A 72,089-nucleotide genomic window follows, 5' to 3' on the forward strand; every position below is an offset into this window, starting at 1 on the left:
CACAGTGGGCTGAAAAACTCCCAGGCCCAGGGACTGATTGACAAACACAGACAGACAAACAGACAGACGGAGGGACCGTGTGGCCGTGCATGACTTCTACACTTTCTTCAGGTTTGTTGACGACACGGTGCTGGTAGGACTGATCACTGACGACGATGAGGCATCCTATAGAGAGGAGGTCAGAGACTTGGCAGTGTGGTGCCAGGACAACAACCGCTACCTCAATGTCAGTAAAATAAAGGAGCTGATTGTGGACTGTAGGAAATGGAGGGCCGAACACGCCCCCATTCACATCGATGGAGCTGTAGTGAAGCAGGTCGAGAGCTTCATGTTCCTTGTTGTCCACATCACTAAGGAATTAACATGGTACACACGCCAACAGAGTTGTGAAGAGGGCACGACAGTGCCTCCTCCCCCTCAGGACACTAAAAAGGTTTGGTTTGGGCCCTCAGGTCCTCAAAAGGTTCTACAGCTGCACCGCTGAGAGCATCTTGAATGCAAGGCACCCGACCGCAAGGCGTTACAGAGGGTGGTGAGTACGGTCCAGTACATCACTGGGCCCAAGCTCCCTGTAATCCAGGACCTCTATTCAAGGCTAGTCAGAGGAAGGCCCAATAAATTGTCAAAGCCACCCAAGTCATAGGCTGTTCTTTCTGCTACCGCATGGCAAGCGGTATCAGTGCACAAAGTCTGGAACCAACAGGACCCTGAACAGCTTTTACTCCCAAGCCATAAGACTGCTAAACAAGCCTGCTAAATAGCTACCCTGACCTAACTACCTGCATTGGCCCTTTTTGAACTATCTCTACTGACTCTATGCACACACACTGGACTCTACCCACACACTCACACATACATACACTGACAACCCAACACACACTCACCACATACGCTGCTGCTACTGCTCCACATACGATGCTACTAATGCTCAGCCTATTATCTATCCTGTTGCATATTCACTTTACCCCTACCTATATGTACATAGCTACCTCAATTACTTCGTACCCCTGTACATCGACTCAGTACTGGTACTCCCTGTATATAGCCATGTTATAATTTTTTTATTTGTTATTCACTGTGTATTTATTCCTCGTGTCACTATTTCTATTGTTATGTTATATGTTATATCTCTGCATTGTTGGGAAAGGCCGCCGTAAGTAAGCATTACACCTGTTGTTTACAAAGCCTGTGACAAATGACATTTGATTTAATTTGATTAGGGAGGGAGGCTGTAATGTTGTAGTGCTGCTTTCCAAGGAAGTGTTTGTGGAGTGAGTGTTGGCTTGACAGCGCTCCAGGTCTGTTTTGTGAGACGGTAGCTAGGCCCCCATTCAGGGCCAGGCAGCCAAACAGAACAGTGGCTCAGGGTGTCATTAGAGGGGGCCACTATAAAGAAGCTGCCATAGCAGCCACCATACAGAGACATTGTGCTGCAAGCTTACTGACCACCTCAATACCTCATTGTTAACCGTTTCATAAAGGTCTATTTATCCACACAGCTGTGGATGATATCACGATAAGGAGGATATGTATAGGATAATAATGTCGTAGATAGACAGGCTTATAGTATTAATGCAGCTTGACAATGTAATGTGTATTGTATATGTATAAAACAGTTGAAACAGGCTAAGACTCTCTAAAAGGCTGTGCTCTGTTCTATTGCAAAGTTGTCAGTTTGTGGCATTAGCACAACCCATTGCCAAGTCGAGTGAAAGGGCAGGACTTTTACTATGCGCATGCACAACTCAACTATTCAATGGATTTCATGTAGAAGGACACAGGGCTGGTACAAAAGCTTGCCGAAGCCACCAAGAGAATTACCTTGGCACTAACTCTAGCAATTGTAGACCAAAATGCATTGAAGCTGTCTTTCGCTGCCATTATGGATTTGTTATAAGGTCAGTCAACGTAATGCAGCTCTTTAAGGTACAACAAGTAGGCTTTTTATTGCAATGGTTCATTTATGAAATTGAATCCTATTTTTTACTCTCAGTTTCCATATGAAAATATCCGTATGAGTTGTTACTTAACTTATCCATAAGAACACCTCCAGAAGTCCAGAGCTCATACTACAGATAATATCCCTCAGGGCACTGACACAGCCTTACCTTGAGCTTACCTTACTGGAGCATATTCCCATGTCTCAGTACCAGTGACTGATGTAGACCTGTTCTCACTTAAGGAAAAATACACACAATGAAAGGAAGCAGCTCCCAGATTGCTTCCTTCCTAACATAAGGAAAGGCAGTGATCACCAGAGGAGAGACACAGACATGAGAGTCTCTGTTTACCCATGGTGATGATCCGTGTGAGAAGATCCTGTACTTTCTCAGCCGACACCACCATCGGCGGTAGAGTCGAATACATCACATCGCCTTTTACTGAACAACTATTTCCCCCAATCCACCCCCTGCTGATTACTCAGTAACCTTTCCAACACGGTCCTTCTCAGGATGTGCACTCTGTGTTCTTTGCTTTGTACTTCAGATTAATGAGGTGGTATTGGCTTCAGTAATGTAAACTACAGGTCACTGCCAAAATAAAGTGTCTTAATAGGGCGTTGGGCCAACATGAGCACAAATAAATATATTTAAATATACTTAAATCATGCTTCATTAATATATTTTAATATGTTTAAATAGGTCTGTGATAAATATACTAAATTATATTTTAAATGACTAAATTGGAACAATTTTAAATACATTTAATGCATTTAATGTACATTTATTTGTATTTTATTATTATTTAAGTATATTAAATACAATTAAAATTATCTAAATTGGGCCACTTTTTTTGTATATTCCTAGTATACATATAGCATACTTAAAGACTGAAAAACAATGACTTTTAAAGTTATACATTTTTAATAAGTGTATTGAAGGTTGATGATAGTATATTTATGGTATACTAAAAGACAAAAAAACAATTAATTTAAAGCACACTTTTAACAAGTGTATAGAAGGTTGACTATATTATATTTTTAGTATACTAAAAGACTGAAAAAATCTATGAATTTAAAGTACACTTTAGTTCACTCTTTTTTAACCCTCCCGGGTGGCGCAGTGGTCTAGGGCACTGCATCGCAGTGCTAGCTGCGCCACCAGAGTCTCTGGGTTCGCGCCCAGGCTCTGTCGCAGCCGGCCGCAACCGGGAGGTCCGTGGGGCGACGCACAATTGGCATAGCGTCGTCTGGGTTAGGGAGGGTTTGGCCGGTAGGGATATCCTTGTCCCAGTATGTAAAAATGTAATAAAATGTATGCACTCTACTGTAAGTCGCTCTGGATAAGAGCGTCTGCTAAATGACTAAAATGTAAAAAAAAATGTAAAATGTAATAAGTGTACTGAAGTGTGATGATATCATGTTTATAGCATACTTCAAAAATACTAGAAAAGTACATCTTGTATTTGAAGTATATTATTTGATTATATATTATATATACTTTAGTATACTTGTAATATATTAAAATATACTATTTTTACGCTTGGGCAGCTTCAATGCACCTTGGCATAGATTCTACAAGTGTCTGGAACCCCATTGGAGGGATGCAACCCCATTCTTCAACAATAAATTCCATCATTTTGTGTCTTGTTGATGGTGGTGGAAAACGCTGTCTCAGGCGCCGCTTCAGAATCTCCCATAAGTGTTAAATTGGGTTGAGATCTGGTGACTGAGACGGTCATGGCATCTGGTTTACATAGTTTTCATGCTCATTCAGTGACCACTCATGCCTTGTGGATGAGGGCATAGCCATGCTAGCCAAAATAATGGATGACCCTAAGCACGACAGGATGATAATTTCTCAATTAACTCAGAAACCATATCTGTGTGGAAGCACCTGCTTTCAATATACTTTGTATTCCTCATTTACTCAAGTGATTCCATTATTTTGTCAGTTACCTATGTGTTGGTGCGACCAGCGGCTACTAAATGAGTGAAGCTGGAGCAAGCGTCTAGATGAAGCCTCATTGATTAGTCAATTAAGGGTGGTGGAAGCTGACCGGATGCTGAAAGCTGTTGATTGTTGTCTTGGTTACATAAACACCATCATTAAAATGTCATCCATTTTATCAGTAGCTCAGATCTTTGAGAGTAACCGTCAACTGTGAAGTGCATGAGTAAATTGATTTAGAACACCAAAGTATTCATGGCCATTTCTATGAGATAGTGTGGAGCATGTGAGAGACTGTGTGACATTTGATGCAAGCGTTCCAAATTGCCTTTCACACTGTTTTCAGTTCGTCCATAGCTTTCCCATTGATCACAAGCCGTAGGTGGTAGACATGTTCCATTGTCGGCCTTCCCAACACTCATCTAGTGTTTCTCTCTCCACATTGTTTCAGCAGCTCCTGGACAGGGTGGCCACATCAAAGTGTTTGATCACCACCGAACACCTACTCACATCCAGCCATGGTTTCTCAGGAGGCTGTTCCTCATGGGCATGGGAAGGGACGCCATTGGGCTCTCATATGGCTGGCGGCCTCCGTTCTCTGTGGGTGTATGGAAGGACACGATCTGCCAAGTCTCATAATATTATATGACTGCAAAGCGGATGGTGATGGTTTTAGGAAAAGGAGGGGATGCCAATTCCTTGAGATGATTTTCAACATTACAACTATTTCCCTGAAACGAATCACAAAAATAATTTAATATTAACACAAAAAAATGTATGATTAGTGCTTGGAAATGTGAGCTGTCCGCTTCTGGACATCTCTATAAATTGACAAATTAAGGAAAACCTACATTTCGTAGCTAGTGATTAAATCAGTTTGGAACATTTTATGCAGTCCGTAAGTTTCCAAGGTGTCAATGTCTTTCAACAAACCATTTCTGCAGATCTTTGCTGGGCTGCAAAAGGTAACGAGTCGAGACAAGATCAGTGTGACCAAAGGAGAAACCACAACCCTCATCTTAAACCAAATCCCTTGTGAGTCTGTACCTACTAAGGAATCCCAAATGTCTCTTTGCTTGTCTGACAATCATTTTAAAGTGTGTCAATCCATATTCCTTTTAGTTGCAGATAAGAATCCTAACATTGTGTAGTTTTGTGTGGTTAGACTATTGCGTCAGCTTGTGTGGCACCGTCAAAGAGAATTCTCTTGACTCTCTAAGAATCCATTCAATCTTAAAATCCAACTGTTCGAGTTCCACTGTATCTGATGCTATGCTTCTTATAATGTCACAAATGCCTTACAATGTTTCATGCATGCATTTCTGTTTCTGTGAACGTTTTTCCCACGTAGCTTTTTTGTCATAAACATGTTGTTTTTGACAACACATGAAAGAGTGTGAAAACCATATGCTGAAAAGATATCACAGGATGGACGTTCAGGACAAATATTGTCCAGAAGATATCTTAACACATGTAGAAACACGTGTGGATCATATTTCCTTCACCGGTAGCCTATACTGTTGTAGAGCAGGGAGTTGAAGAGATACATTGTGGGATAAACGTGGTTTTTGACAACACATGAGGAGTGAGAATGCCATATACACTATTGAAGAAATGTTCAGGAAAATATTTTCCAGAAGTTATCGAAACACAGTGTGGAAGCTCCTTCCTTCTGAGAGAACCCGTAGAATCCCACTGGGCAAAAACTTGTTGAACCAATGTTGTTTCCACAACATTTCAATGCAAAAAATCGATGCGATGACATTGAATCAATGTGAAAAACTGATTGGATTTGCAAAAAGTCATAAACATAAGGGCATTTAGTCTTTCCCCCCAACTTTGAACCTAAATCCAATGACATGGTGACATTTTTTGTTGATTTCACATTGAATTCATGTTAGTTGACAACTAAACCAAATGTAAATCAAATCTAGACATTGAACTGACATCTCGGCCCAATGGGATTGGTTGTAGAATGGGATGGAACAGGGAAAAATTAAATAGGGAGTCCCATACAAAGACCACTGTTGTCAGAAAGATGTGCACGGTGTGAAAAGTTATTTTCACCCTGGGAACTCTATGGGATTTAATTGGCAGCCCCTTGGCCCTGGGTGTGCTTCCGAGCAGAAATCCAGAGTTTCTTTGTGTAATCAGAAGCAAAGGAAAAAAGAGAACCTCTGTGCTCAACTATTGTTGTCTTTCCTGTCTCACTATCTACTCTAGGAAATCAAAGCCAGTGTCAGAGGAGCATGTACAAGAGGAGGCCAAGGTTGGGGCTACTGGGATCAGTGTATTCCTCTTTGATTGAAGCATTAACGTGTGCGGTGACGAAAGAGGATGTGTAAGACATAATACTGTATGACGTTTGGGAATGTATTATTAGCAGTTAGACAATGAGGAGTCAAGTTTTATGGCTGTTAAGTGACCTCTGTCTCTGGTGTGGCCATGTTGTTTCCCTTGTCATTCTGTCAACACATTTAGTACACGCATATGACAGAGGAAATTAGCCATCCACGTTACACATGACATGCCAATGGAGACATACAGCATGTTACTATACAGTACATTCTCACACAAACACATGTTGTTTACTCTTGATTGCATACCTTTTGATTTAGATTCTTTCCAGAAATAGTCTGACAGGATCTATTTGATAGACAAGTAATTAACCCAAAGTGTTATGAGGAGACATTTCCTCCATATAATGTGCTTTTGGCAATCCTATCTATTCTAACTTCAGAAGAAAAAAATAAGTTATATATATATATATATATATATATATATATATATATATATATATATACACACACAGTTGAAGTCGGAAGTTTACATACACTTAGGTTGGAGTCATTAAAATGTGTTTTTCAACCACTCCACAAATTTCTTATTAACAAACTATAGTTTTGGCAAGTCAGTTAGGACATCTACTTTGTGCATGACACAAGCAATTGTTTACAGACAGATTATTTCACTTATAATTCACTGTATCACAACTCCAGTGGGTCAGAAGTTTACATACACTAAGTTGACTGTGCCTTTAAACAGCTTGGAAAATTCCAGAATTTTGTCATGGCTTTAGAAGCTTCTGATAGGCTAATTGACATCATTTGAGTCAATTGGAGGTGTACCTGTGGATGTATTTCAAGGCCTACCTTCAAACTCAGTGCCTCGTTGGGACATCATGGGAAAATCCAAATAAATCAGCCAAGACCTCAGAAAGAAAACTGTAGACCTCCACAAGTCGGGTTCATCCTTGGGAACAATTTCCAAACGCCTGAAGGTACCACGTTCATCTGTACAAACAATAGTACGCAAGTATAAACACCATGGGACCACGCAGCTGTCATACCACTCAGGAAGGAGACGCGTTCTGTCTCCTAGAGATGAACGTACTTTGGTGCGAAAAGTGCAAATCAATCCCAGAACAACAGCAAAGGACCATGTGAAGATGCTGGAGGAAACAGGTACAAAAGTATCTATATCCACAGTAAAACGAGTCCTAAATCAACATAACCTGAAAGGCCGCTCATCAAGGAAGAAGCCACTGCTCCAAAACCGCCATAAAAAAGCCAGAATATGGTTTGCAACTGTACATAGGAAAAAATCATACTTTTTGGAGAAATGTCCTCTGGTCTGATGAAACAAAAATAGAACTGTTTGGTCATAATGACCATCGTTATGCTTGGAGGAAAAAGGGGGATGCTTGCAAGCCCGAAGAACACCATCCCAACCGTGAAGCACGATAGTGGCAACATCATGATGTGGGGGTGCTTTGCTGCAGGAGGGACTGGTGCACTTCACAAAATAGATGGCATCACGAGGTAGGAAGATTAAATGGACATATTGAAGCAACATCTCAAGACATCAGTCAGGAAGTTAAAGCTTTGTCGCAAATGGGTCTTCCAAATGGACAATGACCCCAAGCATACTCCCAAAGTTGTGGCAAAATGGCTTAAGGACAACAAAGTCGAGGTTTTGGAGTGGCCATCACAAAGCCCTGACCTCAATCCTATAGAAAATTTGTGGGCAGAACTGAAAAAACATGTGCGAGCAAGGAGGCCTACAAACCTGACCCAGTTACACCAGCTCTGTCAGGAGGAATGGGCCAAAATTCACCCAACTTATTGTGGGAAGCTTGTGGAAGGCTACCTGAAACGTTTGACCCAAGTTAAACAATTTAAAGGCAATGCTACGAAATACTAATTGAGTGTATGTAAACTTCTGACCCACTGGGAATGTGATGGAAGAAATAACAGCTGAATTAAATCATTCTCTCTACTATTATTCTGATATTTAACAATCTTAAAATAAATTGGTGATCCTAACTGACCTAAGACAGGGATTTTTTACTAGGATTAAATGTCAGGAATTGTGAAAAACTGAGTTTAAATGTATTTGGCTAAGGTGTATGTAAACTTCTGACTTCAACTGTATATATATATATATATATATATATATATATATATATATATATATATATACATACACTACCGTTCAAAAGGTTGGGGTCACTTAAACATGTCCTTGTTTTTGACAGAAAAGCACATTTTTTGTCCAATAAAACAACATCAAATTGATCAGAAATACAGTGTAGACATTGTTAATGTTGTTGCTACTATTGTAGCTGGAAACGGCTGATGTTTTATGGAATATCTACATAGGCGTACAGAGGCCCATTATCAGCAACCATCACTCCTGTGAAAACAGCTGAAAACTGTTGTTCTGATTAAAGAAGCAATAAAACTGGCCTTCTTTAGACTAGTTGAGTATCTGGAGCATCAGCATTTGTGTGTTCGATTACAGGCTCCATCTCATTCAGAAGTTACTTAAACAATAAAAGCTTATTTACCAACATTTATGAAAATGCATATATAGCGTTTTGGAAATAAACTCTTCAAATTTCTCTCTGCTTCTAACATTGTCAAATGCCAAGACACCACCTCTGCCTCACTCCAGTCAGTATGATCACTATAAAAAACCCTAAGTGGTGCTCTGTTAAATTAAGGAGAATTAGGTTGGACCATGGCGCTCTCTATTTCATGGTAGGCAGACAAACAATCACCCCATACGGAAAAACCAAGTGACAACATGGGGATGCAAAATTTCAACGTAATAATATGAAATGCCAAAAACACGTTTTTGAGATGGACCATAACTCCAGTTAGAACCGAAACATAGAACTGAAACTTACCAGGGAAGCATGGAGTGTATGGTGCCTGGTTAATCGCAAGTAAATGTGAAATTGTATGTTTTTGCAGACAGACGAACGGATGGGCCAATACAGCAGATAGATCAGTGGAGGCTGCTGAGGGGAGGACGGCTCGTGATAATGGCTGGAATGGAGTCAATGGAATAGAATGGCATCAACCACATGGAAACCTTGATGTGTTTGATACCATTCCACTGACTCCATTCAAGCCATAATTATGAGCCGTCCTCCCCTCAGCAGTCTCCGCTGAGATAGATTAATATGGAGATAGGCAGACCAATAAGACAATACCTATTTTGCACTTATTTCATAGTAAGACATTACGCAAAGGCAAGATAGAACAAACAGTTAATTATAGCAAGTCCAAACCTTTATCATTAGCCTTTTATTATTTTAAATAGTGTAGTTGTTTTTGTAAGAGTGATACCAGGATCATAAAGGTATGATAAATGTAAAGTTATATTGTGAGATGAACACCAAAAGAATGTTGGGCATCATTGAAACATTGCCTTGTATTAAACAGCATATCAGATATTTTGGAAACTAACTTGACTGCCTCTTTGATTAAGTAATGTATATTTGTTGTGACTAAGCTGCCACCAGTGTTGTGAGGGGTTGAAACACAGTGTATCGTTAGTATGACCTATCACATTCAGCTTTTACAGCGCCAATTTATCTACATTTTGAAACAGAACTTTCACAGCTCTAAACATTATTCTGCAGGATTTTTCGGGCAACTTCACATCCTCAATTTACCTCCTTTACAATCCATCACAAATGTCTCCACAAGAGCCATTGACGTGATCAAGTCAGCCTGTGCTTCTACACTCTCTCCCACTGTGGATGGTTAGCTATGGAGGCCTCTTCGGTGCCAAGTCAGACCTGGGTTCAAATATTATGTGTTTTAATTACAAAACTTTGTCTGGGCTTGGATGAGCTTGCCTGGCGCAATCAAACTAATAGAATAGTCCAAAAAGTCAAAACCCGCCCACCTGGCACTCCAGGCAGACTCCATCAAAACATTAACATATTTGAATTAAAACAAATACCATTTGAACCCAGGTCCACTTGGGTGATCTCATCGGTGAGTATATGCTTAAACATGATAGGGTTTCGCCAAGCTGAGAGGGAGAAGTCTATATTGTTGGAGCAGTCGTCATGGCATCGAGGACCCCCGACCAAGCCTTTCAGACACATGGGATCCCCACTCCCCACTGTAGTGATTAAGAGACAAAGAGCCAAGGGCCACACATGACAATTGAGCGGGTCTGGGGCCCCAATATAAACCCCCAGATGTGTCTGTTGTAAGACTTCCAGTCTGGAGGAGCCACACACGCCTGTAGGTATAAATCAGAATGACTTTTTAAGGAAATCAATCTGGATGAAAGGAATATTCCCTTATGTTATGTGTTAAGTCCAAAAATGGTTGGTCTTTTTTGTAAAATTAAGTCGGGAAAAACTTTAAAGATAAGGATTAGTGAATGTTTATGGCTGTATATAAACAGTATCAAAGAGACATGATTATATTTTACAAAGCTATTTATGATGAATGCAGATTTATCTTTGCTAATACAGTTAACTTCTGATTACATTTACAGTGGGTCCATGAGGACATAGAAAGAATAATAATATACTGTACATACAATATGAATACTGTATATCATTTAGTTTGAGCAACCTCACAAAATCAGAGGAAATCCTAAAATAAATAGCACTATAGCTCCCTAATTGCATTTACCTCGTGGATGTCCGATAAGCAAAACACCATTTAAAAAGCATTAGGATTGTTAATACCTTCCTGTCCTGAACAGCCACAACAAACCCCTATAGCTAGGAGGATGTTTTGTAAACAAAATGGTAAGGGGAAACACCAGAAGGAAACCCTTTGGACATCAAATTGGTCTGTTCTGCAACACAATCTCTAAAGAAAACGCCATACCGTCAAACGCTGGCCGTTTGAAGACCGCGAGTTCAATTAAGAGTCGCAGCTTGCAGTTTAAGGCCATCCTTTAACCCCATAGCTCATCGCAAGCCTACTAGATGGTAATATAGCACCTGCATTGCCCCTAGTGGGAAGTACGAAATTGTCATGGAAATAAAATGACACATCATGCCATAATTTTACAATTTCAAATATGCCTAAATGCGCCATAAATGGCCTATTTTTCAAAATAAAGCGCATTTTACTATTTTCCAAAAAATATAGTAAGAGTGCAGTGAATAGCACTCGTCACGTCCATTTATATTTTTTATTTGTTTTTATTGGTCCCACCCAGGGGTGGGAATGGGTTGAACCAGGCTCTGGACGGTTTTTTAAGTGAATTCAAGGATTTTACATTGGTGAGTTCCCTGAGTGACTTTTTTGTATTTTCACCGCTGGTCCAGTATATCTGGTCCCTGACAGTTATATAAGTTTCAGTACTGTCTGGGTCAGCCCAGTCTGCACCGACATGAACCCTCATTAAGAGCTAGCCGACGATTGTAATTTGGAACCTTTGAGGGAGACTGCTGGGTTCCAGCCATCTTATTGATGTGGAATGCATTAAATACCATCCTGTTCCTATATTGTGCACTACTTTTAATGGGCTATGCTCAAAAGTAGTGCACTCTATAGGGAATAGGGTGCAATTTCAGACGCAGCCATGGTCTTTATCTGTGAGTTCTGTACTCTTTGTGACATGTCATGATCTGGCAGCCCATTCTGACGTGAGGTATTTTTAGAGAGGTCTCTTTCTGCTTTTGTAATCAAGAGGATCTACTCTATTCATTCAGGTCTTTGGTCTCTGTTTCCTTTTACACACTTGGAGCTAAAGTCCCGGGAGTGTGAAGCCACTGTGAAGAATGGCCGATCTTAGTCTTAAATTGTACTCTCTAAACACCATATTTGGAAGAAAATCTGTATTTTTGCCTTGCTTTTCTGTTCGTTTTTCTATTTGTTCAACTTGTTAAAAATGAGTCTTTAAAAGAAAACATTGTTAATGACTGGACTCTTAGTAGATCACTGTCTTTGCTTTGACACAAAAAACCACTAGGGTGTTGTAGGAATTTCTCTTTGAGCACCAAATGCCTCCCAACAAAATTTCTATGAACCAATTAGATAGGTTTGAGCAATTAGCAAAATTAGTTCCTCCACTGTCACAAAATGTTTCATGGGTCAGTAAGTGTCTGTGTTGCCTGTCTCACAACCCCTAACCCCTCAACATGTAGGTTCAGCCATCAACAAAAAAATATATCCCACAACTACTCAGATTATGGTTTGACACCTTCCCTCAACAGTAACCTTTTTGAATAAAGTCTCAAAAATAGCATCCTGGCAGCACGGATGGGTAGATTACTTTCGAAATGTAATTCATTACAGTTACTACCCACTGGGCACAAACTGGTTTAATCAATATTGTTTCAACATAGATTTCATGTCACAATACATTGACCAATTATGTCAAAAATACATTGGATTTGAAAAAAGTCATCAAATTAAACTATTGTTTTGAGGGTCAAATTTAAACCCACAGGATTGTCATCATGGTAACCAATTTTCAACATAAACTCAGCAAAAAAAGAAACGTCCTCTCACTGTCAACTGCATTTATTTTCAGCAAAATTAACATGTGTACATATTTGTATGAACATAACAAGATTCAACAACTGAGACATAAACTGAACAAGTTCCACCAACATGTGACTAACAGAAATGGAATACTGTGTCCCTGAACAAAGGGGGGGTCAAAATCAAAAGTAACAGTCAGTATCTGGTGTGGCCACCAGCTGCATTAAGTACTGCAGTGCATATCCTCCTCATGGACTGCACCAGATTTGCCAGTTCTTTCTGTGAGATGTTTCCCCACTCTTCCACCAAGGCACCTGCAAGTTCCCGGACATTTCTGGGGGGAATGGCCCTAGCCCTCACCCTCTGATCAAACCGTTCCCAGACGTGCTCAATGGGATTGAGATACGGGCTCTTCGCTGGCCATGGCAGAACACTGACATTCCTGCCTTGCAGAAATCACGCACAGAACGAGCAGTATGGCTGGTGGCATTGTCATGCTGGAGGGTCATGTCAGGATGAGCCTGCAGGAAGGGTACCACATGAGGGAGGAGGATGTCTTCCCTGTAACGCACAGAGTTGAGATTGCCTGCAATGACAACAAGCTCAGTCCAATGATGCTGTGACACACCACCCCAGACCATGACGGACCCTCCACCTCCAAATCGATCCCGCTCCGGAGTACAGGCTCATTCCTTCGACTATAAACGCGAATCCGACCATCACCCCTGGTGAGACAAAACTGCGACTCGTCAGTGAAGAGCACTTTTTGCCAGTCCTGTCTGGTCCAGCGACGGTGGGATTGTGCCCATAGGCGACGTTGTTGCCAGTGATGTCTGGTGAGGACCTGCCTTACAACAGGCCTACAAGCCCTCAGTCCAGCCTCTCTCAGCCAGTCTGAGCACTGATGGAGGGATTGTGCGTTCCTGGTGTAACTCGGGCAGTTGTTGTTGCCATCCTGTACCTGTCCCGCAGGTGTGATGTTCGGATGTAACGATCCTGTGCAGATGTTGTTACACGTGGTCTGCCACTGCTAGGACAATCAACTGTCTGTCCTGTCTCCCTGTAGCGCTGTCTTAGGTGTCTCACAGTACAGACATTACAATTTATTGCCCTGACCACATCTGCAGTCCTCATGCCTCCTTGTAGCATGCCTAAGGCACGTTCACGCAGATGAGCAGGGACCCTGTGCATCTTTCTTTTGGTGTTTTTCAGAGTCAGTAGAAAGGCCTCTTTAGTGGCCTAAGTTTTCATAACTCTGACCTTAATTGCCTACCGTCTGTAAGCTGTTTCACAGGTGCATGTTCATTAATTGTTTATGGTTCATTGAACAAACATGGGAAACAGTGTTTAAACCCTTTACAATGAAGATCTGTGAAGTTATTTGGATTTTTACAAATTATCTTTTTTTGCAGATTTTATTGTATACAAGGTTTGTCTATGTTGGATTTGTACCTTTGAAACAATGTCAGATCTTCAATGTTATATTCGATATTAAAAACAAACAAACGGTAGGATGGGCAGCACCTCCTACTGGAGAGTAGCTCTATCTACAGCTATCCATTTGGTCTCTCATCCAGTTTTAATCAAGCCCTGCTTTGAAATTTGCCAATGACTACCAATATGCTATCTTGAGAATTATTATTTCAGAGATCTCTTAATAACTAAATAGATTAGTTTTAGTTTAGATGGAGACGTGAATCCAACATTTCAATCATTAATTTGTAGATAAACTGGATATTGAATTTCTATATCAACATCAACATTTGAAGGAGATGTATCTTCTGCTTGGGTAGTTTTATCTGTGCCACTGACTTAGTCTGGCTTTAATTCTAGTTTGTCTACAAATTAATAAATTATACTGTAAATTTGATTCCTGTCTCCATCTCAACCAGAAATAAAGAATAGGATTAAGCCAGTGGCTCAGATGAAACTATTTAAGCATTAGATACGCTATTTCCTTTAAAAACAATTCAATGTTACTTTTGTAATACAGTAAATAGCCTAAAGTTAAGGCCATTTTACAAACTAATGTAATGGTATTTATTCAACCTTCAAATGAGTAAGACAGGTTACTGTTGCTAAATGTCTTATGTAATCATAGAAAGTGTGCATGTTCAAGATAACATGCAAGGTCACAGGTCTGTGGAGATCATCACAATTGCTATAATAATCTATGCTGAATCTTGAACAGCATTGATCATTTGCACTATGTACTTTTAATGTAATCTCATCTGCAATTCAGGTCATTTAGTTGTGCTATTAGAAGACGCACAGTGATAACACATTAAGTGGTTGTATAAATAAAAAAAATCTGACATTGTTTCCCATTTGAAATGTGTTGCGCTTTTAAATGGTTGAAAGCGCAGTGATGACATATTTAGATGACAAACCAAAAATTAGATATTGTTTTCCATTGGAATTTGGTTGTGCTTTTAGATGACTGAAAGCATAGTGATAACACATTGTGAATTCAACAAACTTCTCGTTTTCTTTTTAAGTGGGTGAATAAAGATTGAAATCTCATTGATCAACATCTCAACCAAATATTACCAAAATGTCCACGTTGAAATGACATGGTGTACCCAGTCGGTAGTTACCTGTCCAAAATTGTAATCAGTAACGTAGCTTTTGGATTAGCCAAACTGAGAAACGGAATCTGATTTACTTTCAGTACATTTTGGATTACTTTCCCCTTAAGAGGCATTAGAAGAAGAAAAAAAGGATCCATCTGTCACGGCCGTTGCTGGAAGAAGACCAAGGTGCAGCGTGGTGAGTGTACATTTTCTTTTATTTGTTAGAATGTCGCCAACAAAACAATAAACAATACAAAAACGACCGTGAAGCTTAAGTGCCACTAACAAAGTCAACTTCCCACCCTGAAAGGAGGAAAAAGGGCTACCTAAGTATGGTTCCCAATCAGAGACAACGATAGACAGCTGTCCCTGATTGAGAACCATACCCGGCCAAAACATAGAACTAAAGAAACATAGAAAACAAAACATGGAATGCCCACCCCAAATCACACCCTGACCAAACCAAATAGAGACATAAAAAGGCTCTCTAAGGTCAGGGCGTGACAGTACCCCCCCCCCCCCCCCCCCCCCCCCCAAAGGTGCGGACTCTGGCCGCAAAACCTGAACCTATAGGGGAGGGTCTGGGTGGGCATCTATCCGCGGTGGCGGCTCAGGTGCGGGACGCAGACCTAGCTCCACCTCTGGCTCACCCCACTTTGGTGGCACCTCTGGTGCGGGGACCCTCGTCGCGGACCCCGGACTGGGGACCCTCGTTGCGGGCCCCGGACTGGGCACCCTCGCTGCGGGCCCCGGACTGGGCACCCTCGCTGCGGGCCCCGGACTGGGCACCCTCGCTGCGGGCCCCGGACTGGGCAACCTCGCTGGAGGCTCCGGACTGGGGACCGTCGCTGGAGGCTCCGGAATGGGGACCGTCGCTGGAGGCTCCGGACTGGAGGCCGTCGTTGGAGGCTTCGTGCCATGACTCCTCACTGGAGGCTTCGTGCCATGGATCATCACTGGAGGCTTCGTGCCATGGATCATCACTGGAGGCTTCTTGCCATGGATCATCACTGGAGGCTTCTTGCCATGGATCATCACTGGAGGCTTCTTGCCATGGATCATCACTGGAGGCTTCTTGCCATGGATCATCACTGGAGGCTTCGTGCCATGACTCCTCACTGGAGGCTTCGTGCCATGACTCCTCACTGGAGTGAGGAGACGTATGGGCAGTCTGGTACGTGGAGCTGCCACAGGGCTCACCAGGCTGGGGAGACAAACAGGAGGCCTGGTTCTGGCAGCAGGCACAGGACTCACCCGGCTGGGGAGACATACTGGAGGCCTGGTTCTGGGGACAGGCACAGGACTCACCAGGCTGGCGAGACATACTGGAGGCTTGGTTCTTGGCGGAGGCACCGGATACACTGGGCCGTGGAGGCGCACTGGAGGTCTCGAGCGTAGAGCCTGCACAACCCGTCCTGGCTGGATGGATATCTTCGCCCTGCACATGCGGGGCGCTGGCACAGGACGCACCGGAGACACTGTGCGTAGAGCCGGCGCAGGATATACTGGGCCGAGGAGGCGCACTGGAGGTCTGGAGAGCAGGGCTGGCACAACCCGCCCTGGCTGGATGCTCATCCTAGCCCGGCAACTGCAGGGTGCTGGCACAGGACGTACTGGGCTGTGGACGTGCACTGGAGACACCGTGCGCTTCACCGCATAACACGGTGCCTGACCAGTACCACGCTCCTCAAAGCGAATATCTTGCTCCAGACTCCAACCCCTCCAAACTCTTTTGTCCCTCTCCACTGCCAACCATTCCTCGCTCAAACGGTCCAAGAATTCCTCCTCGGTCTCGGACTCACCCCTCAGCACCGACGCCCACGTCATCTGCCCCCCCCCCCCCCCCCCCCCCCGCAAAAAAAAGAAATTGGGGCTGCCTCTCGGGTTTCCATCCTGTCCTCTCCTTCTGACCACGCTGCTTGGTCCGTTTGTGGTGGGTAGTTCTGTCACGGCCGTCGAAAGAACTGGACCAAAGCGCAGCGTTGTGAGCGTACATTTTCTTTTATTTGTTAAAATGTCGCCAACAAAACAATAAACAATACAAAAACGACCGTGAAGCTTACAGGGCATAAGTGCCACTAACAAAGTCAACTTCCCACCCCGAAAGGAGGGAAAAGGGCTACCTAAGTATGGTTCCCAATCAGAGACAACGATAGACAGCTGTCCCTGATTGAGAACCATACCCGGCCAAAACATAGAACTAAAGAAACATAGAAAACAAAACATAGAATGCCCACCCCAGATCACACCCTGACCAAATCAAATAGAGACATAAAAAGGCTCTCTAAGGTCAGGGCGTGACACCATCAGACATTTGGTGTGTCATCATAGTTATCTCTGAAAACAGAAAGGTGGCCTGAACTTAGTCACTGTCACTAGCTGGCTACCTCCCAGTTACTCATCTCTGCACCTTAGAGGCTGCTGCCCTATGCACATATACCTGGAACACTGGTCACTTTAATAATGTTTACATACTGTTTTACCCATTTCATATGTGAGTACTGTATTCTAGTCAATGCCATCCTATTCAACTATTGCTGTACATACACTATTCTATCCACATATTTTTCAGATATACTATATATTCTATCCATATACTGTCCATAATGTCTATACATCCCATCACACATACAGTGCATTCGGAATGTATTCAGACCCCTTGACTTTTTCCACATTTTGTTATGTTACAGCCTTATTCTAAATTGGATTAAGTAAAACATGTCCTCATCAATCTACACACAATGCCCCATAATGACAAAGCAAATGTTTGCACATTTATTACAAATAATAAACAAATACCAAATAAAGAACAGGATTCTGGGGAATAAGGATTGACTGACCTTCATGTCTTAAAGTAATGATGGACTGTTGTTTCTCTTTGCTTATTTTAGTTGTTCTTGCCATAATATGGACTTGGTCTTTAACTAAATAGGGCTATCTTCTGTATACCACCCCTACCTTGTCACAACACAACTGATTGGCTCAAACGCATTAAGAGGGAAAGAAATTCCACAGCAAACTTTTAACAAGGCACATCTGTTAATTGAAATGCATTCCAGGTGACTACCTCATGAAGCTGGTTGAGAGAATGCCAAGAGTGTGCAAAGCTGTCATCAAGGCAAAGGGTGGCTACTTTGAAGAATCTAAAATATATTTTGATTTGTTTAACACTTTTTTTTGGGGGGGGGGGGTTATTTAATTGTTCTGATGTCTTCACTATTCTACAATGTAGAAATTAATCAAAATAAAGAAAAACCCTTGAATGAGTAGGTGTGTCAACTTTTGCCTGGTCCCAAGCTGCGCCCCTACCCAGTCATGTGAAATCTATAGATTAGGGCCTAATTTATTTAATTTTACTGATTCCTTATTTTGAACTAACTCAGCAAAACCTTTGAAATTGTTGCATTTATATTTTTGTTCAGTGTGTGTGTATGTGTATATATAGATTTTATTGCATATAGATTTCTATCAAATCATGTTGAATAGCATTTATCCAGATGTATTCCCAAGAGGTTAGCAAGCAGTTGCCAATATGATGTGCACACTGAATCTCTCTTTTTCCCACTATGGGAACAAACTCACGTGCATGTCTTTTGAGTGACAGGTTAGGGACCTGTGACTCAGGTCAACTCAGCAGTGAGTTGGCCTCTTTGGAGGCTCTGCTGTGACCCAGTCACTGCTGAGTTGATGCGGAAATTCAATTATTGATGCTATTCACTGGTATAGAGACATCTTAACAGATAAACATATCGACAAAGCGCACACTATAATATTTGAAGATGGGACTTGGAAATATGTTCCAACAACACCATAGTTAGAAATCCCAAGCAACAAACCTTGTGGACTCTCACCTTATACTGTAGTCATAAAGTCCTGCTACTGTAGATGTCTTTATGAATGGAGAAACAAAGTGCCTCTGAGTACAACTTCCCCTCTGTCCTACTACAGCCTGTTCTTCACCACTACTTCTGAAAGTCCAGAGAGAAAAAAAAGAAGTAAGTGCAGGGAGTATGGGAAACGAGAGGGATAGGAGGGAGGAAAAGAGGGAGAGGGAGACCAGTAAAAGAGTGAGGGAAAGGGGGGTGAAGAAGAAAAAAAGCCTTTTGGATTTCTCCCTTCCCTTTCACTTTTTAGAACCCGCCTCCCTTCATTATCAGCAGCAGCCTTATAAATGCAGCCTGTTGATGTTGTTTGTGAGTTCCACTGACACCACTCTACATCATATCAGATAAGACCACCATACGCCCAGGCTGCAGCCAAGATGAGAGAGTTCAAGAGCAAGGCATTCTGGAGGGCCGTACTGGCCGAGCTTGTGGGGATGACCATGTTCATATTTCTCAGCATCTCAGCTGCCATTGGGAACTCAAACAACACCGCTCCTGACCAGGAGGTGAAGGTTTCTCTGACCTTTGGTCTGGCCATCGCCACGCTGGCCCAGAGTTTGGGCCACATCAGTGGAGCCCACCTGAACCCAGCTGTGACACTGGGCATGCTGGCCAGCTGCCAGATCAGCGTGTTCAAGGGGATGATGTACATGGTGGCTCAGATGCTGGGCTCTGCTCTGGCCAGTGCTATTGTCTACGGAACCCGGCCAGAGGCAAATACTGCACTGGGGGTCAATGCTGTGAGTGGCTCATTTTGGCTAATTTGTTTCAGAATGCAAATTTGAATATATATGGTTTATGTGTGTCCTTTTCAATTAGAAATGTTGGCTTTCAATTCCATTTTATGGGAAGTGTTTGAACTTTGTGTGCAATTTCTTGATAAATGTATATTGCATCTCATAGTTGTTGGCAAACAGTAATGCATGTGAACCTGCATGCACTGCATTGAGAAAATAGTTGATTGAACTTAGTTTAATTTAGTTTGACTCAATGATTTTTGAAGGGACTCAAATGGGATGTCATTCATGTTTGATTAGAGTGAGCTTGGATGCACCGGCTGCAAACTATTGACTAACAGAATCATGTGATGTTTTTTTATCATCACACTAACTCATAATAAGAATAGGTGCTTCTGCTGTTCTCTAGTGAATATAGGATGTACAGCTGCATGGTAGTTACTTTCCCATGCCATAAAAAACCCTCACATGCCTCCTATAGACACCAAGTTATATGGTCTTTTAAGCTGTTGATACAGAGGATCATCACATCTATTGCCATTAATGGAATTCTAAATTATGTAAATTGCACATTAGCAAAGTCTGTAAGAATATGATCAATTATCAACATCTTTCAATCATTTACAATTTCAATGAATGAATAAACTAAAACTTGCTCAGACTTTGACAAATTATAGCGAGACTATCAGCCTGTTGAAAGTTTACATAGATTTCAAATTTGATTTTTTTCTCCTCACCCTGCACTTCACAAGGGAAGCCTTTGCTTTGCCAGCTATTTAGAATAGCACATAGTAGTTGAGAAAAACATCCATCATGCTGATGCACACTGACAAATTGTTTTTGTTTGTTTCCCCCTCTGCCCCTCTCCTTCCCCCTCGTAGTTAAATGGTGTCAGTGCCAGCCAAGGCGTTGGCATCGAGCTCTTGGCTACCTTCCAGCTGGTCCTGTGTGTCATAGCAGTAACTGATAAAAGGCGGCGTGATGTTACCGGCTCTGCCCCCCTGGCCATCGGACTCTCTGTTGCTCTGGGACACTTTGCAGCCGTAAGTTACTTAAAGTAGTTTGTCAACAAGGTATCTCCTCTGACACATGCATCCGATTAACAAAACATGGATTTTGAATGTGTTATTGTGACAAATCACCATTGAATTAAAGCTTAATTTTACTCAGTGCAAATGTTGACTGTTGAATTTACCCCTCAGACCCTAGGCCTAATCCTATAACCATAAACGATTTATATTGATTTTACAACAGATCGTCTCATCCCTCATATTGTCCTAAGATATTTATCTTGTTGCTGTGTACAGATCAGCTACACAGGCTGTGGTATCAACCCGGCCCGATCCTTTGGACCAGCTTTGATCATGAATGATTATACAAATCACTGGGTAAGTGGAGATGGTGTGTTTGCAGGCACGTGTGTTTGCAGATTCCTTGCATTTAGTGTGACATCAATTCCATGACTAGTAAATTCAATAAACTTCTAAAATGATTACCAAAGCTGAGCTACTTTCAATAAAGTGGTTACTGAGTGACAGCATCTCTATTGTTTTATTGTAAAGTCTAATAAAACTATTGAAAGCAAAGTTAAAGTTAACTCTGTAATATTTGTCTTAAATCTGTTCTTCCATTGATTCATTGATTGATTTCTTTGCACCATGGCAGGTGTACTGGGTGGGGCCAATGAGTGGAGGTGTGGCAGCTGCTCTGGTCTATGACTTCCTCCTGTACCCCAAATCTGAGGACTTCCCTGAACGTATGAAGGTTCTTGTTAGTGGCCCGGTGGGAGACTATAATGTTAATGGAGAGGAGACTGCAGCTGTGGAAATGTCATCAACAAAGTAGTGTTGTCATAGCAACACCATATAGTGTATAGGACTTTAGATTGTCTACCTACAGTATACTCCTGTAAAGCATTGACATTTCCTTTAGAATGGCAGCAGTTGAATTGTTATTTCAAAATAATGATAAAGAATTTCAAATAAGAGGAGTATTTTTATTTTGTTGTGAAGTATTAGGCCTGTTTCATTGAAAATCACACCACTGAACTGCCGATTTAGTAGCCAAATTGTCACTTGACTATCACAGGAGGTTGGTGGCACCTTAATTGGGGAGGACGGGCTCGTGGTAATGGCTGGACCGAAATGAGTGGAATGGTATCAAATACATCAAACACATTTCCATGTGTTTGATACCATTCCATTTGCTCTTTTCCGGCCATTATTATGAGTTGTCCTCCCCTCCGCAGCTTCTACTGTTGAGTATTCACTTCAATTTCTAAACGTCTTTAACAAGAGTTGTTGGAACATCTTGCTCTTTGTTAAAATATTTCCCATATCAGTATTCTATATAGAGCTATTTGTTTTTGTATATTTTCTATGTACCTGTTTATGTAAGAACTTTTTATTTCTTGATGTATATGTATTTCTGTGTGCACTCTTGAATTGTATTTCACTTTTGTACGTAAATAAAACACCAGATGTTAACAGATGTTCCTCTCTTGGCATTTGTCTCCTCATAAACTGCTTACTTTAGCAATATCCAGTCTCCACATCCAAACAGTACCCTTTCAATTTTTGGACTAGCCCTCTCATTAGAACTTCAAAGCCAAACACTTTGGGGGCTCCCGAGTGGCGCAGCAGTCTAAGGCATTGCATCTCAGTGCTAGAGGCGTCACTACAGACCCTGGTTCGATTCCAGGCTGTATCACAACCGGCCATGTTTGGGTGTCCCATAGGCGGCGCACAATTGGCCCAGTGTCATCCGGGGTAGGCTGGGGTAGACTTACCAGGTTAATGAAAAATTTGGCTGACACAATCTATTTAAGTTTATCTCAGAAGGTGGGGAGAGCTTGAGATCCTGATAGAAATATATTTTCAGTAAACTTTGCACTACTATCTAAACTAGACCACAGCAACATCACTGTTTAGGTTCAGGACCCGTAGACCTTATCATCACTGTCCTCATGAGTCTATTTCCTTATCTAAAATCGCTGTTAACAGGCTGGTGTTTTTTTCCTGGAATCCACTGCGTGCATGAGCCAGTAAGTTTACGGAAAAAATATGAGTAACTTTTAACACACCCCAGTCTTATCTGCATTTTATGTGGTTACAAAAACTAAAAGCAGAGAGTATTAGTGTAAAAGGTCTGGGTGTAGCTGGTACAGAGGAGTCAGGCGCAGGACAGCAGAGATGAGTAATGAAAGTAACTTTACTCAAAATTACCAAATACATGTAGAAATACCAAGCCCACACAAATGGACCGAAATACATAAAACAAACACGCACAAAAACCATGGGGAAAACAGAGGGTTAAATAATGAACATGTAATTGGGGAATTGAAACCAGGTGTGTAAAACAAAGACAAAACAAATGGAAAATTAAAAGTGGATCGGCGATGGCTAGAAGGCCGGTGATGTCGACCGCCGAACGCCGCCCGAACAAGGAGAGGGACCGACTTCGGCGGCAGTCTTGACAATTAGAGACAATATGAGATTCAAAACATGATTAGAAACAATTGTAAAGTTTTTTGTTTCTGTTTTCTTCTTTGGGTAGGATGAACCGTAAATCAGAGGTGTGGGCGTGACGGGTTTCTCATTCTGACCAACCTTTCTGGTATGTCTGTTGTAGAGGTCGACCGATTAATCGGAATGGCCGATTAATCTGGGCCGATTTCAAGTCTTCATAACAATCGTAAATCGGTATTTTTGGACCCCGATTTGCCGATTTCTTTATTTAATCTTTATTTAACTAGGCAAGTCAGTTAAGAACACATTCTTATTTTCAATGACGGCCTAGGACAGATTTTTAACCTTGTCAGCTCGGGGGATCCAATCTTGCAACCTTACAGTTAACTAGTCCAATGCTCTAACACCTGATTACATTGCACTCCACGAGGAGCCTGCCTGTTAGCGAATGCAGTAAGCTAAGGTAAGTTGCTAGCTAGCATTAAACTTATCTTTAAAAAAACAATCAATCAATGACTGTCATTGCTCCAATGTGTACTTAACCATAAACATCAATGCCTTTCTTAAAATCAATACACAAGTATACATTTTTAAACCTGCATATTTAGCTAAAAGAAATCCAGGTTAGCAGGCAATATTAACCAGGTGAAATTGTGTCATTTCTCTTGCGTTCATTGCATGCAGAGTCAGGGTATATGCAACAGTTTGGGCCGCCTGGCTCTTTGCGAACTAATTTGCCAGAATTTTACGTAATTATGACAACATTGAAGGTTGTGCAATGTAACAGGAATATTTAGACTCATGGATGCCACCCGTTAGATAAAATACGGAACGGAATAAACGTTTTGTTTTCGAGGTGATAGTTTCCGGATTAGTCAAAGGTATATGGTTTAGAGAGAAATAGTCGACGTGTTATAATTCCTGTAATAACTTGCGGCTGAATTTGAAAGGGGTTCCTTCGTTATTTTACCGTTCATGTCTTCCATAGAGAATGTCTTGATCTACTTCAAATAAGGTCTGTGGGCTTAATAAGGGCTTAAACCGCCTCGACGTTTTGATACCCGTGTAAATCTCACTAGGATAAGGTAACGTTTGTCAACATATTTTCATTAATCCATTCTACAATTTTTTTTATCTTCGCTTATATTTAGCCAATATTGATCAGAGTTACCTTGTCCTATGGATATCTACACAGTTATAAAATTGGCACGGTGATGTAAGCCTACACGAAACACAGACCTTATTTTAAGTGAATCTAAAAATATCCTATGGAATAAATGAAGGAACCGCTTTTCAGATTTTGCTAGAAGGTGTCATGGGAATTATGACTCGCACTTTGGTTGTCAATTCTTACCATGCCCATTATTAAAATAGGATTTCCTGCATATAGAAATTTAAGTTTTTGTTTTCAACATTCATCACAGGTAACTTAAAACTTCTTATGGCTGCAGCCCGACACCGGTACACTTATGACAACATCCAGCTCAAGTGCAGGGCGCGAAATTCAAAAGATTTTTTTTTTTAATATTTAACTTTCACACATTAACAAGTCCAATACAGCATATGAAAGGTACACATCTTGTGAATCAAGCCAACATGTCCGATTTTTAAAATGTTTTACAGGGAAGACAAAATATGTAAATCTATTAGCTAACCACGTTAGCAAAAGACACCACTTTTCTAACTCCATCAGTTTCTTACTCCATCACTAGCTATCACAAATTCGACCAAATAAAGAAATAAATAGCCACTAACCAAGAAAAAACTTAATCAGATGACAGTCTGATAACATATTTATTGTATAGCATATGTTTTGTTCGAAAAATTTGCATATTTCAGGTATAAATCATAGTTTACATTTCAGCTACAATCAGAAATTGCACCGAAAGCAGCCATAATATTTACAGACACCAACGTCAAATACCTAATTACTCATCATAAAACATTTCTGAAAAATACATAGTGTACAGCAATTGAAAGACAGGCATCTTGTGATTCTAGACAATATTTCCGATTTATGAAATGTTTTACAGCGAAAACAAAATGTAGCGCTATATTAGCGTAGCCACAATAGCCAGAAACACTTGGGCGCCCACGACCAGTTCACATGCACGACAGATATTAGAAATAGCATCATAAAATGTTTCTTAATTTTGGTGATCTTCCGTCAGAATGTTGGACAAGGTGTCCTTTGTCCAGAACAGTCGTTGTTTTGAACTGGAACGGCAAATTCCCCTCTTCATTTAGCATGGGCACTTGCCAAGTGCTACATATCTCTCCAACGTAAACAAAGTCAGAGAACGGAACACGGCAAAACTCCCGAAAAAATTTCAATAATCTGATTAAACTATATTGAAAAAACATACTTTACGATGATATGGACACATGTATCAAATAAAATCTAAGACGGAGAAGTTAGTCGTTCATAACGACAGCTAAAAAGAAGCCAAATCCATGTCCCCTTTGCGCGCTCCAGAAACAGGAAGTGGACGGTCACGTCAAAGAAAGAGCTTTTATTCCACCTTAGACCAAGATAAACACAATTTTTTTTCTCTCACCACCTCTTGACCAACCAGGGGAAGGTGTATGAAATGTACGTAGGCTCTTACGTCTTATGCCCATGTATAGGCAAGAAGTTGAACAGAGCATCGATTTCTGACATTCCACTTCCTGGTCAGGAAAAGTGCTGCAGAAGGAGTTCTGTTTCACTCAGAGAAATAATTCAAACGGTTTTAGAAACTAGAGAGTGTTTTCTATCCAATAGTAATAATAATATGCATATTGTACGAGCAAGAATTGAGTACGAGGCCGTTTGAAATGGGCATCTTTTATCTGGCTACTCAATACTTTCCCTTGCAGCCATAACAGGTTAAACTCTATTTTTATTCAAACAGTTGAGAGTATTTGTCTCCTAAGCAGACTCTTCAGTATCATTGTCACGTTCCTGACCTGTTTTCTGTTGTTTTGTATGTGTTTAGTTGGTCAGGGCGTGAGTTGGGGTGGGTATTCTATGTTGTGTGTCTAGTTCGTCTGTTTCTGTGTTCAGCCTAATATGGTTCTCAATCAGAGACAGCTGTCAATCGTTGTCCCTGATTGAGAATCATATAAAGGTGGCTTGTTTTGTGTTGGGGATTGTGGGTGGTTGTTTCCTGTCTCTGTGTTTGTGTTCTGCACCAGATAGGACTGTCTCGGCTTTCACGTTTGTTATTTTGTTATTTGTTAATGTTCATTGTTTATTGGTTAATTAAACATGTTGAACACTAACGGCGCTGCATTTTGGTCCTCTCCTTCATCCCAGGAAGAAAGCCGTTACAGAACCACCCACCAAACAAGGATCAAGCAGCGTGGCAACGGGCAGCAGCGACAGCAGCAGCGGTACCAGGAGGAATGGTCATGGGAGCAAATATTTAACGGAGAAGGACCCTGGGCTAAGGTTGGAGAAGATCGCCGCTCTCGGGAAGAGATGGAGGCAGCTAAAGCCCAGGAGCGGTGGTCTGAGGAGGCAGCACGGAAGCGGGGCTGGAAGCCCGTGAAGAAACCCCAAAAATTTCTTGGGGGGGGGATAAAGGGTAGTGTGGCGAGGGCAGGTAGGAAACCTGCGCTCACTTCCCATGCTTACCGTGGAGAGCAGGAGTACGGGCAGACACCGTGTTATGCGGAAGAGCGCACGGTGTCTCCTGTACGGGTGCATAGCCCGGTGCGGGTTATTCCACCTCCCCGCACTGGGCGGGCTAGAGTGAGCATTGAGCCAAGTGCCATGAAGCCGGCTCTACATATCTGGCCTCCAGTACGTCTCCTCGGGCCGGTGTACATGGAACCAGCCTTACGCATGGTGTCCCCGGTTCGCCAACACATCCCAGTGCGGGTTATTCCACCTCCCCGCACTGGACGGGCTACGGGGAGCATGCAACCAGGTAAGGTTGGGCAGGCTCAGTGCTCAAGGGAGCCAGTACGCCTGCACGGTCCGGTATATCCGGCGCTACCTTCCCGCCTCAGCCCAGTACCACCAGTGCCTACACCACGCACCAGGCTTCCAGTGCGTCTCCAGAGCCCTGTTCCTCCTCCACGCACTCTCCCTGTGGTGCGTGTCTCCAGCCCAGTACCACCAGTTCCGGCACCACGCACCAAGCCTCCTGTGCGTCTCCAGAGCCCTGTACGCACTGTGCCTTCTCCCCGCACTCGCCCTGAGGTGCGTGCCCTCAGCCCGGTACCACCAGTGCCGGTACCACGCACCAGGCCTATAGTGCGCATCGAGAGTCCAGTGTGCCCTGTTCCTGCTCCCCGCACTAGCCTTGAGGTGCGTGTCTCCAGTCCGGTACCATCAGTTCCGGCACCACGCACCAGGCCTACTGTGCGCCTCAGCAGGTCAGAGTCGGCCGTCTGTCCAACGCCGCCTGCACTGCTCGTCTGTCCAGCGCCGTCTGAGCCATCCGTCTGGCCAGCGCCGTCTGAGCCATCCGTCTGCCCAGCGCCGTCTGAGCCATCCGTCTGCCCAGCGCCGTCTGAGCCATCCGTCTGCCCAGCGCCGTCTGAGCCATCCGTCTGCCCAGCGCCGTCTGAGCCATCCGTCTGCCCAGCGCCGTCTGAGCCATCCGTCTGCCCAGCGCCATCTGAGCCATCCGTCTGCCCAGCGCCATCTGAGCCATCTGTCTGCCCAGCGCCATCTGAGCCGCCCGTCTGTCCCGAGCCATTAGAGCCGTCCGTCAGTCAGGAGCCGCTAGAGCCGTCCGTCAGTCAGGAGCTGCCAGAGCCGCCAGCCAGTCAGGAGCTGCCAGAGCCGCCAGCCAGTCAGGAGCTGCCAGAGCCGCCAGCCAGTCAGGAGCTGCCAGAGCCGCCAGCCAGTCAGGAGCTGCCAGAGCCGCCAGCCAGTCAGGAGCTGCCAGAGCCGCCAGCCAGTCAGGAGCTGCCAGAGCCGCCAGCCAGTCATGAGCTGCCCTCCAGTCATGAGCTGCCTTCCAGTCATGAGCTGCCCTACAGTCATGAGCTGCCCTCCAGTCATGAGCTGCCCTCCAGTCATGAGCTGCCCTCCAGTCATGAGCTGCCCTCCAGTCATGAGCTGCCCTCCAGTCATGAGCTGCCCTCCAGTCCGGAGCTGCCCTCCAGTCCGGAGCTGCCACTCAGTCCGGAGCTGCCACTCAGTCCGGAGCTGCCACTCAGTCCGGAGCTGCCACTCAGTCCGGAGCTGCCACTCAGTCCGGAGCTGCCATTCAGTCCGGAGCTGCCATTTGTCCGGAGCGATTTCTCTGTCCTGAGCTACCTCTCTGTCCTGAGCTACCTCTCTGTCCTGAGCTACCTCTCTGTCCTGAGCTACCTCTCTGTCCTGAGTTGTCTCCTCTATTTAGGAGGGGCCTTGGTGAAGGTTCCTGGACCATGGTCGGGGGCGAGGGTCGCCACCCAAAGGACGCTAAGGAGGGGGACAAAGACAGTGGTGGAGTGGTGTCCTCGTCCACCGCCGGAGCCGCCACCGCGGACAGATGCCCACCCAGACCCTCCCCTTGAGTTTTAGGGGTGCGCCCGGAGTTCGCACCTTGAGGGGGGTGTTCTGTCACGTTCCTGACCTGTTTTCTGTTGTTTTGTATGTGTTTAGTTGGTCAGGGCGTGAGTTGGGGTGGGTATTCTATGTTGTGTGTCTAGTTCGTCTGTTTCTGTGTTCAGCCTAATATGGTTCTCAATCAGAGACAGCTGTCAATCGTTGTCCCTGATTGAGAATCATATAAAGGTGGCTTGTTTTGTGTTGGGGATTGTGGGTGGTTGTTTCCTGTCTCTGTGTTTGTGTTCTGCACCAGATAGGACTGTCTCGGCTTTCACGTTTGTTATTTTGTTATTTGTTAATGTTCATTGTTTATTGGTTAATTAAACATGTTGAACACTAACGGCGCTGCATTTTGGTCCTCTCCTTCATCCCAGGAAGAAAGCCGTTACAATCATTGTCACTTCAGAGCTGTGTGCGTGTGTGTGTATTTATGTATTATATTAAGTTAAAATAAAAGTGTTCATTGTTCATTCAGTATTGTTGCAATTGTCATTATTACAAAAATGTGTGTGTGTGTATGATATATATATATATATTTTTTTTAATCTTTAAATAAATCGGCCGATTAATCGGTATCGGCTTTTTTGTCCTCCAATAATCGGTATTGATATCGGCATTGAAAAATCATAATCGGTCGACCTCTAGTCTGTTGTATGAAGTGAAGGATTGTTAGTTGTTATTGTCATGATTCAACAACCACATTTCCCTACACAGATTCACATCAATCAGTTTGACTTACTCAAAATAGAGTGAATAATTCAGAGTGAACAATAACCATCTGATTTGTTGTAGGCTACAAAGTTCCCCATTCGTAATATCTGAGTACCATAGCGACCAAAGCACAAATGTGTTGGTGGCTAGAGATATAGTTGTTCTTAGGTTATGGGAATTCATGCAAATTAATCACCACAACATGGTGTATTAACAGAAACCATTTTCTATGAATGTAATTATCTATAATTTAACATTTATCAAAATGTAACAAAATAGATTGATTGCCCTGATCATGATAAATGTATTTCATAGGCACAGCAGATACATCAATTGATCTGCATTTCCATTTTAATTGGCTTGCTCCTCAATAGAAGGGGCCTATTAATTTGGGTTGAACATTCAGACCCTTGCAGCTAGAATGTAATTGTATAGAATGAATGGACACAACCCTCCATAGATAAGCATGTCCTTTCTATGCAACACTTTTCTATCTGCAACAATAGAGGAATGTTTCAGAAGGAAAACGAAAGAAAAGAGGGTGGGGAAATGTGATGTCTGTAGTCAATGCAATGGCCCTGTTCAAATCCTTTAAAAGTGCATCCTGCCTTCCGAGTGGCGCAGCGGTCTAAGGCACTGCATTGCAGTGCTAGAGGTGTCACTACAGACCCGGGTTTGAATCCCGGGCTGTGTCGCAGCCGGCCGCGACCGGGAGATCCATAAGGCGGCGCACATTTGGCCCAGTGTCGTCCGGGTTAGGGGAGTGTTTGGCTGGCCGGGAAGTCCTTGTCCCATTGCACTCTAGCATCTCCTGTGGCGGGCCGGGCACATGCACGCTAACTTCGGTCGCCAGTTGTACAATGTTTCCTCCGAAACATCGGTGTGCTGGCTTCCAGGTTAAGCGGGCAGTGCGACTTGGCAGGGCCGTGTTTAGGTGGATGCATGGCCCTCGACCTTTGCCTCTCCTGAGTCCGTATGGGAGTTGTAGCGATGGGACAAGATTTAAACTACCAATTAGGGAGAAAAAGAGGTAAAAATAAAGTACATCCTTCATTCCTAATTTCAGTGAAATAATCCCAGATTAGAAATTACTGGACAGGTGAAAGCCATGTGCTGGAGCCGTTGTATTCACTTGCCCAATCATGTCATGTCTAATCAGTGATTACTTCAAGGAATGGAGAAAGGAAATATTCATTCTAACAGGCCTACTTAGGGCTCTATTCAATCCGCATAGTGGAAGTTCAGTTTTACAGCATGATTGAAATTTAAAGGCAATGTTCCTGCTTTAGCGGAGACTGCATTCACGGTTAACGCTGTATACGTCGGCTCAATCGCAAATTGCCTTTACATTACTATTGCGGAATCTGTAACACTTCAGCTTTACAGATTGAATAGATCCCCTATTGTGACATGGCTAACAGCTGATTCAATCAAACCAGACAGTTGAAAAAGCATACCTGATTCAAGCCAAACAATTTACTCAAAATTAACTTTTGGGTAAGGTGCTAGTTGCAAGACTAAACCTTGTGAGGGTGTATGATACAAACTTGGCATACCAGCTTAATTTGTGCTCCATAATACCATTGACCTAGCGCCTATGCCAAGTTTATACTTGTTTTATATTGAACTAGCAAAACCATTGTGGCAGCTCCCACATAAAGACTACAGTTTTACTATAGAATACTGCAGTATTATCCACAGACACAAAAAACACTGTAGTAAATACTACAGAAATGTCTACAAAAACAATACAGTAAAAGCTACAGTATTCCATTTGCATATACCCTGCCCATTCCCCTCCCCCATATCCCAATTTGTGCCACCCATAAGTATATACATATGTTGTGTTCCCTACAGATTATAGAAAAGAGTAGAAGTGCTGAACTATCTGTTCAGATCCTAGTCCAACAAACCAACGCCTACCTACCTACAGGCTATGGAATATTTGCTCTTTTAGTATTTATCCAGTAGGTTTTCTCAAGGAGAAACTCCCAGTAATGGACACCAAAAATGGATATATCACATTATCTGGTGTACAATCTTTAGCTAACCTGAACCCAGCCATCACCCTGGGTCTGCTGGTCAGCTGCCAGTTCTGTGTCCTCAGTAGCCTACCATAAATTGATCCAAAAATAATTTACATTATACACAAGTTAACTTGGGATTTAAATGCAAACAGAATTTCAAAGTTAATGGTGTCCTTTGTAGCGTATGCCGCTCCAGCTCAGGTCACTGTACAGAAGTTGCAATACGTTGACAAGATTTAGATTTATAATGTCCTCGAAACGTGTTAGCCATGTATTGAATCAAGAGCGCCACTTTCCTCAAACAGCTCTATGCATTGAGTTAATGTGTTTTCCGCTGATTTCAGCCTTTAATATAAGCTCTCCCTTCCTGGCAGCGATTGTTGGAGCTGAAAGAAGCAGAGACGCCTTATCTTTCGACTCCCTCTGCTTAAATACATCCTCTGAATGATCGTAATTCTATTGTATTTTCTGACAGTTATGCGGGGCGAGATTAACCAAATGCTTTCCTGTTCTCTTCTCTGGTAGTTGAATGGAATCAAGGATTTGGCATAGAATTTCTTCTCACCCTCCAGCTTGTGCTGTGTGTCATAGCAACCACTGATAGAAGGTGGAGTGATGTCGGAGGTTCTGATGTCCTGCGCCCTTGGCGATCGGGCCCTCAGTAGGTCTTGGAGTAAATCAAAGCCATTGTATTGTTTTAATCTACCCTGGAAACGATTCATGACTTGCAGTGCAGTGGTATAACACATTAATTGGATAATTTACCTCACTAGTCTCAACGCCAGCTGTAAGACACCTGGGTCATGTTCAGTAGCGCACACCGTAGCAAAATGTTTTCAGACACTAAATTAAAAAAGAAATACTAGACGTATAAGATACCATTTTGTATTTGTCTGTGATGACTTATACACCCTGCAGCATGTTTGACTTCTTGTCAGAAATAAAGCATGGTAATCCATTTAAATGTCCTGTTTTCAACTTTAACAACCTTTTAATTTCTAAATTTAGCATAGATATTTGACAAATGTAAATCATTTGAATTGCAAATAATCTCTTTTAAGAGTTCCTGTATAGTAATGTTTCTCAGTCACTTTTCAGTGCAACAATTTCTGTTTAGAACTGATGTACATATTTTATGGGGTGACTGAGAAAAAGGGGTGAAAACCTGAAGTCTCTTGTTAGCGGTATTTCCTGTTAATTTGAATGTCAGTCGCCTCCCACTTTCACTAGGGATCTACAGTAACACTGTGGTATAAATGCTGCGTGGCTTGCATTGTTAGTAACACTGAAGACACAACACAAACGCCACCCAACACCACAGTGATGGGAGAACTCAGAAATTGGGCGTTTTGGCGGGCTGTTCTAGCAGAGTTGATCGGTATGATCCTCTTCATATTCATCGGTATATCTTCTGCTATCGGGAATAAAAACAACTCCATGCCTGACCAGGAGGTTAAAGTAGCGTTAGCCTTTGGTCTGGCCATCGCCACGCTGGCCCAGAGTTTGGGCCACATCAGTGGAGCCCACCTGAACCCAGCCATCACCCTAGGTCTGCTGGTCAGCTGCCAGATCAGTGTGTTCAAGGCAGTGTTCTACATCCTGGCTCAGATGCTGGGAGCTGTAGTAGCTAGTGCCATAGTGTATGGAGTCAAGCCGACAAACATTGATGCACTGGGGGTTAATCACGTGAGTGGATATCACTTTTGACTGTTTTCAGATTATTGGCTAATATGGAGAGATTTCAAACAATAACAAAGCAGTCACCCACCACTGTTTTAGGAGAAAGCTGAGTGCTGGGTCTGGACATATTATAGACAGATTATAGACAGTGCTATAGATGCAAGGACTGACCATCCATGTTAACAAAATTAAAGTTTGAACCATGTTTTGAGGCTGTTTGTTTACAATTACATGGTAAAAAAAAGGACCTGAATAAGATTGTTTGGGGTTCTGATGGAATAAGTTATATTCTTCAAGAATCAATGGATATATACTGTATCATTAATTTAAAAGTAAAAAAATGTATGTAAAATGTATGTACCAATATGCAGATTGCCACTAAGTATTAAAATGCTGAAAATATACATTTGGAATGAATTCATTTTAAATGGAATTGATTCAGACATGTTGAAGACTTTTGTGAAAATTGTAATCTAAAGTAAGCTTAAACTCATCTACTTTAAATCAGACTGACTTAATCAACGCTTGAGCCGTCATACATCTCAGATCTCATCTCAGATGCCACCTAATGTTTCACAAGCTCATCATATCCTCTCCGGTCTTTTCCAGCTGAATACAATAAGTGTAGGACAAGGGTTTGTCATCGAGTTCCTGACCACCTTCCAGCTGGTCCTATGTGTCATAGCAGTGACTGATAAAAGGCGTGGGGATGTCACCGGTTCTGCCCCTCTAGCCATCGGGCTCTCTGTGGGTCTGGGACATCTTGCAGCAGTAAGTGAATAATGCTACTCAAACATGTGTGCTGATAAAAATGTTTTCAGCTTTACACTGTAGATCTACAGTAGATTATAGTCTTGCTATAAACAAACTTCAGGAAAATCCATAATCGCCGGTGTAAGTGTAATATAGCGGTACAGTATAACATAAACATGTCATAAATGCTATGGTTAATTGTTTCTATCCTCAGATCAGTTTCACTGGATGTGGCATTAATCCTGCTCGCTCATTTGGGCCAGCTGTAATCTACAAACAATTTGGTGACCATTGGGTAATCTTTCACCTTTTTCACCCTAATGTTTGTGTTGTCATCAAAACCATCATATCATATTAATGATAGCTTCTTGTCTATCAACTGCACATCTATCACTTTTGTATTATTATCTAACTTTTAATTATCCAGGTTGGTCTCATAAAAAAGAGACCTGTTCCACAGCAGCTCTTGGTTCAGCACAGATATTGAATTGTTGGCACCATTTCTGCTCCTGTACTCCAGGTGTACTGGCTGGGGCCGATGTGTGGAGGTGTAGCAGCAGCCCTTATCTATGACTTCCTCCTGTATCCTAGAAGTGATGACTTCAGTAAGCGGTGGAATGTTCTAGTCAGTGGGCCAGAGAAGGAGAATGATGCCCCAGAGGAGGGCAGCAGTAGTCCTGGAACCAGTCAGTGGCCCAGAAATGACAAGTTCACTAACAATTAGCCTACCAAATGTTGGAAATTCTAAGCAGAAAAATATCTAAATTGTGCTTAAAAACCTTGTTTCTGCAGTCTCTGCCAGCCGCTGAGAGATCCATATGTAGAATTAATTTAAACTGTCAGTTTGATTTATGCAGTTATCTACTTTTATTATTGCTGTAACAGACATGTTGTTTTGTGTTTCTGTTTGTCCTGTGTTGAAGGTTGAAACATTTGTACACCTAGGAGACAGTTCAAAATGTACTGTAAAGACAAAATGTACTGTAAAGACAAAATGTACTGTAAAGACAAAATGCGCACCCTCCCCCTTATAGAATTAACAAGAAATGATGTTTTACGACCACAAATAACTGTAGTGATCCTGTGTTGTTTAACGTAGATATCGACTTTACCACTTCAGCATGCTTTTGTGGTACAGTCGATGCCACGCAAGGCTACGGGCCAGAAGGTTGAGGATTTGCTGACCACCACGGATGAGCTAACTCTCCCTGCCTTTCATTAGAACTACACTACGATCAGAGCCGGGTGCAGACAATGATCATCCAGGTGGAAATCAGATTTAACATTTTGATACTATATTTATAATTATATAAAATAAATGCAACAAATATATGCAACACCACAATCTGCACAGTTTGAATGCTGGAATTATATTTTGGACGAATGTGCGCAGGTTGCCTACAGGAGACTTTTGAAGTAGCCTAATCAGATTAAAACATTGTAAATGGTTGTGTTGATGCCACACATAAAAGGTAATGCATTTTAAAAGTGAAATGACCCATATTTAGGCTATAGGTTATTGAAGCGTTAGGTTCTAGGTGCGCGACAGCAGAGCTGTCAAGCTTTCCTGAATAACTGGGCCTGCTGGAAGCCTACTGTATGTGGCCACATTATTATTATTATTAACAAACAGTGCATCTCAGTATCAGAACTTAAAATACAGCCAAACTGGCATGCTACTGTGTTTTGTATATCTTATAAACTGTCGATTAGACCCACAACTGATCAAAATTGAATGAAACATTCAAATCACAGGGCTTTTGCGCTGTAATTCAAATGACATTTTCACAGCAGTTTACAGCCTAGAGTAGAATGGTGTACTCACTTGAAAACAATAATGCAAATAGGGAGGATAATTGTATGGTCCCTAATATAAGATCAATAGGGGAGCTTTATGAGCGGTATTTACATTTTCTTTGTTTTAGTCTTTGCTTTGTGGAAATAAAGTATTTTTTGTAATTAAAGAATAAACTGTACCAGTCAAGTTTGAACAACTACTCATTCAATGTTTTTTCTTTATTTTCACTAATAGTGTAGACATCAAAACTATGAAATAACACATATGGAATCATGTAGTTGTAACGGTCGTCTGTTAAAGAAGGTGTGGACCAAAGCGCAGCGTGGTAAGTGTTCATGCTTTTTATTGAAACGGAACACTAATAACAAAGAGAATAACCGAAACAGTCCTGTCAGGTGCAAAACACTAAACAGAAAATAACTACCCACAAAAACCATGTGGGAAAAAACTACCTAAGTATGGTTCCCAATCAGAGACAACGATAGACAGCTGTCCCTGATTGAGAACCATACCCGGCCAAAACAAAGAAATACAAAAACATAGAAAAAATAACATAGAATGCCCACCCAAATCACCCCCTGACCAAACCAAAATAGAGGCATAAAAAGCTCTCTACGGTCAGGGCGTGACAGTAGTAACCAAAATAGTGTTAAACAAACCAAAATATATTTTAGATTCTTCAAAGTAGCCACCCTTTGCCTTGATGACAGTTTTGCACACTCTTGGCATTCTCTCAACCAGCTTCACCTGAAATGCTTTTCCAATAGTCTTGAAGGAGTTCCCACATATGCTGAGCACTTGTTGGCTGCTTTTCCTTCCAACTTATCTCAAACCATCTCATTTGGGTTGAGGTCGGATGATTGTGGAGGCCAGGTCATCTGATGCTGCCCTCCATCACTCTCCTTCTCGGTTAAATAGCACTTACACAGCCTGGAGGTGAGTTGGGTCATTGTCCTGTTTAAAAACAAATGAAAGTCCCACTAAGCGCAAACCAGATGGGATGGCATATCGCTGAAGAATGTTGTGGTAGCCATGCTGGTTAAGTGTGCCTTGAATTCTAAATAAATCCCTGACAGTGACACCAGCAAAGCACCCCCACAGCATCACACCACCTCCATGCTTCAAGGTGGCAACCACACATGTGGAGATCATCCCTTCACCTACTCTGCGTCTCACGAAGACACGGCGGTTGGAACAAAAATCTAAAATTTGGACTCATCAGACCAAAGGAAAGATTTCCACCAGTCTAATGTCCATTGCTCATGTTTCTTGGCCCAAGCAAGTCTCTTCTAATTATTAGTGTTCTTTAGTATTGGTTTCTTTGCAGCAATTTGACCATGAAGGCCTGATTCACGCAGTCTCCTCTGAACAGTTGATGTTGAGATGTGTATGTTACTTGAACTCTGAAGCATTTATTTGGGCTGCAATTTCTGAGGCTGGTAACTCTAATGAACCTATCCTCTGCAGCAGAGGTAACTCTGGGTCTTCCTTTCCTGTGGCGGTCCTCATGAGAGCCAGTTTCATCAAAGCGCTTGATGGTTGTTGCGTCTGCACTTGAAGAAACTTTCAAAGTTCTTGAAATGTTCCGGATTGACTGACCTTCATGTCTTAAAGTAATGGACTGTCATTTATGTTTGCTTATTTGAGCTGTTCTTGCCATAATATGGACTTCATCTTTTACCAAATAGGGCTATCTTCTGTATACCACCCTTACATTGTCACAACACAACTGATGGGCTCAAATGCATGAAGAAGGCAGAGTTCCTCTGTCCAGTGTCTGTGTACTTTGCCCATCTTAATCTTTTCTTTATATTGGCCAGTATGAGATATGGCCTTTTCTTTGCAACTCTGCCTAGAAGGCCAGCATCCCGGAATCGCCTCTTCACTGTTGACATTGAGACTGGTGTTTGCGGGTACTATTTAATGAAGCTGCCAGTTGAGGACTTGTGAGGCATCTGTTTCTCAAACTAGACACGTTAATGTACTTGTCCTCTTGCTCAGTTGTGCACCGGGGCCACCCACTCCTCTTTCTATTCTGGTTAGAGCCAGTTTGAGCTGTTCTGTGAAAGGAGTAGTACACAGCTTTGTATGAGATCTTCAGTTTATTGGCAATTTCTCGCATGGAATAGCCTTCATTTCTCAGAACAAGAATAGACTGACGAGTTTCAGAAGAAAGTTCTTTGTTTCTGGCCATTTTGAGCCTGTAATTGAACACACAAATGCTGATGCTCCAGATACTCAACTAGTCTAAAGAAGGACAGTTTTATTGCTTCTTTAATCAGAACAACAGTTTTCAGCTGTGCTAACATAATTGCACAAGGATTTTCTAATGATCAATTAGCCTTTTAAAATGATAAACTTGGATTAGCTAACGCAATTTGCCATTGGAACACAGGAGTGATGGTTGCTGATAATGGGCCTCTGTATGCCTATGTAGATATTCCATTTAAAACATCTGCCATTTCCAGCTACAATAGTCACATACAACATTAACAATGTCTACACTGTATTTTTGATTAATTTGATGTTATTTTAATGGACAAAAAATGTGCTTTTCTTTAAAAAACAAGGAGATTTCTTAGTGACCCTAATCTTTTGAACGGTAGTGTATATTTACAAAGAAATATATATGAGGATTGGAAATGATGCAGACAATTAGATTGTGGCTTCTATCAATCTATCTGCAATATTAAAGCCGATCTACCCTCTAAAAAGACCAAGAAAATGTAATTTAGCAGACACTCTCTTATCCAGAGCGACATACAGTTAGTGCATTCATCTTAAAATAGCTAGGTGGGACAACCACGTACAGTATATTAGGAAGGTATTCAGACCCCTTCCCCTTTTCCACATTTTGTTACGTTACAGCGTTATTAAAAAATGGATTGAATAAAAAAAATCATCATCAATCTACACACAATATCCCGTAATGACAAGGTGAAAACAGGTTTCTCAAAAATTTGGCAAATTTATAAAAATAAAAAACATAAATTATTTACGTATGTATTCAGACCCTTTGCTATGAGACTCGAAATAGAGCTCATGTGAATCCTGTTTCCATTGATAATCTTTGAGATGTTTCTACAACTTGATTGGAGTCCACTTGTGGTAAATTGATTGGACATGATTTGGAAAGGCACACACCTGTCTATATAAGGTCCCACAGTTGAAAGTGCATGTCAGAGAAAGAAACCAAGCCATGAGGTAGAAGGAATTGTCCGTAGAGCTCAGAGACAGGATTGTGTCGAGGCACAGATCTAGGGAAGTGTACCAAAAAACTTCTGCAGCATTGAAGGTCCCCAAGAACACAGTGGCCTTCATCATTCTTAAATGGAAGAAGTTTGGAACCACCAAGACTCTTCCCAGAGCTGGCCACCCAGCCAAACTGAGCAATCGGGGGAGAAGGGCCTTGGTCAGGGAAGTGACCAAAAACATGACGGTTACTCTCACAGAGCTCCAGAGTTCCTCTGTGGAGATGGGAGAACCTTCCAGAAGGACAACCATCTCTGCAGCACTCCACTAATCAGGCCTTTATGGTAGAGTGGCCAGACGTAAGGCACTCCTCAGTAAAAGGCACATGGCAGCCTGCTTGGAATTTGCAGAAAGTCACCAATAGACTCTCTGACCATGAGAAACAAGATTCTCTGGTCTGATGAAACCAAGACTGAACTATTTGGCCTGAATGCCAAGCATCAAGTCTGGAGGAAACCTGGCACCATCCCTACGGTGAAGCATGGTGGTGCCAGCATCATGCTGTGGGAATGTTTTTCAGCGGCAGGGACTGGGAGACTAGTCAGGATCGAAGGAAAGATGAAATGAGCAAAGTACAGATGTCCTTGATGACAACCTACTCCAGAGTGCTCAGGACCTCAGACTGGGGTGAAGGTTTACCTTCCATCAGGACACCGGCCCTAAGCACACAGCCAAGACAACACAGGAGTGGCTTTGGAACAAGTCTATAAATGTCCTTGAGTGGCCCAGCCAGAGCCCGGACTTGAACCAATCGGACATCTTTGGAGAGACCTAAAAATAGCTGTGCAGCGACGCTCCCCATCCAACTTGACAGAGCTTGAGAGGATCTGCAGAGAATAATAGGAGAAACTCACCAAATGCAGGTGTGCCAAGCTTGTAGCGTCCTACAAAAGAAGACTCAAGGCTGTAATCACTGCCAAAGGTGCTTCAAAAAAGTACTGAGTAAAGGGTCTGAATACTTATTTAAATGTGATATTTCATTTTTCTAAAAACCTGTTTTTGCTTTGTCATTATGGTGTATTGTGTGTAGATTGATGAGGGGGGGAAACGATTTAATCCATTTTAGAATAAGGCTGTAACGTAACAAAGTGTTTAAAAAGTCAAGGGGTCTGAATACTTTCTGAATGCACTGTATCACGGTCTTAGTAAGTACATTTTCCTCGAAGTAGCTGTCAGTAAAGTCAGTGTTAGGAGGGGAAAAAAGTAAAGTGCGAATGTTACAGTAGTTCAAGAAATAAAAGGGTGTTATTATTATTATTATTATTTTTTCAATTGAGTACCTCAAATAAATGTTTACATCATGACATCATATGTCCATTAAACAGTAGGTGGCATGAATTAACCTTGACTTCATCCAATGTCATCAGAAGTATGGCACAGGTCATTCTATTCTTTTAAGAATTAACTGGAACCCCTCTGGAGTCATTCCATGGTGCCTACAGTAACTGCATCACAGAAACAACATGAGGATGTGACTCAGATAATGGGACATTAAAACAGTAGTTTCCACCAGAAAATAATATATGATTACAGTGCAGTGGAGAGGATAGGGAGGTTTAATTTCCATCTTCGTTTGGTAGTATCACAATGTCATGTTCTTCCTATAGCAGCACACATTGCCTGTCTCACGTAACGTACCTGTTATGGGTATTTAATGGTCCCTAGTCCACACCCTGGGCCTGCGCTTATCATTGTGTAACGACCGAATGACTTGGACTCCACAGGCAGTTAATCTGAACAGATACGGTAACGTTGGTCAGATAATCTGAACAGATACGGTAACGTTGGACAGCTAATCTGAACAGATACGGTAACGTTGGTCAGTTAATCTGAACAGATACGGTAACGTTGGACAGCTAATCTGAACAGATACGGTAACGTTGGTCAGCTAATCTGAACAGATACGGTAACGTTGGACAGCTAATCTGAACAGATACGGTAACGTTGGTCAGCTAATCTGAACAGATATGGTAACGTTGGATAGCTAATCTGAACAGATACGGTAACGTTGGACAGCTAATCTGAACAGATACGGTAACGTTGGACAGCTAATCTGAACAGATACGGTAACGTTGGACAGCTAATCTGCACAGATACGGTAACGTTGGACAGCTAATCTGCACAGATACGGTAACGTTGGACAACTAATCTGAACAGATACGGTAACGTTGGACAGCTAATCTGAACAGATATGGTAACGTTGGACAGCTAATCTGAACAGATACGGTAACGTTGGACAGCTAATCTGCACAGATACGGTAACGTTGGACAACTAATCTGAACAGATACGGTAACGTTGGACAGCTAATCTGAACAGATACGGTAACGTTGGACCGCTAATCTGAACAGATACGGTAACGTTGGACAACTAATCTGAACAGATACGGTAACGTTGGACAGCTAATCTGAACAGATACGGTAACGTTGGACAGCTAATCTGAACAGATACGGTAACGTTGGACAGCTAATCTGCACAGATACGGTAACGTTGGACAGCTAATCTGCACAGATACGGTAACGTTGGACAACTAATCTGAACAGATACGGTAACGTTGGACAGCTAATCTGAACAGATATGGTAACGTTGGACAGCTAATCTGAACAGATACGGTAACGTTGGACAGCTAATCTGCACAGATACGGTAACGTTGGACAGCTAATCTGCACAGATACGGTAACGTTGGACAACTAATCTGAACAGATACGGTAACATTGGACAGCTAATCTGAACAGATACGGTAACGTTGGACAGCTAATCTGAACAGATACGGTAACGTTGGACAACTAATCTGAACAGATACGGTAACGTTGGACTGGAACTGAAGACATCCACATCCAGCAAGCGCCCCCCAGTGAATATTAGTAACTCACTGGCACACACTGGTTGAAGCAACGTTTCCACATCATTTCAATTTCAACCAACGTGGAATAAACAAAGAATTGACGTCTGTGCCCAGTGGGAAGTTATTCTTGGCAGAAGCACCAATCAGAGGCAGGAAAAGCTTTGCGTTTGAATGAACATCCTCTCTGACCACTCCTATTACTTTGCTCTGTGTGCGGGGATCATTAACCTTGAATGTTGTCAACCCAGATACTATTGGAGTTCCCTGGAGGATAGTAAAACGGACCAAGGTGTACAATCTGTAGCATTTACCGGATGTGTGTCTGTCTGTTCAACATCCAAATGGAAATGAGCAGTAGCCTACAGCAGAACCCGATATCAGTGGAGTAACATAACTACAGAAAGTAGGCTAGTTTGTATAAGAATGTAAAATGATATAACTTATTTAAGTTTAAATTCAATTTTATTTCACATATGAATAGGATACACATGGGGTACACAGTCCAATGACATTCTTACTTGCAGGTCCCCTCTCAATAATGCGACAACAATAAGAAATAATAAAAAGTTCAAATAAAGCTCACGGAATAGAATAAAACATTAGCATAAATATAAATACAGTAAGGCACTGAACAATTTGCAGTACATTATTTACACCAGGGTTGGGGTTGAATTAAATTTAGATTTCATTCAATTCAGGCAGTACACAAATATTCAAATTATTTTCAATAAGGAAAGATTTGAATTTGAATTGGAGTTTGGTTAATTTTCTGAATTGACAGGAATTTAAATGAAATTGACCCCTACCTTTATTTACATGTGTGTTAGGGAAAGGGGGATTCGGAGGTCAAAGTGTTTAAATTGTGCAGTATTTTTCAGTAATAATCTTATCATAGGATTTTTCCTCATAGGCCCTTCAGTATTACTGCAAGGGACAAGGAACCATTTGGTCATGTTAAGATATCATGATCCTAACCCCTCTGACAGACACACAAACACAGGTTGGAGAGATTGGAGGAGGTTAATGTTAAGTGTTTCACCTAAATCTATTTACTTCTCTTACATAAGTGGTCAGGGTGGACCCTAGCATGGAATCTTTCACAGATGCTTCCAGTAGAAAGGACATTGTGTTCTTCCCTTGACACGCATGGTACATACAGTACCAGTCATAAATTTGGACACCTACTTATTCAAGGGTTTTTCTTTATTTTTACTTTTTTCTACATTGTAGAATAATAGTGAAGACATCAAAATTATGAAATAATACATGTAATCATGTAGTAACCAAAAAAGTGTTAAACAAATCTAAATATATTTTATAAACATTTTTACCCCTTATTCTCCCTAATTTCGTGGTATCTAATTGGTAGTTACAGTCCTGTCCCATCGCTGCAACTCCCGTACAGACTCGGGAGAGGCAAAGGTCGAGAGCCGTGCATCCTCCGAAACATGACCCAGCCAAGCCGCACTGCTTCTTGACACAATTCCCGATTAACCTGGAAGCCAGCCGCACCAATGTGTCAGAGGAAACACTATACACCTGGCGACCGTGTCAGCGTCCATGCGCACGGACCACCCCAGGAGTTGCTACAGCGCGATTGGACAAGGACATCCCGGCCGGCCAAACCCTTCCCTAACCCGGACAACGCTGGGCCAATTGTGCGATGCCCCATGGGTCTCCCGGTCGCGGCCGGTTACGACAGAGCCTGGACTTGAACCAGGATCTATAGTGGCTCAGTTAGCACTGTGATTAATATATTTTAATTGATAGATTCTTCAAAGTAGCCACCCTTTGCCTTGATAACAGTTTTGCACACTCTTGGCATTCTCTCAACCAGTTTTACCTGGAATATTTTTCCAACAGTCTTGAAGGAGTTCCCACATATGCTGAGCACTTGTTGGCTGCTTTTCCTTCCCTCTGCGGTCCAACTCATCCCAAACCATCTCAATTGGGTTGAGGTCGGGTAATTGTGGAGGCCAGGTCATCTGATGCAGCCCTCCATCACTCTCCTTCTTGGTCAAATGGCACTTACACAGCCTGGAGGTGTGTTGGGTCATTGTCCTGTTGAAAGTCCCAATAAGCACAAACCAGATAGGATGGCGTATCGCTACAGAATGCTGTGGTAGCCATGCTGGTTAGGTGTGCTTTGAATTCTAAATAAATCCCCAATAGTATCACCAGCAAAGCACCCCCACAGTATCACACTTCATCGTCCATGCTTCACGGTGGGAACCACACACGCGGAGATCATCCATTCACCTACTCTGTGTCTCACAAAGACACGGTGGTTGGAACCAAAAATCTAAAATGTGTACTCATCAGACAAAGGACAGATTTCCACCTGTCTAATGTCCATTTCTCGTGTTTCTTGTCATCTGCAGCAGAGGTAACTTTGGGTCTTCCTTTCTTGTGGCAGTCCTCATGTGTACTAGTTTCATCATAGCACTTTATGTTTTTTGCGACTGCACAATTTTCCAGATTGACTGACCTTCATGTCTTAAAGTAATGATGGAATGTCGTTTCTCTTTGCTTATTTGAGCTGTTCTTGCGATAATAAGGACTTGGTCTTTTACCAAATAGGGCTATCTTCTGTATACCACCACTACCTTGTCACAACACAGGTGATTGGCTCAAACACATTAAGTAGGAAATAAATTCCATAAATTAACTTAACAAGGCACACATGTTAATTGAAATGCATTCCAGGTGACTACCTCATGAAGCCGGTTTAGAGAATGCCAACAGTGTGCAAAGCTGTCATCAAGGCAAAGGGTGGCTACTTTGAAGAATCTCAAATATAAAATATATTTTGATTTGTTTAACACTTTTTTGTTACTACGATTCCATATGTGTTATTTCAGAGTTTTGATGTCTTCACTATTATTCTACAATGTAGAGGTATGTCCAAACTCTTGACTGGTACTGTACATACCCCGGTTCTCATAGTCACATTCATAGCTTGTCATGTTCCTCAACACCAGAAAATGTGGCAATATTCAATCAGTTATATCAGACAGTGATCTGTAAACAAACAAGTTAAAAATGTATATTAAATAAAGGGTCATTATAAACCATGTCTTCTGCAATACATTGTTTGTGTGACGGTGAAAAGCCTTGGTTATTCAATATTTGCTGAATCAATAAAACATTGATCACAAAAAAAGCAAGCTCCTGCACCTCCTTTGTCTCGGTCCTTGTGATTGCAGTAAATTTGCTCGCTGAGACCAACTGTTGCCTGGCATATCAAACATTACTGTGACGGGAGTGGTGAGAAGAGAAATCTCACCTAGTATTATCACTACTCCCTATGATCTGTCTCAAAGAATTGTTGGTGTTTTCCAACGGGTAAAAGTCTTAACGATTCAATACTTTAACTTATATTATTTGTTCTAGTCTGCCATTGGAGATGTCCTGGTGCACCAAGTTAATACATTCAGCCTCTATGCCTCTGATCTGTTTGATGGCGGTATCTTCCTGTCCCGTGCCATGTGAAGGGCCCAATAGCCTCTACTTGCATTGTGTGTTTAACCTCTGAGGTCATCGCATTGTGTTGGTCTCCTGTTTTGAAGTTTGCCCTCGACGGCATGAACAATGTTGTTTTTGTTGTCCCATCTATCGTTTGTGGCAGAGTTCCTCTCATCAGACTGTTTGGCTCTCATGTAGAGGTCATCAACATTTGATTACTCTGGCTGGATGAATATGGGGGTTTGGTGATACTGTGGAGCTCTGACTGCGTCCTGTGCCCTATATCCCTTGTCCTGTGGCTTCACTTTTTCCTTAATGTTTCATGGGACCAGCACATAAAAGATCCCAGAAATGTTCCATACGCACAAAAAGCTTATTTCTCTAAAATGTTGTGCACAAATTAGATAATCCATCTACCTGACAGGTGTGGCATAACAAGAAGCTGATTAAACAGCATGACCATTACACAGGTGCACCTTGTGCTGGGGACAATAACATGTCTCTCTAAAATGTGCAGTTTTGTCACACAACACAATTCCACAGATGTCTTAAGTTTTTAGGGAGCATGCTATTGGCATGCTGACTGCAGGAATGTCCTCCAGAGCTGTTGCCAGGGAATTTAATGTTCATTTCTCTACCATAAGCCGCCTCCAACGTCATTTTAGAGCATTTGGCAGTACAGGCCTCACAACAGCAAACCACATGTAATCACGCCAGCCCAGGACCTCCACATCCAGCTTCTTCAACTGTTTTCAAACCTGTTTTCGCTTTGTCAGTATGAGGTATTGTGTGTAGATTGATGAAAAACATATTTAATCAATTTTAGAATAAAGCTGTAACATAACAATATGTGGAAAAAGTCAATGGGTCTGAATACTTTCCCAATGCACTGTATCTGTATGTTAATTTGGACATTCACTGGATTAAACAGGTTATTTCAACGTAACCCTGGAGAGTTGAAGTGTAACTAGCTGGAAGGTTGAGGAGGAAGACAACACCCCCAATACCACACACAAACAGGCACCAACCCAATCTCCATATTCCCAGTGCTGAGCGAATTTGAGCCCTTATCTGTGACCACAGCGAGTTATCATGTTCCCTCCCTTTCTACTTCTCACCAGTTACTGATGTGGGGTCAGAACCCGCTGTGGCAGATGGGGAGCAACTCTGCTGAGCTTAGTAATTGTGTTGTTAATTTGGCAGTGGTGTTCATTTGGCCATGGTTATCATCATCTGGGACCATAGGGGCAAAAGAAGAGAACTCTTGTGTTCATTCAAAGCTAGGAGGAACTGCTTGATCAAGCAGTCATGACTTCTTCTTTTTTTGGACCACACAAGCAGAGTGAAAAGTTTATCAGCTCTTTTCCTTTGTGAGATGTCAATCTTCTGGTCCACCGTTTCACACTTTTGCTGCTCAAACAGAAGCACCCCAACACCCAAAGTTCCGTTATAACAGTATCTCCTTTTCGCAGCTGACATTGCAGAAACCCAATAAAATGTCCCCAGTCTGTTAAACACATCAGCATACTGGAAGCTTCATTACATGCCTTTCATGCTGAGAGCAAATATTGAGGCTACATCCAAGTATACAAATTACCTATGCAACAACAATTGGCAAGTCACACATCTCAGAGTCTTTACCTCAAAGAATACATAATCTACACATGTGCGCACAGCCACAGCCACACACACCCAAACCCTTTACGGGCTACACTGACCAATAGCCCAGTATGGCAATGCAATATACAGTATTTCTCCTAATTTATTTGGTTTCAGTCAACATCCTCTTTGAAGAATGGGAACAGGCCTCAGCAGGGCTCCAGACTTTTGACTTGGCTGTGTTAGTTACAATTTTTATTGGTTGCACCGATGCGAGCAGCACATTCTACCTGGTTACCTCAATCAAAAATACCTATTTTTGGGTGGATAAAACCATGATTTGGTCAAACAGTAACGTGCAATATCTTCATGATTCTTGTAATGAAAGTCTCTGCCCTGCTGCTGTTCCTGTTTCGCTGTGGCCAGCTGCTGTAATGAGCGAGCCTCTAACACTCTTTAACCCTGAAAAATGATTTCTGATTGTATAAAATTTCAAAATGCATTTGTGCAGGGGGAAGGGGACACGCACACAGCTTCGGAAGCAACAGGCCTACTGTTGTTCATGCTAAAGAGAGAAGGTTCTCAGCTTTCTGTAGGTATAATGTTTATTTCTCCACTCTCAATAATGAGCTCAAAGCACACTGTTTAACAATCAATACTTTGAAATAGAGAGCGTGCGAAATGCGCATCAGCCATCTCAAGTTTTCGTAGGACATAAAATGTATTGTTACATGGCTAAATCAAAGTACATTTTATTTGTCAAATGCTCAGAATACAACGGTTGTAGTTTTTACCGTGAAATTCTTGCTTACGAACTCTTCCCAACAATGCAGTTAAAAAATAATAATTAAAAAAATAGTAACACAAGGAATAATATACACAAGAATGAAGCTATATACAGGAAGTAGCAGTACCAGATCAATGTGCAGGGGAATGAGGTTGAGGTAGATACACTAGATATCCAAAGTATGTTGACACCCCTTCAAATTCAAATTGGTGGATTCGGCTATTTCAGCCACACCCGTTGCTGACAGGTGTATAAAATCGAGCACCCAGTCATGCAATCTCCATAGACAAACATTGGCAGTAGAATTGCCTTACTGAAGTGTTCAGTGACTTTCATCAAGGCAAAGGGTTGCTACTTTGAAGAATCTCAAATATAAAATACATTTAGATTTTTTTAACACTCTTTTGATTACTACATGATTCCATGTGTTATTTCATAGTTTTGATGTCTTCACTATTATTCTACAATATAGACAATTGTAAAAATAAAAACTCTTGAATGAGTAGGTGTGGCCAAATTTTTTAGTGGTATGCGTTTGAGCCAATCAGTTGTGTTGTGACAAGGCAGGGGTGGTATACAGAAGATAGCCCTATTTGGTAAAAGACCAAGTCCATATTATGGCAAGAAAAAGCTCAAATAAGCAAAAAAAAGAAACAGCAATCCATCATTACTTTAAGACATGATGGTCAGTCAATCCAGAAAATTTCAAGAACTTTGAAAGTTTCTTCAACTGCAGTTGCAAAAACCATCAAGCGCTATGATGAAACTGGCTCTCATGAGGACCGCTGTAATGAACACGACGGGAGACAGAGCTGGTTTCAAGCGCAGGGCGCAGCAGGTGTTTATTGCAAAGGACCACAGGAGGAGGCACGTAGCTGGGTCCAGCAGAAGGTCATACACAGGGGTCCAAAAGGGCAACAGTACAGGCTAAAGTACAGGCAGGGACTAGGAAAAAGGCATCGTTAGTGAGGCAGGCAAAAACTATAATTCACAGGAAACCCAGCACTCTGAAAGACACGTGTCACAAAACAAACAATACCGCACAGTGATGGGGTGCAAAAGAACTGAACTAAATAGTGTGTGATAATGACATACAGGTGTGTGAACAAGTGATTAGAATTCAGGGGATTGGGATATAGAGAGTGAGCTGCGTTCAGGGGATTTAGGTGTTTGAGAGTGTGAGCTGGAAAGTGGGCCGGAAAGTGAGCAGCGTTCAGGGGATCTACGTGTTTGAGGGTGTGAGTTGGAAGCAGACGTTACAACCGCCACAGGAAAGGAAGACCCAGAGTTAACTCTGCTGCAGAGGATAAGTTCATTAGAGTTTACCAGCCTCAGAAATTGCAGCCCAAATAAATGCTTCACAGAGTTCAAGTAACAGACAGATCTCAACATCAACTGTTCAGAGGAGACTGCAGGAATCAGGCCTTCATGGTCGACTTGCTGAAAAAAAACACTACTAAAGGACACCAATAATAAGAAGAGACTTGCTTGGGCCAAGAAACACAATCTGTCCTTTGGTCTGATGAGTCCAAATGTGAGATTTTTGGTTCCAACCGCTGTGTCTTTGTGAAATGCAGAGTAGGTGAACGGATGATTTCTGCATGTGTAGTTCCCACCGTGAAGCATGGAGGAAGTGTGATGGTGCTTTGCTGGTGACACTGTTGGTGATTTATTTCAAATTCAAGGCACACTTAACCAGCATGGATACCACAGCATTCTGCAATGATTCGCTATCTCATCTGTGGGACAGTCATTTTGTTTTTCAACAGGACAATGACCCTACACACCTCCAGGCTGTGTAAGGGCTATTTGACCAAGAAGGAGAGTGATGGAGTGCTGCATCAGATGACCTGGCCTCCACAATCACCCAACCTCAACTTAAGGCCCTTGGAAATGACCTGCACATCTGCAGTTCTAAAAAAAAAATACAAATACAAATCAAAAGGTGTTTGTGGATAGAGAATTGCATTTGTGGATAGAGGTTTACATATGTGTAAAGCGATTTACATTTGTGGATTGGTGATTTACATTTGGCATGATATTGATCCCACACCGTAATACCAGCAAACTCATGTAGGAGAGTGCACTTTTTGTAAAACACAAAGGGACGGTGGTGTAGTGGAGGGAATGTGCAGATATAAACTGTGTACCCTCTTTTGTATCAGTGGGCAATGCGTATACTAACTTCTTAATCTCTAATGATGCATATCAAAGTAGTGTAGTGGAGGTATACGATTTATCCATTATGTAGTACAATAGAGAAATCATGCACAAAGTAGCCTACGCAATCGCAAAGCACGTGAAATATATTCACATGCGCACCGCACACAGCCTAATTTCAGCGGATTATTATCTGCAGGCAGCAAGAGTGTGCAGCTCTCAATTGGTTTTGGCATGGAGCAGCTCACAGAAGAATGACATCAGTAGCCGGTAGGGTAGGAAAGATGTTTCAATGTAAGATATATACCAGTAAATGCTAACGAAGGCAACAATGGGTGTGCAAATCAGGTTTTGAAAAAGTTTAGTCCGAAGTGTTAGTTAGTAGGCTATTTGTGATAGGCAACTGTCATCATGTACGTAGACATGGATGGGCCTGGGTGGACAGAGGTCCACCCACTGGGGAGCCAGGCCCTGACTGTAAAGTCTGCTTTCAACTCACACTCTCATACAGGTAGATCCCCTGACACAGCTCATTGATCCCAATCACCCGAGTTCTGATCACCTGTTCACACACCTGTATGTCATTATCACACACTATTTAGTTCAGTTCTTTGCACCCCATCTTTGTGAGGTATTGTTTGTTTTTGACACAATTCTCTTTGGAGCGCTGGGTTTCCCTTCATTTACTCATCCCGTGTATGATAGTTTTTTTGCCTACCTCACTAATGATGCCTTTTCTATTCCCTGCCTGTACCTTAACCTATCGGATTGCCTGTTATTCACCTATTGCCTGATCTCCCGGATGACGTTACTAGCCTTTTCCCTGCCTGTACTGTTGCCTTTTGGACCCTCTGTTTATGACCTGCTGCCTGCCCCTGGACCCAGCTACCTGCCTCCTGTGGTCCTTTACACCAAACACCTGCTGTGCCCTGCGCTTGAAACCAGCTCTCCGTCTCCCTCGTACACTGACAGGCCCACTAATTCAGATTGATGTCGTTTAAGCGTTATTGTGGACTTAGACATTTTTTCTACTTAAAAAAAGGGTGATTTTGAGAGTGAAAAAAACATTTTTCACAAAGGGTGCCGCCTTTGCTACACTGTGCGGGCTGTTTGGATACTTTTTGGCAAAATTAAAGTATACCCACTTCTACAGGCACCACTGCATAGGGCCGATGGAAAGACAGTCAAACACAGCATGATACTAAAGGATAAGCTGTCCATAAACTCTGACATAATAGGCCAGTAGGTCCCAATCATAAGAATACAAAAACACAACCATTACTCATTTCCCAACCGAAATGTACAACTAAACTCAGAAACGTCCTCTCACTGTCAACTGCGTTTATTTTCAGCAAACTTAACATGTGTAAATATTTGTATGATCATAAGATTCAACAACTGAGACATAAACTGAGCAAGTTCATAAACTGAAATGGAATAATGTGTCCCTGAACAAAGGGGGGTCAAAATCAAAAGTAACAGTCAGTATCTGGTGTGGCCACCAGCTGCATTAAGTACTGCAGTGCATCTCCTCCTCATGAACTGCACCAGATTTGCCAGTTCTTTCTGTGAGATGTTACCCCACTCTTCCACCAAGGCACCTGCAAGTTCCCGGACATTTCTGGGGGCGAATAGCCCTAACCCTCACCCTCCGATCCAACAGGTCTTCGCTGGCCATGGCAGAACACTGACATTCCTGTCTTGCAGAAATCAACAGAACGAGCAGTATGGCTGGTGGCATTGTCATGCTGGAGGGTCATGTCAGGATGAGCCTGCAGGAAGGGTACCACATGAGGGAGGAGGATGTCTTCCCTGTAACGCACAGCATTGAGATTGCCTGCAATGGCAACAAGCTCAATCCGATGATGCTGTGACACACCGCCCCAGACCATGACGGACCCTCCACCTCCAAATCGATCCTGCTCCAGAGTACAGGCCTCGGTGTAACGCTCATTCCTTCGACGGTAAACGCAAATCCAACCATCACCCCTGGTGAGACAAAACCGCGACTCGTCAGTGAAGAGCACTTTTTGCCAGTCCTGTCTGGTCCAGTGTAACAGTACTCTTCTTGCGTTGTGTAAAATCAATCCTCGACACGAACTCCAACGTGTAGCACCAGTCATGGAGATTTATTCTGATAGGAACAGCACAAAATTGCACGTCATGCAATGCACGGCTCACCATCCAACTCTGCACTCACGCACGCTGGTTTGGTGCTTGTTCACTGGGCTGTAGTTACCAAAATAATACAATTACAATATACAATATAATATCTTTAACAATGTACCTGATAGGAACAGCACAAAATTGCACGTCATGCAATGCACGGCTCACCATCCAACTCTGCACTCACGCACTGTACAAAATATATGAACCCCCCCCACCAGACACAGGAAGTTGCTAGCTAGTACTGGCGGGAATTCTTTACAACCAAAATGCACAACCAATATTCTCCAAAAAACACTGCATCTTATGTGTGATGTTCAAAATAACATTTACAAACAAATTTATATAAATTGTACATTTAAATCATCACTTGGGAGTATAAAAATCACTTTTGATGTACAGTGCTTTGCAACCAACAACTTACCGCTGGTTTGGTGCTTGTTCACTGGGACGATTCTAACTGAAACATCCTCCCTCGTAAGCAAGCTACGCAAACCAGCCAATAAGATGCCATGTTGAGTAGGTGAAGGCAAGACAAAACTAAAACCAAAACCCATTGGCGTAACAATAAATTGGCAAGGGGAATCACCAATAAAACCCTGTTACACCAGCGACAGTGCCCATAGGCGACGTTGTTGCCGGTGCTATCTGGTGTGGACCTGCCTAACAACAGGCCTACAAGCCCTCAGTCCAGCCTCTCTCAGCCTATTGCGGACAGTCTGAGCACTGATGGAAGGATTGTGCGTTCCTAGTGTAACCCGGACAGTTGTTGTTGCCATCCTGTACCTGTGCCGCAGGTGTGATGTTCGGATGTACCGATCCTGTGCAGGTGTTATTACACGTGCTCTGCCACTGCGAGGACGATCAGCTGTCAGTCCTGTCTCCCTGTAGCTCTGTCTTAGGCTTCTCACAGTATGGACATGGCAATTTATTGCCCTGGCCACATCTGCAGTCCTGCTCATCAGCACGTTCACGCAGATGAGCAGGGACCCTGGGCATCTTTCTTTTGGTGTTTTTCAGAGTTAGTAGAAAGGCCTCTTTAGTGGCCTAAGTTTTCATAACTGTGACCTTAATTGCCTACCGTCTGTAAGCTGTTAGTGTCTTAACGACCGTTCCACAGGTGCATGTTCATAAATTGTTTATGGTTCATTGAACAAGTATGGGAAACATTGTTTTAACCCTTTACAATGAAGATCTGTAAAGTTATTTGGATTTTTACGAATTGTCTTTGAAAGACAGGGTCCTGAAAAATAGACGTTTCATTTTTTGCTGAGTTTATTACTTTCCATTGTAAAAAACATTTCACGTTTAGCAGTTTAAAGTGGAACTCACAGCGTTTTTAACTACTTTGCAGATATGAAACAGACAAAAATATCATCAGTCAAAAGTATCAAATTCCAAGTTTATGCTTCAAAACCAACTTTATAAGAGGTTTTAAGAGTATCTCAGAGTAACGGCACATCCCACGTTAGCTTGGCCGACCATTGGACAGATTATTATCCCAGGTAGTACAGTGGATCTGGGCTGATTCCAGCTGAGAGTCGGGGGCACTCGGCTGAGAGTCAGACTTGGCCGACGTCATGTGGCAGTATTACTTATGGCTAGGATGTGGGGATTTAGCTCGGGCCAATTCTGTTGTGAGTTACCTGGCCCAAATTTACTATTTGGGGCTCGGGCCGATTGGGCCTACTCTCTGGCAGATGATTACATGGGCTGCTCTATATAATTAACATTTCATTATTTATTTTTCCATATTTTTTTATTGTTTCTGTGATTAAAAAAAATACAAGTAACATTTAAATGAAATTCTTTAAGAATCATGCGTAGTATTTTAGTATTTTCATACTTTAAAATCTCTGTGGATGGAGCCTCCCGAGTGGCGAATCGGTCTAAGACACTGCGTCGCAGTGCAAGCTGCATTGCTACAGATGCTGGTTTGAGACCCGTGCCGGCCACGACCGGGAGACACATGAGGCGATGCACAATTGGCCCAGTGTCGTTAGGGGAGGGTTTGGCTGGCCGGGATGTCCTTGTCCCATCGCGCTGTAGCGACTCCTGTGACGGGCCAGGTGCATGCACGCTGACACGGTCACCAGGTTTTATGGTATTCCTCCGATACAAAATGTTTTTTTTTGTGGATGGGTATAATTTGTATGTATAAAATAGTAATACAGTGGGGCAAAAAAGTATTTAGTCAGCCACCAATTGTGCATGTTCTCCCACTTAAAAAGATGAGAGAGGCCTGTAATTTTCATCATAGGTACACTTCAACTATGACAGACAAAATGAGAAACAACAAAAAAGTTTATCTCAATACTTTGTTATACAGTATACCCTTTGTTGGCAATGTCAGAGGTCAAACATTTTCTGTAAGTCTTCACAAGGTTTTCACACACTGTTGCTGGTATTTTGGCCCATTCCTCCATGCAGATCTCCTCTAGAGCAGTGATGTTTTGGGGCTGTTGCTGGGCAACACGGACTTTCAACTCCCTCCAATACCAGTCAAAAGTTTGGACACCTACTCATTCAAGGGTTTTTCTTTATTTTTACTATTTTCTACATTGTAGAATAATAGTGAAGACATCAAAACTATGACATAACACATATGGAATCATGTAGTAACCAAAATAGTGTTAAACAAACAAAAATATATTTTCTATTTGAGATTCTTCAAAGCAGCCACCCTTTGCCTTGATGACAGCTTTGCACACTCTTGGCATTCTCTCAACCAGCTTCACCTGGAATGTTTTTCCAACAGTTTTGAAGGAGTTCCACATATGTTGAGGACTTGTTGGCTGCTTTTCCTACATTCTGTGGCCCAACTCATCCCAAACCATCTCAGTTGGGTTGAGGTCAGGTGATTGTGGAGGCCAGGTCATCTGATGCAGCACTCCATCACTCTCCTTCTTGGTCAAATAGCCTTTAAACACCCTGGAGGTGTGTTGGGTGTGGCAGAAGAATCAGAATTAGTTAGGGAACATAGATAATTAAGATGTCTTATCTGCATAATATGCTTATATGATATGCTTGTTATTAGAATGTATCCCTTCGGACTCTGGTGTTGGCAGTTGCACTTCCTCCCTCAGTTGGGGCTCAGTCACCTGGGGCCTATAGAGGAGAGAAGTCAGACTCGTCTTTCACATGTCTCTGGTGCTATGCAGAATATCAGAAAGAGAAGAGGACAGAACATTGTATTCATATGTGTCTTTACCTCTTCTAAACCATGAAGGGATGGCGTGATTAACCTGTCTCGCCCAGGCGTTCCGCTAGCGGAACTCCTCCCACATTCCACTGAAAAGGCAGAGCGCGAAATTCAAAAAATATTTTTAGAAATATTTAGCTTTCACACATTAACAAGTCCAATACAGCAAATGAAAGATACACATCTTGTGAATCCAGTCAACATGTCCGATTTTTTAAATGTTTTACAGCGAAAACAGCACGTATATTTATGTTAGCTCACCACCAAATACAAAGAAGGACAGACATTTTTCACAGCACAGGTAGCATGCACAAAGCCAACCTAACTAACCAAGAACCAACCAAACTAACCAAGAAACAACTTCATCAGATGACAGTCTTATAACATGTTACACAATAAATCTATGTTTTGTTCGAAAAATGTGCATATTTGAGGTATAAATCAGTTTTACATTGCAGCTACCATCACAGCTACCGTCAAAAATAGCACCGAAGCAGCCAGAGTAATTATAGAGACCAACGTGGAATACCTAAATACTCATCATAAAACATTTCTGAAAAATGCATCGTGTACAGCAAATGAAAGACAAGCATCTTGTGAATCCAGCCAATATTTCAGATTTTTTAAGTGTTTTACAGCGAAAACACAATATAGCATTATATTAGCTTACTACAATAGCCTACACACAACCGCATTCATTCATCAAGGCACGTTAGCGATAGCAATAGGCACGTAGCGAATAAACCAGCAAAAGATATCAATTTTCACTAACCTTCATAAACCTTCCTCAGATGACAGTCCTATAACATCAGGTTATACATACACTTATGTTTTGTTCGAAAATGTGCATATTTAGAGCTGAAATCAGTGGTTATCCATTATGCTAACGTAGCTTCCTTTTCCCAGAATGTGCGGATATTTCTATTAGACTCTCACCTATTCTGACCAAATAGCTATTCATAAACATTACAAAAAAATACATGTTGTATAGGAAATGATAGATCCATTAGTTCTTAATGCAATCGCAGTGTTAGAATTCTAAAAATATCTTCATTACGACATAAGGCTTATGTTATAGCGAGAGAGTGGCCAAAACCGGGGCGCAAAACTACTAGTATACAGTTCGACAGATATATGAAATAGCATCATAAAATGTTTCTTACTTTTGGTGATCTTCCATCAGAATGTTGGACAAGGGGTCCTTTATCCAGAACAGTCATTGTTTGGATTTAGAACATCGTTTTTCCCTCTTGAATTAGCCAGCACACTGGCCAAGTGGCTCGAAGCTCTCCTTTCTGAACAAAGGCACACAACGCAACACGCCTAACGTCCCGAATAAATTTCAAAAATCTAATAAAACTATATTGAAAAAACATACTTTACGATGATATGGTCACATGTATCAAATAAAATCAAAGCCGGAGATAGTAATCGCCTATAACGGCAGCTAAACAGATGGCAAATCCAGGACCAACTTCGCGCCTTCCTGAAAACATAAAATGGGTGACATGTCATTCCAAGAGGACGTATTCCATCTCAGACCAAGATAATCACTCCATTTCTTCTCTCACTGCATCTTGACATCCTGGGGAAGGTGTATGACGTGCATGTATACTCATACGTGTCATGCCCATTTATAGGCAGGCCCTTGAACAGAGCATAATTTTCAGACTTTCCACTTCCTGGTCAGAAAGTGTGCTGCCAAATGAGTTCTGTTTTACTCACAGACAAAATTCAAACGGTTTTAGAAACTAGAGAGTGTTTTCTATCCAATAGTAATAATAATATGCATATTGTACGAGCAAGAATAGAGTACGAGGCCGTTTAAATTGGGCACGTTTTTCCCCCAAAGTGTAAATAGCGCCCTCTATCCTCATCAGGTTAACCTCTCTGGGATTTGTGGGACGCTAGCGTCCCACCTCGACAACAGCCAGTGAAATTGCAGGGCGCCAAATTCAAACCACAGAAATCTCATAATTAAAATTCCTCAAACATACAAGTATTATACACCATTTTAAAGATAAACTTCTTCTTAATCCAACCACAGTGTCCGATTTCAAAAAGGCTTTACGGCGAAAGCAAACCATGCTATTATCTGAGGACAGCACCCCAGCAAACATAGACATGAAAATCATAATTCAACCCGCCATGCACAACACAAAAGTCAGAAATAACATATAATGCATGCCTTACCTTTGAAGATCTTCTTCTGTTGGCACTCCAGTATGTCCATTAAACATCACAAATGGTCCCTTTGTTCGATAAATTCTGTCGTTATATATCCAAAATGTCCATTTATTTGGCGCGTATGATTCAGAAAATACACCGGTTCCAACTCACGCAACAGGACTACAAAATATCTCATAAGTTACCTGTAATCTTTGTCCAAACATTTCAAACAACTTTCCTAATACAACTTTAGGTATTTTTTTACGTAAATAATCAATAACCTTTAAAACTGCGTTCAATACCGGAGGGAAACAAAGTGGAGCGTGCTTTTCAGGTCACGCGCCTCTATCAAACAGTACACTTCACTCGACCCTCGTTCTGGACAGCCCTACTTCTTCATTACACAAAGGAAAAACATCAACCGATTTCTAAAGACTGTTGACATCCAGTGGAAGCGATAGGAACTGCAAGCAACAGCCTTAGAATTCTAATGAAATCCCATTGAAAAGAGTGACCTAAAAAAAAAAAATCCTGGTTGGTTTGTCCTCGGGGTTTCGCCTGCCAAATAAGTTCTGTTATACTTACAGACATCATTCAAACAGTTTTAGAAACTTCAGAGTGTTTTCTATCCAAATCTACCAATTATATGAATATCCTAGCTTCTGGGCCTGACAAACAGGCAGTTTACTTTGGGCACGCTTTTCATCCGGATGTGAAAATACTGCCCCCTATAGTTAACAAGCAGCCATGTTGTTGTCATTCCGCTAGGGACCTGTTTTCAGGCTATTAAGTCTGCAGTCAAGAACCGATGCAAATTGTGTATGTTTATCCTGTTCCCATTTAATTAGCTAGTAAATAAATAATTAAACCAATTTGTGTTGTACTGAATCATAAGTAAGGCTCGGGTTTTTGAAGATGCAAGAAGGTTACGACTGTTCACAATGGTGATATGATACGAGGTTCTGATTAATAAGTTGACTGCTTATAGATGTCGATTGGTAAGAGACCTTTTAGAGTTTAATTCAGGAGATAGTAACTCTTTAAAGAACTGCTCTCGTGGTGCCCCAGATCCTAATGAGTTAAATGTTACATGATTAATTTAAAATCGGGTAACAATTAAACATAGTTAATTAAATAGATAAATAATAGACTTCAGATTAATGTTAAAAGTTAAGTCACAAAATTATTTTCCCCGCCCTGTAAAACTGGGTCCTGGACTTCCTGACGGGCCACCCCCAGGTGGTGAACATAGGCAACACCACCTCCACTACGCTGATCCTCCACGCACGCCTCCAACTCAATCATTAAGTTTGCAGACGGCAACAGTGGTAGGCCAGATTACCAACAACGATGAGACAGCCTACATGGAGGTGAGGGCCCTGGCGGACTGGTGCCAGGAAAATAACCCCTCCCAAAATGTCTTGGTGAGTCTTGGTGATTCCAAACTTCTTCCATTTAAGAATGATGGAAGACACTGTGTTCTTGGGGACTTTCAATGCTACAGAAATGTGTTGGTACCCTTCCCTAGATTTGTGCCTCGACACAATCCTGTCTCGGAGCTCTATGGACAATTCCTTCGAGCTGATGGCTTGGTTTTTGCTCTGCTATGCACTGTCAACTGTGGGACCGTATATAGACAGGTGTGTGCCTTTCCAAATCATATTCAATCAATTGAATTTACCACAGATGGACTCCAATCAAGTTGTAGAAACATCTCAAGAATGATGAATGGAAACAGGATGCACCTGAGCTCGATTTCGAGTGTCATAGCAAAGGGTCTGAATACTTATGTAAATAAGGTATGTTTTTTATTTTGTATACATTTGCAGGACTTTTGAAATGTACAGCGACAGAATTAAGAACATGGGCGGTTCTTACAGTATATGGGCGGTTCTTACAGTATTCCCCCTGTATACCAAGTCAGAACTGTAGGATAAATGAAGGGGGCATATAAGCAGACAATGGAAGGTCTTACAATATTCGATGATGGCATTTCTCTAAAACAGACTATAGGCTACATGTCCACCACCAAGTCAGAACAGTAGGCTAAATTATGAGGGGAAACGGGACCAAATTATTAGGATGAGGCATATGGGCTACTAACAGCTTACTACACAACATACACCTCATATTACTTTCTTAGCTAAAGTATACATATCTCCCTGGCATATTACATAATTTATGCAGCAGCATACAATTAATTTCTTGACTCACCTTGTGCTGTACTCAGTTGAACATGAAGGTGGCGTGGCAGTCCTTCGTGGGCAAATTCTGTCCTCAAAGTCTGGCATTCTCCTGATTTATGGTGCTTTCAAGACAACTGGGAACTCGGAAAAAACAAGGTTGAATCATGACGTTAGTGATCTTCAGGTCAGAGCTCTAGAAAGAGGCCCCAGTTCCCGACTTGAAATTCCGAGTTGGATGACTATTCAAAACATATTTTCCCAGTCGGAGCTCATACCCTAGGTGCAACATCAGAGATGACATACAGTGGTTCCAGACACTGCCCCACACATCTTGTCTCAGTGGAGTAATTGTTTCCCCATTAAAGAGAGGGAGAGCGAGAGGGACAGAGACACAACATTGGTACATTCAGGAGCAACTCGCAGTAACCATATACTTTGCACACAAACCGCTGCACGCTTTGTGTAAGAAGTCATTAATGTATTTACTTGAAATGCCTGGGTACGCTGGGGATCTCTCAGTGGACAGGGCAGCCTTGGAAAGGGGGTTGGGCCTTTTCGCGACACGCTTGTAAGGCTGATTGTCCAAAATGGTTCCAACAAGTCTTCTACTGTTGCCCTCCTTTGTAGTAGTCCGGTATCCAGTGACTTGTCGTGTAGTCCTGAACAGAACTACAGAATTGATTTTCCTTACATTTGCTCTTTTATTTATTTAACTAGGCTTTTGAAGATGCTTCTTTGAAGATAGGCTAGCCACCCATGTCTATGGTTCCCTAGTGGTCTGATGAGAGTAGCGTAATACAATGGTTTGAGCAGAGTAACAGAATGGTCCAACTTAAATTCGCTTTCGAGGATACTTTACTTACTTTACAGCTACTTTACAGCAAATCAGCCGTACCAGTGATTTGTCCGGGAGGTGAGTTTATCGTCTCTACCTCATGTTGAGATTCAAAGCTCTAACCACTTTAAATGTGCAGCTGCAGCTTCACATCTTTCTGGTCTGCTATGTTAATTTCTTAACCCATCATTTATACAGTTTGCATGAAAGGGGTGGTTCGGGTAGGCTAACATCCTCTCTGACCTCATTCAGGAGCGGTGACTACACACTGTGCAAAGTTATAAAAAATAATTATCTCTTATAGCTTCTGAAATGACATCCCTCTCTTAACAAAAACACTTTCATAATTGTTCATATTACATGCACAACACATAGTATGGCTAATTCTTACATGTAGTGCGTATACTTTCCAAGTTACAGTATTTCCTTTAACATTGTTAATGGCATCACAAAATAACAAACAAATTGACATCAGTGTTCTATAGATCACTCTGACCATTCCCATCTCCTTGTTTTGAAAGAAAAGCACATTTTGGGTCCATTAAAATGACATCAAATTGATCAGAAATACAGTGTAGACATTGTTAATGTTGAAATTACTATTGTAGCTGGAAACGGCTGATTTTATATGGAATATCTACATACAGTGCCTTGCAAAAGTATTCACCCCCCTTGGTGTTTTTCCTATTTTGTTGCATTACAACCTGTAATGTAAATTGATGTTTATTTGGATTCCATGTAATGGAAATACACAAAATAGTCCAAATTGATGAAGTGAAATGAAAAAAATTACTTGTTTAAAATAAAATAAATTTAAACGAAAAAGTGGTGCGAGTATATAAGTATTCACCCCCTTTGCTATGAAGCCCATAAATAGAATCTGGTGCAACCAATTACCTTCAGAAGTCACATAATTAGTCAAATAAAGTCCACCTGTGTGCAATCTAAGTGTCACATGATCTGTCACATGATCCCAGCATATATACACCTGTTCTGAAAGGCCCCAGAGTCTGCAACACCACTAAGCAAGAGGCACCACCAAGCAAGCGGCACCATGAAGACCAAGGAGCTCTCCAAACAGGTCAGAGACAATGTTGTGGAGAAGTACAGATCAGGGTTGGGTTATAAAAAATATCCATAACTTTGAACATCCCACAGAGCACCATTAAATCCATTATTAAAAAATTGAAAGAATATGGCACCACAACAAACCTGCTAAGAGAGGGACGCCCACCAAAACTCACGGACTAGGCAAGGAGGGCATTAATCAGAGAGGCAACAAAGAGACCAAAGATAACCCTGAAGGAGCTGCAAAGCTCCACAGCGGAGATTGGAGTATCTGTCCATAGAACCACTTTAAGCCGTACACTCCACAGAGCTGGGCTTTACGGAAGAAAAAAAGCCATTGCTTGAAGAAAAGGCATGTGGGAGACTCCCCAAACATATGGAAGAAGGTTCTCAGGTTAGATGAGACTAAAATTTAGCTTTTTGGCCATCAAGGAAAACGCTATGTCTGGCACAAACCCAACACCGCCCATCACCCCGAGAACACCAGCCCCACAGTGAAGCATGGTGGTGGCAGCATCGTGCTGTGGGTATGTTTTTCATCGGCAGGGACTGGGAAACTGGTCAGAATTGAAGGAATGATGGATGGCTCTAAATACAGAGAAATTCTTGAGGGAAGCCTGTTTCAGTCTTCAAGAGATTTGAGACTGCGACGGAGGTTCGCCTTCCAGCAGGACAATGACCGTAAGCATACTGCTAACGAAACACGCAAGCGTTTTAAGGGGAAACATTTAAATGTCTTGGACTGGCCTAGTCAAAGCCGAGACCTCAATCCAATTGAGAATCTGTGGTATGAATTAACCTCTCTAGGGTACGTGAGACGTTAGCGTCCCACCTCTTCAACAGCCATTGAAACTGCAGGGCGCCAAATTCAAAACAACAGAAATCCCATAATTAAAATTCCTCAAACATACATGTATTTTACACCATTTTAAAAGATACACTTGTTGTAAATCCAGCCACAGTGTCCGATTTCAAAAAGGCGTGACTATGAAAGCAAACCAAACGATTATGTTAGGTGAGTGCCTATTCACAGAATAACACAGCCATTTTTCCAGCCAAAGAGAGGATTCACAAAAAGCAGAAATATAGATAAAATGAATCATTAATCTTTGATGATCTTCGTCAGATGACACTCATAGGACTTCATGTTACACAATACATGTATGTTTTGTTCGGTAAAGTTCATATTTATATCCCAAAATCTGAGTTTACATTGGCGCCTTACGTTCAGAAGTTCCAAAACATCCTTTGATTTTGCAGAGAGCCACATCAATTTACAGAAATACTCATAATAAACATTGCTAAAAGATACAAGTGTTATGCATGGAATTTTAGATGCACTTCTCCTTAATGCAACCGCTGTGTCAGATTTCAAAAAAGCTTTACGGAAAAAGCAAAAACCATGCAATAATCTGAGGTCGGCGCTCAGAGCCCAATCAAGACAATTATAGCCGCCATATTATGCAGTCAACAAAAGTCATAAAAGCATTATAAATCTTCACTTACCTTTGCTGATCTTCGCCGGAATGCACTCCCAGGACTCCCACAAGAAATGTTTGTTTTGTTCGGTAATGTCCATCATTTATGTCCAAATAGATACTTTTGTTAGCGCATTTGGTAAACAAATCCAGAGTCACGAAGCGCGTTCACTAAAAACAGACGAAATGTCAAAAAGTTCCGTAACAGTCAGTAGAAACATGTCAAACGATGTATTGAATCAATCTTTAGGATGTTTTTAACATAATTCTTCAATAATGTTCCAACCGGAGAATTCCTTTGTCTTCAGAAAAGCAAATGGAACGGGAGCAAACTCTCATGTGAACGCGCATGGTCAGCTCGTGGCTGCTGGCAGACCTCTGACTCATTCCTCTCTGCTTCGGCCCCAATTCACAGTAGAGGCATCAGACAAGGTTCTAAAGACTGTTAACATCTAGTGGAAGCCTTAGGAAGTGCAACATTACCAATATCCCACTGTATCTTCAATAGGAGCTGAGTTGAAAATCAACCAACCTCAGATTTTCCACTTCCTGGTTAGATTTTTTCTCAGGTTTTTGCCTGCCATATGAGTTCTGTTATACTCACAGACATCATTCAAACAGTTGTAGAAACTTCAGAGTGTTTTCTATCCAACTCTACTAATAATATGCATATTCTAGCTTTTATGGCTTTGTAGCAGGCCGTTTACTCTGGATATGCTTTTCAACCGGACGTGAAAATACTGCCCCTACCCCAAAGAAGTTAAAGATTGCTATACACCAGCAGAACCCATCCCACTTGAAGGAGCTGGAGCAGTTTTGCCTTGAAGAATGGGCAAAAATCCCAGTGGCTAGATGTGCCAAGCTTATAGAGACATACCCCAAGAGACTTGCAGCTGTAATTGCTGTAAAAGGTGGCTCTACAAAGTATTGCCTTTGAGGGGGTGAATAGTTATGCACGGTCAAGTTCTGTTTTTTGTCTTATTTCACAAGAAAAAATATTTTGCATCTTCAAAGTGGTAGGCATGTTGTGTAAATCAAATGATACAAACCGTGTCGTGTCTTTGGCATCATTAAACTGAAGACTGTTAGTGTATCAAATCAATTCTCTGTAATTATTATTACGTGATTAACTAATCAGGTAAATGTAATTAACTAGGAAGTTCAGATTACAAAGTTATAATTTTCCTAATATAACTTTCAGATATTTTAATATCTGATCAATTAGTCTTCTAATTAATGAATTATTCTTTCCTAACGTCGTAAATTGTTGGTTATCTGCATGAACCCAGTCTTCACTATGAATCATCCATACATCAATTGTCTCAATCATTTATTTATTAACTAACTAAATAATCACAAAAATGCATAAACAAACAACAAAGTAGATATGGTTACAAGGAAATGATAGGGGATGTGCCCTAGTGGGCTAAACCGGTATCGCGGCTTGGTAGACAAAGGGACTGAGAAGGGCGCAAAAGATAAAAGACACCACAAAGTTGATAATTATAACCATTGAAATGCTAATCCTTTGCACATGAACGCTCACTCATTCGGGAATAATTGCAATCAATATATATATTTACGCTCAGCGTGTCGTCGTGATCTCTGTTGGAAGTTCATCCGCCCCTCTCTCTGCGTCCCTGGAGTTGTTGGTTAGAATGGCTACTTCAGAGTAACATTCAGAACTGTTCTTATAGAATAGATGTTTCGGCGGTTATCGGCCTTCGCATTCAATTATATAGAATTCCTAGCTGCAGACTAGTAATTAGTATCAAAGATTTGCTCTTATTCTGTCGGTATCGATAGTCTCAGAGTTTCTACAACCTTAGCTTATACTCAGGTTTATGGTCTCTACTCAAACCTTAGCCCTCTCTGTAATCGAGGTAAGCTTGGTCTCCTGGGAAATCCTTCAGGTGGGGGTTATATTCGTAACAGCAGAAAAGGGCTGCCCCATGACGCCAGGTCAATGTCTGTGCTCATGGGGCGGGCCTATGACTTAGTTAAACTCCAAAGGGAATTGGAGTTTCCGTCATTAAACAGTTTATAATCACATTACCTAATTTCACAAATAGTTTCATCTTTACTCATTCATTGTATACAACAATTAGATGCAAGCCTCACAACCGAGACTCTTGTATAAACAGAGTTATGGTAATGTGGCTGTATTGTCTCTCATGAGTTTCACAAACATTAAACGAAATGGACCAGTCGTAGCTGGATTCTCCCCCGACCGTGTACACATTCTCCAAAACATGGACATTGTTCAGTTCTCAAGTTCTATGATAGAGAAGAGGTTCCTTTGTTCTCCTGTGAAACCCTCTCTCTCTACACTGCCTGGCCATGAGGAGAGAGACTCCTCTAGGAATTTATGACCTGCAATAACAGAGCCTGGGTGTAGGGGGAAGAGAGAGGTGGTGAGAGAGAGGGGGATGGTGCTCGCGATACCCAAAGAGGGCCACGTCATGACACCAGTCTCAACGTCAACAGTGAAGAGGTGACTCCAGCATGCTGGCCTTCTAGGCAGAGTTGCAAAGAAAAAGCCATATCTCAGACTGGCCAATAAAAATAAAAGATTAAGATGGGCAAAAGTACACAGACACTGGACACAGGAACTCTGCCTAGAAGGCCAGCACTGATCGCCTCTTCACTGTTCATGGTCGCCTCTTCACTGATCAGTTATTTTAATGGACAGAAAATGTGCTTTTTCTTCAAAAAACAAGGACATTTCTAAGTGACCCCAAACTTTTGAACGGTAGTGTATGTTAGAAATATTGTTCCAGTATTCGCTACTAAACGTGTTAGTTTCAGCGGGAAAAAAACTGTTGTAACAAAGCACATCAAGTGGATCTTGAGGACACAGACCTGAATCTTCTCCCTTGATTTACAACAAGGCGAGAGTTGTTAACCCCCCCTAGTTATTTCCTTTCCCCCTCTAGGTTGAGAGGGGTCTGATTGAAGTTAATTATTGCAGACCTGATCTGACCTATTTGGATTCTTTCCTTGCAAGGGTTAACACGCTTAAATGATCTAACTCAAGTTGGCCCCAGCGAACAGGAGCTCACCGTCCTCGGGAGCGGCCCGCAAAGACCCAGTTACCTCTGCTGCAAAGGATGAGTTACCAGCCACAGAAATTGCATTCCAAATACATGTTTCACAGAGTTCAAGTAACAGACACATCTCAACATCAACTGTTCAGAGGAGAATGCGTAAATCAGGCCTTCATGGTCGAATTGCTGCAAAGAAACCACTACTAAAGGACACCAATAAGAAAAAGAGACTTGCTTGGACCAAGAAACACGAGCAATGGACATTAGACCGGTGGAAATTTGTCCTCTGGTCTGGAATCCAACTTGGAGATTTTTGGTTCGAACAGCTGTGTCTTTTATTTTCTTTAAACTTTATATAACTAGGCAAGTCAGTTAAGAACAAATTCTTATGTACAATGACGGCCTACCAAAAGGCAAAAGGCCTCCTGCGGGGACGGGGGCTGGGATTAAAAAGAAATTACATAAAAATAGGACAAAACACACATCACGACAACACAACACTACATGAAGAGAGACCTAAGACGACAACGTAGCAGCACACCATGGTAGCAACACAACATGGCAGCAGCACAACAGCACAACGTGATAGGTAATACTAACGATACACTGTGTTTCAACCCCTCACAACACTGGTGGCAGCTGAGTCTAGAGGTCGACCGATTAATCGGAAGGGCCGATTTAATTAGGGACGATTTCAAGTTTTCATAACAATCGGTAATCTGTATTTTTGGACACCGATTTGCTGATTCAATTTTTTTTTTTTTTTTACACCTTTATTTAACTAGGCAAGTCAGTTAAGAACACATTCTTATTTTCAATGACGGCCTAGGAACGGTGGATTAACTGCCTTGTTCAGGGGCAGAATGACAGATTTTTACCTTGTCAGCTCGGGGATTCGTTTTTTTCAACCTTCCGGTTACTAGTCCAACGCTCTAACCACCTGCCTTACATTGCACTCCACGAGGAGCCTGCGTGGCAGGCTGACTACCTGTTACGCGAGGGCAGCAAGAAGCCAAGGTAAGTTGCTAGCTAGCATTAAACTTATCTTATAAAAAACAATCAATCTTAACATAATCACTAGTTACCTACACATGGTTGATGATATTACTAGTTTATCTAGCGTGTCCTGCGTTGCATATAATCGATGCGGTGCCTGTTAATTTCTCATTGAATCACAGCCTACTTCAACAAACGGGTGATGATTTAACAAGCGCATTTGCGAAAAAAGCACTGTCGTTGCACCAATGTACCTAACCATAAACATCAATGCCTTTTTTAAAAATCAATACACAAGTATATATTTTTAAACCTGCATATTTAGTTAATATTGCCTGCTAACATTAATTTATTATAATTAGACTGAGGGATGCCACCCGTTAGATAACAAATCAAATCAAGTTTATTTTATATAGCCCTTCGTACATCAGCTAATATCTCGAAGTGCTGTACAGAAACCCAACCTAAAACCCCAAACAGCAAGCAATGCAGGTGTAGAAGCACGGTGGCTAGGAAAAACTCCCTAGAAAGGCCAAAACCTAGGAAGAAACCTAGAGAGGAACCAGGCTATGAGGGGTGGCCAGTCCTCTTCTGGCTGTGCCGGGTGGAGATTATAACAGAACATGGCCAAGATGTTCAAAATGTTCATAAGTGACAAGCATGGTCAAATAATAATCAGGATTAAATGTCAGTTGGCTTTTCATAGCCGATCATTAAGAGTTGAAAACAGCAGGTCTGGGACAGGTAGGGGTTCCATAACCGCAGGCAGAACAGTTGAAACTGGAATAGCAGCAAGGCCAGGTGGACTGGGGACAGCAAGGAGTCATCATGCCCGGTAGTCCTGACGTATGGTCCTAGGGCTCAGGTCCTCCGAGAGAGAGAAAGAAAGAGAGAAGGAGAGAATTAGAGAGAGCCAAGATTTTCAAAATGTACATAAATGACAAGCATGGTCAAATAATAATCAGGAATAAATGTCAGTTGGCTTTTCATAGCCGATCATTAAGAGTTGAAAGCAGCAGGTCTGGGACAGGTAGGGGTTCCATAACCGCAGGCAGAACAGTTGTAACTGGAACAGCAGCAAGGCCAGGTGGACTGGGGACAGCAAGGAGTCATCATGCCCGGTAGTCCTGACGTATGGTCCTAGGGCTCAGGTTCTCCGAGAGAGAGAAAGAAAGAGAGAAGGAGAGAATTAGAGAGAGCATACTTAAATTCACACAGGACACTGGATAAGACAGGAGAAGTACTGCAGATATAACCAACTGACCCTAGCCCCCCGACACATAAACTACTGCAGCATAAATACTGGAGGCTGAGACAGGAGGGGTCAGGAGACACTGTGGCCCCATCCGATGATACCCCCGGACAGGGCCAAACAGGAAGGATATAACCCCACCCACTTTGCCAAAGCACAGCACAACCACCAACTTACCATCCTGAGACAAGGCCGAGTATAGCCCACAAAGATCTCCACCACAGCACAAACCAAGGGGGGGCGCCAACCCAGACAGGAAGATCACGTCAGTAACTCAACCCACTCAAGTGACGCACCCCTCCTAGGGACGGCATGAAAGAGCACCTTAGTAAGCCAGTGACTCAGCCCCTGTAATAGGGTTAGAGGCAGAGAATCCCAGTGGAGAGAGGGGAACCGGCCAGGCAGAGACAGCAAGGGCGGTTCGTTGCTCCAGAGCCTTTCCGTTCACCTTCACACTCCTGGGCCAGACTACACTCAATCATATGACCTACTGAAGAGATAAGTCTTCAGTAAAGACTTAAAGGTTGAGACCGAGTCTGCGTCTCTCACATGGGTAGGCAGACTGTTCCATAAAAATGGAGATCTATAGGAGAAAGCCCTGCCTCCAGCTGTTTGCTTAGAAATTCTAGGGACAATTAGGAGGCCTGCGTCTTGTGACCGTAGCGTACGTATAGATATGTACAGCAGGACCAACTCGGAAAGATAGGTAGGAGCAAGCCCATGTAACGCTTTATAGGTTAACAGTAAAACCTTGAAATCAGCCTTTGCCTTAACAGGAAGCCAGTGTAGGGAAGCTAGCACTGGAGTAATATGATCAAATTTCTTGGTTCTAGTCAGGATTCTAGCAGCCGTATTTAGCACTAACTGAAGTTTATTTAGTGCTTTATCCGGGTAGCCGGAAAGTAGAGCATTGCAGTAGTCTAACCTAGAAGTAACAAATGCATGGATTAATTTTTCTGCATCATTTTTGGACAGAAAATTTCTGATTTTTGCAATGTTACGTAGATGGAAAAAAGCTGTCCTTGAAACAATCTTGATATGTTCGTCAAAAGAGAGATCAGGGTCAAGAGTAACGCCGAGGTCCTTCACAGTTTTATTTCAGACGACTTTACAACCATCAAGATTAATTGTCAGATTCAACAGAAGATCTCTTTGTTTCTTGGGACCTAGAACAAGCATCTCTGTTTTGTCCGAGTTTAAAAGTAGAAAGTTTGCAGCCATCCACTTCCTTATGTCTGAAACACAGGCTTCTAGCGAGGGCAATTTTGGGGCTTCACCATGTTTCATTGAAATGTACAGCTGTGTGTCATCCGCATAGCAGTGAAAGTTAACATTATGTTTTCGAATAACATCCCCAAGAGGTAAAATATATAGTGAAAACAATAGTGGTCCTAAAACGGAACCTTGAGGAACACCGAAATGTACAGTTGATTTGTCAGAGGACAAACCATTCACCGAGACAAACTGATATCTTTCCGACAGATAAGATCTAAACCAGGCCAGAACTTGTCCGTGTAGACCAATTTGGGTTTCCAGTCTCTCCAAAAGAATGTGGTGATCGATGGTGTCAAAGGCAGCACTAAGGTCTAGTAGCACGAGGACAGATGCAGAGCCTCGGTCTGACGCCATTAAAAGGTAATTTACCACCTTCACAAGTGCAACAGCTTTTTCTAAAATTTTTGAGAGGAATGGAAGATTCGATATAGGCCGATAGTTTTTTATATTTTCCGGGTCAAGGTTTGGCTTTTTCAAGAGAGGCTTTATTACTGCCACTTTTAGTGAGTTTGGTACACATCCGGTGGATAGAGAGCCGTTTATTATGTTCAACATAGGAGGGCCAAGCACATGAAGCAGCTCTTTCAGTAGTTTAGTTGGAATAGGATCCAGTATGCAGCTTGAAGGGTTAGAGGCCATGATTATTTTCATCATTGTGTCAAGAGATATAGTACTAAAACACTTAAGTGTCTCTCCCGATCCCAGGCCCTGGCAGAGCTGTGCAGATCCAGGACAGCTAAGCCCTGGAGGAATACGCAGATTTAAAGAGGAGTCCGTAATTTGCTTTCTAATGATCATGATCTTTTCCTCAAAGAAGTTCATGAATTTATTACTGCTGAAGTGAAAGCCATCCTCACTTGGGGAATGCTGCTTTTTAGTTAGCTTTGCAACAGTATCAAAACATTTTTTGGGATTGTTCTTATTTTCCTCAATTAAGTTGGAAAAGTAGGATGATCGAACAGCAGTGAGGGCTCTTCGATACTGCACGGTACTGTCTTTCCAAGCTAGTCGGAAGACTTCCAGTTTGGTGTGGCGCCATTTCCGTTCCAATTTTCTGGAAGCTTGCTTCAGAGCTCGGGTATTTTCTGTATACCAGGGAGCTAGTTTCTTATGACAAATGTTTTTCGTTTTTAGGGGTGCAACTGCATCTAGGGTATTGCACAAGGTTAAATTGAGTTCCTCAGTTAGGTGGTTAACTGATTTTTGTCCTCTGACGTCCTTGGGTAGGCAGAAGGAGTCTGGAAGGGCATCAAGGAATTTTTGTGTTGTCTGAGAATTTATAGCACGACTTTTGATGCTCCTTGGTTGGGGTCTGAGCAGATTATTTGTTGCGATTGCAAACGTAATAAAATGGTGGTCCGATAGTCCAGGATTATGAGGAAAAACATTAAGATCGACAACATTTATTCCACGGGACAAAACTAGGTCCAGAGTATGACTGTGGCAGTGAGTAGGTCCAGAGACATGTTGGACAAAACCCACTGAGTCGATGATGGCTCCGAAAGACTTTTGGAGTGGGTCTGTGGACTTCTCCATATGAATATTAAAATCACCAGGTCCGATAGGAATTCAGGGAACTCAGAGAGGAACGCTGTATATGGCCCAGGAGGCCTGTAAACAGTAGCTATAAAAAGTGATTGAGTAGGCTGCATAGATTTCATGACTAGAAGCTCAAAAGACGAAAACGTCATTTTTCTTTTTTTCTTGAAATTTGCTATCGTAAATGTTAGCAACACCTCCGCCTTTGCGGGATGCACGGGGGATATGGTCACTAGTGTAACCAGGAGGTGAGGCCTCATTTAACACAGTATATTCATCAGGCTTAAGCCATGTTTCAGTCAGGCCAATCACATCAAGATTATGATCAGTGATTAGTTCATTGACTATAACTGCCTTTGAAGTGAGGGATCTAACATTAAGTAACCCTATTTTGAGATGTGAGGTATCACGATCTCTTTCAATAATGGCAGGAATGGAGGAGGTCTTTATCCTAATGAGATTGCTAAGGCGAACACCGCCATGTTTAGTTTTGCCCAACCTAGGTCGAGGCACAGACACAGTCTCAATGGGGATGGCTGAGCTGACTACACTGACTATGCTAGTGGCAGACTCCACTAAGCTGGCAGGTTGGCTAACAGCCTGCTGCCTGGCCTGCACCCTATTTCATTGTGGAGCTAGAGGAGTTAGAGCCCTGTCTATGTTGGTAGATAAGATGAGAGCACCCCTCCAGCTAGGATGGAGTCCGTCACTCCTCAGCAGGTCAGGCTTGGTCCTGTTTGTGTGTGAGTCCCAGAAAGAGGGCCAATTATCTACAAATTCTATCTTTTGGGAGGGGCAGAAAACAGTTTTCAACCAGCGATTGAGTTGTGAGACTCTGCTGTAGAGCTCGTCACTCCCCCTAACTGGGACGGGGCCAGAGACAATTACTCGATGCCGACACATCTTTCCAGCTGATTTACACGCTGAAGCTATGTTGTGCTTGGTGACCTCTGACTGTTTC

The 72,089-nt window shown here is 42.2% G+C and overlaps 2 protein-coding genes and 1 non-coding gene across 3 annotated transcripts; all 3 read left to right on the forward strand.

Annotated features, from left to right (window-relative positions):
* Positions 1-19,397: 19,397 nt before the first annotated feature.
* Positions 19,398-22,331, forward strand: LOC120055985 (aquaporin FA-CHIP-like). The gene is made up of 4 exons (XM_039004087.1): positions 19,398-19,843; positions 20,722-20,883; positions 21,148-21,228; positions 21,506-22,331. The coding sequence occupies exons 1-4, from the start codon at positions 19,481-19,483 to the stop codon at positions 21,683-21,685; spliced, it is 786 nt and encodes a 261-aa protein (XP_038860015.1). The 5' UTR covers positions 19,398-19,480; the 3' UTR covers positions 21,686-22,331.
* Positions 22,332-31,490: 9,159 nt separating this feature from the next.
* On the forward strand, positions 31,491-31,546 carry LOC120056319. Its single transcript, XR_005477769.1, has one exon. It is a non-coding gene; the product is annotated as a U7 small nuclear RNA (small nuclear RNA).
* Positions 31,547-32,901: 1,355 nt separating this feature from the next.
* On the forward strand, positions 32,902-34,810 carry LOC120055598 (aquaporin-1-like). The gene is made up of 4 exons (XM_039003480.1): positions 32,902-33,264; positions 33,868-34,029; positions 34,226-34,306; positions 34,532-34,810. The coding sequence occupies exons 1-4, from the start codon at positions 32,902-32,904 to the stop codon at positions 34,733-34,735; spliced, it is 810 nt and encodes a 269-aa protein (XP_038859408.1). The 3' UTR covers positions 34,736-34,810.
* Positions 34,811-72,089: the final 37,279 nt, after the last annotated feature.

This window comes from Salvelinus namaycush, chromosome 11 (genome assembly GCF_016432855.1).
Source record: "Salvelinus namaycush isolate Seneca chromosome 11, SaNama_1.0, whole genome shotgun sequence".
Lineage (NCBI taxonomy): Eukaryota > Metazoa > Chordata > Actinopteri > Salmoniformes > Salmonidae > Salvelinus > Salvelinus namaycush.

Excerpts from the sequence above, each read along its gene's own strand:
- LOC120055985 (XM_039004087.1), top strand. The coding sequence starts at position 19,481 with ATGAGAGAGTTCAAGAGCAAGGCATTCTGGAGGGCCGTACTGGCCGAG. Across the intron at positions 20,884-21,147 it reads CTCTGGGACACTTTGCAGCC|ATCAGCTACACAGGCTGTGG; the intron begins GTAAGTTACTTA and ends TGCTGTGTACAG. Across the intron at positions 21,229-21,505 it reads ATGATTATACAAATCACTGG|GTGTACTGGGTGGGGCCAAT; the intron begins GTAAGTGGAGAT and ends GCACCATGGCAG.
- LOC120055598 (XM_039003480.1), top strand. The coding sequence starts at position 32,902 with ATGGGAGAACTCAGAAATTGGGCGTTTTGGCGGGCTGTTCTAGCAGAG. Across the intron at positions 33,265-33,867 it reads ATGCACTGGGGGTTAATCAC|CTGAATACAATAAGTGTAGG; the intron begins GTGAGTGGATAT and ends GGTCTTTTCCAG. Across the intron at positions 34,030-34,225 it reads GTCTGGGACATCTTGCAGCA|ATCAGTTTCACTGGATGTGG; the intron begins GTAAGTGAATAA and ends TTCTATCCTCAG.